Here is a 72089-nt window from a genome sequence, read left to right as displayed (position 1 = left end):
TAAATCAATACCTGAGAGTCGGGGTGTTACAGTTAGCAATTTATAATTTTGATCCAAAAAGTTTAGGTCCCTATACACTTAAAAAAAACAGTTATGCCCTTACACTTATGAAGACAATTATGGTCTAATATTAAATCTTTTCATTGGTTTTGGTCCCTATATACTTAAAAAGGTGGTGTGTATTTTTTTTTTCAAAAGAATAAGAAAATATTAAAAGAATATAAAAAAATATCTTAAAAATGTATTTGTCATTTTATGTGGGGTATAAACAAAAACCATATAAAAATACGTGCCATATAGACCAAAAACACATAATGTATCTCAAATTAGACTACACCATCAAATAGAGACCAAAAACATACAATGTATCTAAAATTAGACTACCAATACACCATTAAATTTTTTTAAAACCAAAACCAGGTAATTTTATAATTTTAACAAGTACTTTTTTTTTTATAATTTTGGCTTGTTAAATTTTCTTTTTAATATAATATTATTTTAGAAAAATGCGAAAACTGGAATCTTTTATCAGGCCGGCTATTAGATGTGTAGCAAATCGAACACCATTCTCTCCGGGGACGGACTCGAACCCTAAACCTACAATCACACTGCAACAAGAACAACACCCAAATTCTGATTCTAAATTTTCTCACACGTCACATCACCACTCACCATTTCCTTGCTAACGACCAACGGTTGCATGCAGCTCGATCCCTGACATCGTCAATGGACACCGTCGTCTACGGAGCACTCGAAGAAATTTGCTCGCAAGGAGCTAACGGACTAACTCTCCGTGGTCTATGGTCCAAGATCCCCACTCATCTCTCCTCTAATGGTCTCCATCTCTGCACCAACGTCAAGAAGGCCTTGTGGTCCAATCTTCTTAATATTCCAAGTCTTCGATTCGAATGTGAAGGCGTTACGTACGATGCTGAAGACCCTAAGATTCAGTCTTTCGAAGATGCCGAAGCGATCGACTTGAGGATTATCGCGGCAGAGCATCTGCTTAACAGCTTTGTCGGGATTTACGACATTAAAGCTTCGGATGCCGGCATTTCCCAGCCACAGCGTCGCGCCCTCGAACGTCTTGCTATTGCTAGGTTTGTTTGTATGATATGATCGGTCTTATTACGAAACATTACTATAGTGATCTTGCCATTGGTCTGAATACAGAGTTCAGATCAATCGTTAGAACATGATCAGCTCCGAACTTTTCTATTCATATGGGGACACATTTGTGCAAAAATTTAGTTGATATTATCTATATGTGAATTTGAACTCGAAGGCAGCTCATATGCTATCTATTGGACTGCTTTAAAGTTTAAACTTCAAACCATTAGTCTACTTTCACTTTTAAGAAAAAGTAAATACATTGGTTAATCTCTACAATGAATGCCAAAATCAGGAAACCATTGATGCAGGAACTGAAAACTCTTTTGAAATCGAGGTTTTTTTTTTAGATAAAAAGAAAAACTGCTCTGAGAGCTGTTGGATAAAACTATGCATAAAGGTTATTGATGTTACTATACTTTCTACTGCTGCAGAACAGATGGAGTAACCCAGAATGAACTTGTGAAAGAATTTGGCATTAAGAACAACAACATGTACTACATATTAAGGAATCTTGAAACCCGTGGGTTAATTGTGAGGCAATCAACAATAGTAAGGAAGAAAGAAGCTGGAAACGATGGAGAATACAAAGCTGGTTCAATAGTAAACACCAATATGCTCCACTTATACCGTTATGCAAAGCCTTTGGGAAGCTTACAAAGACTTGAAATTATCAAAGAGAATGATGCAGACAGAAGAGTTGTTACAGGAGGTGGTGTTTCTGAAGAACACATCAAAGAAGATGTACACATAAAAGACTATTTACCTGCTATAAAAGCTGTTTGTGATAGACTAGAACAAGCCGATGGCAAGGTTACTATCTAGTATCTACATTTCAGTTGCCTTTATACTTAATCATCTGCTAATTCTTGCTTCCTTTTATAAAGGTTCTTGTTGTTGGAGATATCAAGAAGGAGTTAGGTTATCGCAAAACTTCTGGACATAGAGCTTGGAGAAGTGTAAGTTCATTTCTTACCATTTACCATTTAGCATAACTCTAAGGTTCATTTCATCTTCTTCCCTGATTCAACTGTATTGCAATTTGCACAAGTGGTCTCAGATTTTACGCAGGCTGAAAGATGCTCATCTAGTTGAGGAGTTTCAAGCTACAGTGAACCAAAAGGAAGTTAGCTGCTTACGTCTGCTAAAGACATTTTCTCCCAAAACTTTTGTCCCCAAAAGTCATGGAGGTGGAGATGATGATCTTGATACAGAACAACAGGTCAAACTTGTCAACAGTGGTCAAAATACTGAACAGCTTCTTGAACTTCCTATTGAGCAACAAATTTATGATATGATTGATGCTGAAGGCTCAAAAGGGTTGATTCTTAATGAGGTATACAAAAGACTTGGCATAAAGAATAAACGTTACTACCCTCGAATTCTTGATATGGTGTCTAGATTCCAGATGCATCTTGAGTCAGAAAACCTTAATAGAGGTCTAGTCTACCGAGTTTGGACTTCTGGAAACTTCAATTCTGAAGCTTCAACCTCACTCCCTAGTAAATCAGAAGACACCATGGATGACAAACTTTCAACTCAAAGTCAAACCCAAGTTGGTCAACTCATGCTTACTCACACTACCCAAGAGTCGGATCATCGGATTACTACAGTCAACGCTGAAGCCAGTGAAGAACAGAATATTGATCCAATTGGTTTAATTTCAACAGGTTCTCATAATCTTCAAAGTGACACAAGTGGCATAATTGTAAATTTAAACCCTGCGTTAGAGATATCTTCATCTGCTTCACCAGCATCCCATGTTAGGCGCTCATATACAACATATCCATGTCTCGGTTTTAGTTCAGCTAGCTCACAAAGGGAACAAAGGATACTTGAAAAGCTACAGGTCAATATATTAATCTTTATCTCCTTTTACCTTGAAATTGACTTATATATCTTATAGTTTTCTTTTTTCTTTTGACAGGAAGAAAAGGTTCTTATAAAACCTGAACTACATAGGGTGCTTGAAAGTCTCGAGAATCTTGACAATAAGCATACAATGATGGATAGAAAGACATTAGAGCGAAGTCTAAATAAGCTTCAAGAAGATGGACACTGCAAATGCATTAGTTTTGCAATCCCTTCTGTCACAAACTGTGGTCGCAAACGTACAGTTGATGTGATCCTCCATCCATCTGTATACAAAGCTGAAGATTTATCAGATATTGTTCATGAGAAAATTAGGTCATTTGAAAAGCTAATACGCACCCAATGTTTCCCTCGACATACAAATAGTAAATCAAAATCAATCCCTGTTTTAAATAATGTGGAGAGAATTCCTACAACAAACGATGTTCAATCCGAGGCTTTTATAGCAATGAGGGAAAACGGTTTTGTTTTGGCTAAAATGGTTCGTGCAAAGCTTCTTCATGTTTTTCTATGGGAGTATCTGACAGGTGTCCCTGGGTGGGATGATAGTATTAGTATTCTATCAGGAGAAGAAGATGATGTTAACAAGAATCCGTATAGTTCTTGCAAATTGTTTGAATTAGATGCAGCTATTAAAGCCATGCCACTTGAGTTGTTTTTACAGGTTGCTGGGTCTGCTGTGAAACTCGATTCCATGATTGAGAAATGTCGGAATGGAATTCGTCTTTCCGATCTTTCGATTCCGGAGTATAGGTCTCTCATGGAGACTCGAGCAACTGCAAGGATCTCTTATGTTATTGACATCTTAAGACGTTTGAAGCTGATACGTTTGATTGGTGGAGAATTTGTGGAGGAGACTCACGTGGGAGTGGGCCCACATTCTACTACTACTACTACTACTACTCTTAGACATTCTCTAGAACTTAAGCCTTACATTGAGGAACCTGTTACAGTTGCTTTGCCTTCGCCAGGTGTCAATTCTTTTGATCTTCGTCCTCATGTTAGACATGATTTTGTTCTTGCATGTAGAAAAGGTGTTGATGAATACTGGAATACTTTGGAGTATTGTTATTCTGCTTCTGATCCAAAAGCTGCTTTGCATGCATTCCCTGGATCTGCTGTTCATGAGGTTTTTTTCTTTTTTCTTTTTGTTTTCTTTTTATATATTTTCTGAAACTTCGTTTTATCAGGTGTTCCTTTCGCGTTCATGGGCATCAGTTCGAGTTATGACAGCTCATCAACGGGCTGAGCTGTTAAAACTTGTAGCAAATGATGACTCGAATCAAAAGTTATCCTACAAAAAATGTGAGAAGATTGCAGAGAATCTTAATTTGACCTTGGAACAGGTTTGTTTTCTTTATTTGGTTAAATTAATTTAATTGTTTGTTTTGTAAAACTGATTAATTATCTTTGTAGGTGCTTCGTGTATTCTATGATAAGAGACAAAAGAATAAATTGAAGGGAGCTGGAAGCACGAAAGATAAATCATCAAATGCTTTAATTACTTACAAAAGAAAAAGATCTTCGAAAGTAAAGACAGTAAATAATGAAAAAACTTTAATGGAAAATCTACTTGAAGAATCTAGCAAAGTGAAGCATCCCAAATTGTCCCATACACATGTGTCAATTGATGACATGGATGTCCAGAAAGAGGCTGCTGATGACGTGGCACTAATTGAAGATGAAGACGATCAGCCTTACTCTGTGTCAAAGCTACAACAGCCTACACGCACGAAAAGATTTCCATGGACAGAAACAGCAGACAGGTTAAGGGACTGAAATTGCAAATTAACATTTAGTCCAGGGACGATTTATGTAATTTGGTGATTTTTTTTTTTTTTTCTCAGGTTGTTGGTGATTGAGTACGTGAGACATCGTGCTACAATCGGAGCAAAATTTCACCGAGCAGAATGGAGCTCACTTGAGAATCTACCAGCACCTCCTGAAACATGCAGAAGAAGAATGTCAACATTAAACAGAAACAATCAATTCAGAAAAGCTGTAATGAGACTCTGTAACATGCTTAGTGTCAGATACGCAAAGCATCTAGAATATTCCAAGAACAAAACACTCATCGATAATCGGAAAGCTCCTGATGTTGCTGTTCATCCTTCAAATGAGTTGGATGTTGATGAACAATGGGATGATTTTGACAAGAACGATATAAAAATAGCCCTAGATGAGGTTCTTCAGTACAAACAGGTTTTCAAAATTGCAGCAACTAAAGGTTCTTCTCGATTCGTATCCAACAACTGTCCTCGACAACATGTAAGAATTTGATCGATCATTTAAATTTTCACAAATCATTCGTTAATCTTTTTTTTTTATTGGTTTGTAGGAATTTGATGAAACCAATGTAGGTGTAGGTTCATCAGGTAACCCTAGCGATGAGTTTTTGGATAGTGGAAGGAGGGAAGGTTCTGGAAGAAGATCAAGAAGACGTTGTCTGCCTAAAAGCTATGACAAGCTCATGAATAGAGGAAAAAGTTTTGAAACACAAACGTACAAATCATTAGCAGTTTCTAATGCAATCGAGCTTTTCAAGCTTATCTTCTTAAGTACTGCAAAAGCTCCAGTTGTTCCAAGCTTGTTGGCTGAAACACTGAGGAGATACTCAGAACACGATCTTTTTACAGCATTTAATTATCTCAGAGACAGAAAATTCATGGTGAGGGGTAACGATGCGAGTCATTTTGTACTCTCGCAGCAGTTTTTACACAGTATTTCATCTTCTCCGTTTCCTGTTAATACTGGAAAAAGAGCTGTGAAGATGTCGAGATGGATTCATGAGAGAGAGAATGATTTGTTGGAGTATGGAGTGAATCTCCCTGCTGATCTTCAGTGTGGCGATGTTCTTCATTTATGTTTGCTCATGTGCTCAGGCGAAGTGTCGATGTTCCCTTGTTTGCCTGATGAAGGTGTTGGAGAGATTGAGGAGTTGAAGAAACGTAATCGTGATTCTGATGATAAACAAGAACAATTGCGTGTTGAAAAAGCTAAAAAGCCGAAAATATTAGACAGCGAGATTTTTTCTCGTAAAGAAAAAGGTTTTCCAGGCATTCAGTTATCGTTAACCCGTAGTTTAATTCCAAGAATCGATGCGATTACTTTTTCTGAAGATAGAGACACTTGTCCTTCTGTTTCCAACTCATCTGTACTCGTGGCATCTTCTGAGTCAACATGGGAAGGTATGAGTAGGCATGCAAGACACGTGGCATCTTCTGGGACCTTTGATCCGGATATGTTTAAAAGTGTTTATTCAGCCATCCAAAAGGCTGGGGACCAAGGGTTAAGCATGGAAGGAATCTCCGAGATTATTATTACTGATGTACAAGAAGGGGAAAAGATGGAAGAAGTTATTGTTGAAGTGCTTGAGGCATTTGGGAAGGTTTTAAAAGTGAATGCATACGATTGTGTCCATGTTGTTGATTCTTTATATCGATCAAAGTACCTTTTGGCTTCATCAATGGCATCCCACCAACATGAACATGATCTTCTTCATCTCAAGGAGCCTCAAACCTCCTCCATTAATGATGAGTTACAAGAAAATCGTACAAGTGCTCCTCCTGATGAGGAAGTGCACAGAGTCACGATTTTAAACCACCCACAACCAGAAGAAGAAGAACAAGTTGCTCAAGTTTTGATTGAAAATGAAAAGGAGATTGTGAAAGTAACGTCTCCAAGAACAACAGGGACAAAAGAGGGATTTTGTATTGGTGATTTTGATGTTGATTCGCCTTGTTATAAGCCAATTTTGCCTTGGGTAAATGGAGATGGGAGTATTAATGAGATTGTTTATAAGGGACTTGTGCGTCGTGTACTTGGTATTGTGATGCAAAATCCTGGGATTTTGGAGGACCATATTATAACCCAGATGAATGTTTTAAATCCTCAGGTATGTCAGTTTCATCTGTGTTAATTTTTTTTTTTTTTTTTTTTTTTTTTTTTTTTTTTTTTTTTTTTTTTATGAAGAAGAATTAATAATCCTTGCATTGATTGCATTTCAGAGCTGTAGAAAGTTATTGGAGGTGATGATTCTAGATAGTCATATCAGGGTGAGAAAGATGTATGCATCTGTATCGAATGAGCCACCAGCCATGTTACGAGGTCTTTTTGGTTGCAGCTTTAAGAAACCAAAGTTGGTTTTTAGACAACATTTATTTGCAAACCCTACGAGTATCAACTGTTTGTAGAATATATGAATATGTATGTACATGAATTATAAATTAGTCCGTATTTATTGGTTTCTTAACCACTATGTAACCTCCTTATAAGTTATAACTACTCCAAACTGTACAAGTCATTTGTCCCACTTTCCATCTATGTAAACCTAAGAGGTTTTGATCACCGGTAGCAAAGGCTTTTACGCTTTTTTTTTAGAAATCATTTTTCACAATTTTTTTCACTTATTCGTGTGATTAATATTAAATATTTCAGATATTTTTCTTTAGAAATCTTTTTTTCCCGTTTGAAATCTTGTAAATGCATACATTATTGGTGTTAAATACATACTAACATATTATGCAATAAAAACTAAGCTTAGGTATTAAACCTATAAAATATGTTGTTTTAATTTAGTAAAATATATTCGATTTGGTTTACACCTGGTAAATATATCATTATCGATAACATTTTTTTCTTCCATTATCGTTTTACCATTTCTATTTTCTTTCATCCATTATCGTTTATTACTTCGTCCAAACATTACTTTTTTCCACTGTCACGAAGATCTAAGATAATCAATATTCTTGCTTCTTATGCGTCGATCTTGAATCCACATTTCCAATTGTTAATCGTGAATTCCTTAATCGTAATCTTTATATAGTAAAACAACGTATTTTCATGGGGTTTAGTACCTAGGCTTAGGAGGGACTGTAATGTGTGTGTACATATAAAGATAAAAGAGTTATTGTTTCTAAGTTTGTGTTTGAGATTGTCTTTTAAAATAGCTTATTAGTTTTTTAAAAAACCTAATAAGTTAAAAAATATTATAAGTATTTAAAAATAACTTTTGATACAGGTTTTTATATAAGCAAAATATAGAGTTTTTTAAAAGCTACAAAATCCTAGCTTTTTAGTTTTATATCTTTAAAAAGCAAAAACAAACATTTTTTAAAAATCAACTTATTTGTTTTTTTTAGTTTTTCCTATATAAAAACTAATACAAACATTTTTTAAAAATTGTTTTTTCAAAACATATAAGTAAATAATCACTTTTCCTAAAAGATAAAAGACAAAACTGCAAATTTGGTCCCTGTGATATTCAAAAAACTTTGAATAGGGTCCAAAAAATTTCCAACTTGCATGCAAGGTTTAAAATCAAGAATTTTTTATGATTTTGGTCCAAAAAAACTTGAAAATACGGTTATACCTTTGAATTTTTTTTTTCTTTTTTATAATTATTTTAATACCATTTTGATTTAAAAGAAAAAAACAAAAAGAATTTGCTAGCAACCTCTCTCTCTCTCTCTCGTTACATCCTCACCAAAAAAGAACCCATCTCAAGAAGAATCTGAAACAAAAAATTATCGCTAATCAAACTCCAAGAAGTGTTATTGGTTTTGAAGAATTCTCCAGTATTTTTCAATCGACTACCTTCTTGGAAGCGTAGAGCCAAATCCCACATCAGCCAAGATAGAGGCGGTGGCTACATATCCGGTGAACCATGTTCATGTTGCTGGCGGCACCACTGAGCCACCTCCTAAGCCTAAAGCTACTGTCCCCCAGCCAGATATCACCAAACATATTCCATCCGAGATTCAGGGTGGCCAAAATACATATTTCCATGTCTCAATGGTGGGATGAAACTGTAGTCGCTTCTCCATCAGCCTCATCTTTGAAGACACTCATAATGACTCGACCCGATCAACCTCTCTGCCTCTCTCTAAGAGCATTCAACCAAGCCTAAAGATCTGCAAGAGCTCAAGGAGCTGCTTAATCCAATCTCTAGGATCATAATTGATGCATCCAAATCTCTTACAATTTTCCATTATTTTAGTTCCAACTCCTTAATTGTGTATTCCTGTCTCTATACATCTTCATCTATTTGCTGAATTAGATGTCTCAGGAAAGAAAATTGGAATCGTATGCTTTCAATATTGATAATTCTGAATAAATAAATCAGAAAAGGAAGAAGGAAAACAATGCACTCCAGGTGCTCGGTGAAACACCTGAAAGAAAAGTACCTTTAGATATTTCAATATATGAAAGAAAAATACCTTCACTAAGGTTGTAGAAATAAAATACTTCTAAAATACAAACACATATCAGAAAAGAAAAGTGAAGGGAATCGGGAATGAGTTCATTGTTCAGCCAAGAAGAAATCTGGAATGAGAGCCACCCACAAACAAGAATTTCAATGGATATTGCAGTCATCAAAAATAGATCAGAAGAATTTTAGCCTTATTGAACCTGTTGAGAGGAATATGATTGGTTTTTGTAGCTGGGCAAAAAAAATTGAAGAATCTGGTTTTTTAGGTCTCCTTATGCGTATAATCTAGTAGCAAAATAGTAAAAAATCTGGTTATTTTCCCCTGATTTGTAGATGATAAATGAAGAAGAAGATGATGGAAGAGAGAGAGAGAGAGTATCGTGGGGTGGTTTGTAGCAAATTCTTTTTGTTTTCATTTTTAAAAATTCAAAATAGTATTAAAATAATTATAAAAAAGAAAATCAAAGGGCATAACCGTCTTTTCAAGTTTTTTTGGACCAAATTGCATGCAAGTTGGAAACTTTTTGGATCCTATCCAAAGTTTTTTGAATACCATAGAGATCAAATTTACAGTTTTGTCAAGATAAAATAATTAATCCAAACATACTATAAATATCTTTAGACAAAATTGCAAAAATGGTCCCTGTGGTATGCAAAATTTTGGGGTTTTAGTCCAAACCACGAGTTTTTTGGATCCATGGTCCTTTTGGAGTGGTTTTTATGTGGTTTTGGTCCCTGGACTTAACTCTCGTTAAGTTGGATCTGTTAAGCCCCCTCACGTGCCTCACACGTGAGGGTATACGTTTAATACGAAATGGTGTTCGTAATGTGGCATATCAGACCAAAACACGAAGTTGTTGATGTGTCAACTGTATATGGTAAGTTGCTTTGTTTTCTCTAACTTTTATACTTTGCATTTTCTTATTGATTTAGAACAAAAAAAAATGCAAAATTTTGACTTTGTTAATATGTACAATTTTGATTTTTAGCTGGTGCACCCACATGGTTTAGTATTAAGCTTCATCACGGTGGGAAATTTACTAAGTTACCTGATATAAAGTACATTGGAGGTGAAGTGCATTATGTTGATTATGTGGACATTGATGAGTTTTTTGTGCATGAACTTGATGCCATAATACTTGACCTAGGTTACCCAGACCCACGGAATTCTAAATTCGTTGATGAATCCCCAGTTATATACTACCATTTTAGGATACCCAATGGTGACTTTCAATTTGGTCTTAGAGCTTTAGGGAATGATCAGGATGTGATCAACCTTTCTAAATACATTGCACATAACAAGCTGATTGAGGTGTACACAGAGCATGGAAAGACAAATTTACTGACTTACTTCATGTCACCAAATGCAAAGGGTAAAGTTGTCATTGAGGAATTACCAGAAAATGATGATCAAGGGGCTGAAGTTGAGGGTCAAGTTCATGCAGATTCTCCAATGAAAAATGTGAACCATGGTTATGGTGAGCCTATTGGCGAGTTCATGTCTCTGATTCTTTTTGGGAGTAAGAATGATAGTTTCTCACCAGAGTATAGAAGGGGTAGGGTTAGGAATTCCAATATAGGTGAAAGTTCTTGTAGCAAGAGGCTTAATTTAGATTATATTGATGAGGGTGTTCACATTTCAAAGGAAAAGAATGATGATCAGGATGGTTCAACTGATGTTCAGGAGGCAGCAACTTGTGTTCTTATTGATGAGATGGATGGTGTTAGGGAGGCTGCAACTGTTGTTCAAGAGGCATCAACTGTTGATGAAGGATGCTACAACACCCCCTGTTAATAATGTTGATGAACAATTGAATGAGTTATTTAATAACCTTATGGAAAATTTGATTGGGAGTGATGATGATAATGTAGAGTATGAAGGGGATGGAGAATCTGAAGAGGGTAATCAAGAGTATGAAGAGGATGATGAATCTCAAGAAAGTGATCCAAATTTTGAAGAGTATGATGAATCTGAAAATAGTGATCCTGTAACACCCCGGATTCCCAGGTATTATTTTTATTCTTTTAATCTTGGGTGATGTGAGGAGACTTGGCGAGTTGGAGTCTAAACTCGCCGAGTAGGATCGTGGTTTTTGCACGCGGGTTCGGGTCTGGACTCGGCGAGTCCACGCTGTTTAATGAAACCCTAATTTCCAGGGTTTGAGACCTATTTAAAGGGGCTTATGGCCGTCATTTGCGGCCACCAACCCCAGAGAGAAGCCCTAAAGAGATTTTGAGCGTTTTGGGAGAGAGAAGAGGCCATTGTTGACCTTTGAAGCTTTGTTTGGCAAGGCAAAGGAGATTCTAGCTAAGAGGAGGCAAGGGAGGTGGACATCCTTCAATTTTGGAGCTCAGAGCATCATTTTGGAGGTATATTTTGGCTCCCTTTTCTATTCTTTTGATGAACATGGGGGTTTAGGGTTTCTTAACCCCTTTGTTGGTTAGATTTGACGTCCATTTTGTCCCTATTTGTGTTGAGGCTTGAAATAGGATCCATAGAGGTCCAGAGAAGCTTTATTCCTTAAGCTTTATGAGGATTCATGGGAGTTTTGACCAAGGGTTATGAGATATGAGGCTAAAACATCATATAGGAGCAAATAGTTGTTGTTTGAGCACCAAGGTTTGGACTTTATGTGATTATCATGCTTGGGGAGGCCAGATCTATGATTGTATGGAACAGATCTGACCTCAGAAGTGAGTTTTAGTTTATGCATGGCATGAACTCGCCGAGTCTGAAGAACAGACTCGACGAGTAGCATGAAGTTTGCTCGTAACCACTCAGCGAGTGGTCTTGTCGAGTTGAGGGGTCGACTCAGTGAGTCAGGGAGAGTCAGGGGGACTGATTCAAGCCGGAACTCGCCGAGTTGTTCTTGAGACTCGGCGAGTTGAGTCGTGGTGGCCCCGCGATTCATGCCAGGTGGAACTCGTCGAGTCAGAGAAGTACTCGGCGTGTCAAGAGAGGATCCTAGAGAGTCAGAGGACACGTATAGACTCGCCGAGTCCGGTCAAAGCATTTATTCCGAGTCAGATATTTACCGAGACATCGAGGTGAGTCTTCTCACTATACTTACCTAGAGTGGTACATTGTGTAGACCAGAGGGTCTTATGTGTTATGTATGAGATTATGTGCTATGTGCTATGTGCTATGTGTATGTGTATGTTGTTATAGACCGGACCTAAGGGTCCAACGATATAGACCGCGCCGGAGGGCCCAACGAGCTATGATCGGACCAGAGGGTCCAATGAGCTACGGGACTGGAGGGTCCCGCTGAGACACATCGACCGTAGGGTCGTATTATAGCCTTGAGTGGCGTATGTGTTGTATGTGGTATTTTGGGGAACTCACTAAGCATTTATGCTTACAGTTGTTGTGTGATGTGTTTCAGGTACCAGTGATGAGCGCGGGAAGGCGCCGGCATGATTCGTACACACTTGAGGAGTTTATGTTTTTGGATTCTGGGGAAATGTCCTTGTGATAAATACATTCGAAACAATATGTTAATGTTATTTGTGAAAAATAATGGTTTTAAAAATGAAAAATTGTTTTGAAAATTTACGTTGTTACAAGTTGGTATCAGAGCCTTGGTTTGAGGGATTCGGATGCACCTTCGGGTGTATCTGAACTCAAACTGAGGAATTGAGGAGAATTTTTATAATAAAATAAAATTTTTGAAAAGAGTAACAGAGTTTTGAGACAAACAGAGCAGAGTCGTGTGTATGATCAGCCAGCGCCCGAGCGACGAATTCCCCAAAAGTACCCTTACTTTATGTGTTCTGAGATATGTTATATTATGCATGCTAGAATAGGCTAAGTATACATATTAGGACTAGAGTGGCCTGATTTGTGATGCCTTAGCCTAGGAGTTTTCTGCTGCTGAGATGCTTTGAGAGCGAGTGATAGCAGTTAGGAGCTCATGAGAATAGAGTACTTGTAATCCAAGATCCAAGGAGGAGGACTTGAAGTGGATGCTGGTGCGGTGTGGTCAGTAGTATTGGGCCCGTACTACTGAAGACACCGGATCAGTAGGCATTTCAAGTAAGAATCTTTTGGACGACGGAGGACAAGTAGGGTAGTGTCATCGAGTATGAGCATGTTCGATCAAATCTCTGATAATTTTGTTGTATTTCAGATACATCATGGTTGGGACTCGACACACACCTGAGACTAGTGGTGTCAGCGGCGAGGAGATCCATCGGATGATTCATGAGGAAGTGGCTGCTGCCATCCGGGCTGAGATTCCTGAGATGTTTGGAGACATCAAGACCACATTGATCGAGACTTTTGATGAGCGGTACGCCGCGTTGACTGAGGCTGCTGCAGCTGCAGCTACTGCTGTTGTTGCTGCTGCCAGACCTCAGGGAGGTGACTCGTTGTTGTTCCGAGAGTTCAGCAACACGAAGCCACCAGAGTTCGACGGGACGCAGGACCCCATTGCCGCTATGAGGTGGATCTCTGACATCGAGGGATGCTTCTATACGTGCTCTTGTCCAGAGCACTTGAGGGTTCGGTTCGCCTTGAACCAGCTCCGCCTGGGAGCGAAGGATTGGTGGAAGTTCGTGACAACGAACTTTACTTTGGTTGAGATTTCTAAGGTGACCTGGGAGAGGTTCACCGCTATGTTCCGAGAGGAGTATGTTCCCCCGGTAGAGAGGGAACGGTTGATCCAGGAGTTCTTGACCCTCAAGCAGGGTACTGATTCAGTGACTGTCATCACCAGGAAGTTCCATGAGAGGGAGATCTTTTGCCCTGAGCAGGTATCGACGGAGCAGGCTCGTATGAGGCGTTATTTGGGTGTTCTGAGGAGAGACATACGGGAGTTCGTGGCGAACTCGACTTACCGGACATTTTCCGAGCTCCAGGAAAATGCCCGGAAGAGGGAGATCGAGCTGGAGACTCAGGCCAGGGAGGAGGCCGAGTCTCAGAGGATGGATCGGCGACCGGCTCAGTCTCAGCCGGCAGCCAAGCGGGCTAGACCCGCTGATTCGAGATCTGGAGGCGCGAAGGGCCGCACTTGTGGGAAGTGTGGTAAGAGTCATGAGGGGTCTTGCAGAGGTGGAGTATGTTACAAGTGTGGGAAGGAGGGGCATATCGCGAGGGAATGCCCCAAGGGATTCTCGGTTTGCTTTCATTGCAACCAGACCAGCCATCGGAAGGCCGAGTGCCCGCAACTTCTACAGGGACCAGCGCAGGGATCTGCGCCTGCTGCTAGGGTTACCGAGACTCGGCCGATGAAGGTCGAGGCCCCGAGGGCTCGCGGGAGAGCGTTTCAGTTGACCGCGGAGGAGGTCCGCTCAGCGCCTGATGTTGTGGCTGGTATGTATTTCCTTTTCATCTCTTATTTGAGTTGAAATTTTATGCTTATATGATCATATGCGTATGTACTTTTCTTGTGAATTATGTGCCTGCATTGGTGTTATTTGACTCAGGTGCGAGTCGGTCGTTTGTTTCCATAACATTTAGTCAGCGTATTAGTACCCGTCGAGAGGCATTGGATCGGCCTCTGCGAGTTTCCATAGCTGATGAGCGAGCTGTGTATGCTTCGGATGTGATTAGAGGATGTGTCCTTGAGATCTTCGGTGTGGAGTTTCCGATAGATCTGGTCCCGGTCGCGATGGGGGACGTATGTGTGATAGTGGATATGGATTGGTTGAGCCGTTATGGAGCTGTGATAGACTGCAAGCGTCAATTGGTGTCGATTCGAGACCCTAGTGGGGGAGTTCTTTCGGTGTACGGCGAGGGTACACGTTCAGGGTCAGCATTTTGTTCGGCCGCCAGAGCGAGACAGAGTCTACAGCAGGGCTGTAGGGGTTTTGTGGCATATGTGATGGATGCGAGAGATGATTTTGAGAGACCGAGATCAGTTGATGAGGTTTCGATAGTGCGTGAGTTTTCGGATGTGTTTCCAGAGGACTTGCCGGGTGTGCCTCCGGAGAGGCAAATAGAGTTCGCATTGAGTTGGTTCCAGGACCTGCGCCTATCGCTAAGGCGCCGGACCGCCTTGCGCCTCCGGAGATGCAGGAGTTGTCCTCGTAGCTTCAAGAACTGTTGGGGAAGGGGTTTATCAGGCCGAGCAGTTCGCCTTGGGGAGCGCCTATCCTTTTTGTCAAGAAGAAGGATGGCTCGCTCCGGATGTGCATCGATTATCGTGAGCTGAATAAGCTAACGGTCAAGAACTGTTACCCGTTGCCAAGGATCGATGATTTGTTTGATCAGCTACAGGGAGCATCTTGGTTCTCCAAGATCGATTTGAGGTCTGGGTATCATCAGGTGAGGGTGCGGGAGGGGGACGTACAGAAGACAACCTTCCGGACTCGTTATGGGCATTTCGAATTCGTGGTGATGCCTTTCGGACTCACCAACGCACCAGCGGTGTTCATGGATCTCATGAACAGGGTGTGCAGACCAATGTTGGATCGCTCGGTGATCGTGTTCATCGACGACATTCTGGTGTATTCGAGATTCAGAGAGCAGCATGAGGAGCATTTGAGGGAGATCCTACGAGTTTTGAGATCGGAGAGGCTTTATGCCAAGTTCTCCAAATGTGAGTTTTGGTTACGAGAGGTCTAGTTTTTGGGGCATCTCGTTAACCAGAATGGGATTTTAGTCGACCCGGCCAAGATTGAGGCGGTTATGAGGTGGGAGGTGTCGAGATCACCCACCGAGATCAGGAGTTTTCTGGGATTGGCCGGCTATTATCGGAGATTTATTAAGGATTTCTCCAAGATCGCTGTATTGCTCACCAGGTTGACCCGGAAGGGTGTTGCGTTTTCTTGGGGTCTGGAGCAGCAGACCTCGTTCGAGACACTTCGCAGGAAGTTATGCGAAGCCCCAGTGTTAGCCCTTATGGAAGGGATGGAGGATTTTGTGGTTTATTGTGACGCATCGATATCCAGATTGGGAGCGGTGCTTATGCAGAGGGGGCATGTGATAACTTATGCATCGAGACAGCTTAAGCCTCACGAGTCGAGATATCCCACGCATGATTTGGAGCTGGGGGAGGTAGTGTTCGCTCTCAAGATCTGGCGACACTACCTGTACGGGGTTCGATGTACGATATACACGGACCACAAGAGCTTGAAGTATTTGATGGATCAGCCCAGCCTGAATATGCGTCAGATGAGATGGTTGGATGTGGTCAAGGATTATGATTGTGAGATCCTGTACCACCCGGGCAAGGCTAATGTTGTAGCCAATGCACTGAGCAGTAGGGCGGAGAGCGCCCCATTGCGAGATGTATGTATGAGATTGACAGTGATGACCCTGATTTTGGATGCTATTCGAGGGGCCTAGGTTGAGGGTGTGCAGCCTGAGAGCCAGAAGAGGGAACGAGTTGTCGGGCTGGTATCGGAGTTCGTTACCGATAGCCGGGGGCTCATGACATTTCAGGGTCGGATTTGGGTATCGTCCATGGGTGGGATGCGTACCATTTTGATGGAGGAGGCTCAGCGATCGAAATTCTCGATCCATCCCGGGGCCACTAAGATGTTTTTGGACCTGAAAAAGGATTATTGGTGGCCCTGTATGAAGAGGGATGTCGCATGGTTTGTAGAGAGATGCTTGACCTGTCGCAGGGTTAAGGCCGAGCATCAGCGTCCACATGGTAAGTTGCAGCCATTAGAGATTCCCGAGTGGAAATGGGAACAGATTACCATGGACTTCATCACCAAATCGCCAAGAACCGCGAGGGGTGTCGATGCAATTTGGGTGATTGTGGATAGGTTGACAAAGAGTGCTCATTTCCTGGCCATCAGTGAGAGCTCTTCCGCGGAGAAGTTGGCGGAGATGTACGTGAGAGAGGTGGTATCACGGCATGGAGTGCCGATTTCGATTGTTTCAGATCGAGATGTACGTTTCACTTCCAGATTTTGGAAGAAGTTTCATGAGGAATTAGGAACGAAACTACATTTTAGTACTGCGTACCACCCCCAGACCGACGGGCAGAGTGAGCGGACGATTCAGATGCCTGAAGACATGCTCCGGGCATGTGTGTTGGATTTCGGCGGAACTTGGGACACGTTTTTGCCCTTGGCGGAGTTCTCCTACAACAACAGCCATCATTCGAGCATTGGCATGCCGTCCTTTGAGCTGTTGTATGGGAGGAGGTGTCGGACCCCTATCTGCTGGGGAGAAGTAGGGCAGCGCGTGATGGGTAGTACCGAGATCGTGCTTCAGACGAAAGAGCAGATCCAGCAGGTCAGACAGAGGTTGTTGACCGCTCAGAGTCGTCAGAAGAGTTATGCGGACAGACGCCGGTCCGAGCTTGAGTTTCAGGTCGGCGACTTTGTGCTCTTGAAGGTCTCTCCTTGGAAAGGAGTGATTCGATTCAGGAAGAGGGGCAAGTTGGGGCCCCGATATATTGGTCCTTTCAGGGTGGTCGCGAGAGTAGGTAGGGTAGCCTATCGTTTGGAGTTGCCAGCAGAGTTGGGACAGATTCATGACACTTTCCACGTGTCGCAGTTGCGAAAGTGCGTAGCCGACGAGTCGGCAGTAGTGCCACTAGAAGATATTCAGGTGGATGCGAGCCTGAATTACGCTGAGAGACCAGTGGCGATCAGAGATCGGAAGATCAAGGTTCTGAGGAATAAAGATGTGTCACTGGTGCAGGTCCAGTGGCAGCATCGGAAAGGGTCAGAGTTAACTTGGGAGCCGGAGAGATGAGATGCGTGAGCAGCATCCGGAGTTATTTGCGGAGTGAGACTTTGAGGGCGAAATCTGATTCTAGTGGGGGAGAATTGTAACACCCCGGATTCCCAGGTATTATTTTTATTCTTTTAATCTTGGGTGATGTGAGGAGACTCGGCGAGTTGGAGTCTAAACTCGCCGAGTAGGATCGCGGTTTTTGCACGCGGGTTCGCGTCTGGACTCGGCGAGTCCACGCTGTTTAATGAAACCCTAATTTCCAGGGTTTGAGACCTATTTAAAGGGGCTTGTGGCCGTCATTTGTGGCCACCAACCCCAGAGAGAAACCCTAAAGAGATTTTGAGCGTTTTGGGAGAGAGAAGAGGCCATTGTTGACCTTTGAAGCTTTGTTTGGCAGGGCAAAGGAGATTCTAGCAAAGATGAGGCAAGGGAGGTGGACATCCTTCGATTTTGGAGCTCAGAGCATCATTTTGGAGGTATATTTTGGCTCCATTTTCTGTTGTTTTGATGAACATGGGGGTTTAGGGTTTCTTGACCCCTTTGTTGGTTAGATTTGACGTCCATTTCGTCCCTTTTTGTGTTGAGGCTTGAAATGGGATCCATAAAGGTCCAGAGAAGCTTTATTCCTTAAGCTTTATGAGGATTCATGGGAGTTTTGACCAAGGGTTATGAGATATGAGGCTAAAACATCATATAGGAGCAAATAGTTGTTGTTTGAGCACCAAGGTTTGGACTTTACGTGATTATCATGCTTGGGGAGGCCAGATCTATGATTGTATGGAATAGATCTGACCTCAGAAGTGAGTTTGAGTTTATGCATGGCATGAACTCGCCGAGTCTGAAGAACGGACTCGACGAGTAGCATGAAGTTTGCCCGTAACCACTCAGCGAGTGGTCTTGTCGAGTTGAGGGGTCGACTCAGTGAGTCAGGGAGAATCAGGGGGACTGAGTCAAGCCGGAACTCGCCGAGTTGTTCTTGAGACTCGGCGAGTTGAGTCGTGGTGGCCCCGCGATTCATGCCAGGTGGAACTCGTCGAGTCAGAGAAGTACTCGGCGTGTCAAGAGAGGATCCTAGAGTGTCAGTGGACACATATAGACTCGCCGAGTCCGGTCAAAGTTGACCGTTGACCTTGTTGACCTTTAGGTTTGAGTTCAGTTGTATTTATGAGTGTATTACTTTGTGTGATTAGGCGGAGGCTAGATCGCATTTATTCCGAGTCAGATATTTACCGAGACATCGAGGTGAGTCTTCTCACTATACTTACCTAGAGTGGTACATTGTGTAGACCAGAGGGTCTTATGTGTTATGTATCAGATTATGTGTTATGTGCTATGTGTATGTGTATGTTGTTATAGACCGGACCTAAGGGTCCAACGATAAAGAACCGGGCCGGAGGGCCCAACGAGCTATGATCGGACCAGAGGGTCCAACGAGCTACGGGACTGGAGGGTCCCGCTAAGACACATCGACCGGAGGGTCGTATTATAGCCTTGAGTGGCGTATGTGTTGTATGTGGTATTTTGGGGAACTCACTAAGCATTTATGCTTACAGTTGTTGTGTGATGTGTTTCAGGTACCAGTGATGAGCGCGGGAAGGCGCCGACATGATTCGTACACACTTGAGGAGTTTATGTTTTTGGATTCTGGGGAAATGTCTTTGTGATAAATACATTTGAAACAATATGTTAATGTTATTTGTGAAAAATGATGGTTTTAAAAATGAAAAATTGTTTTGAAAATTTACGTTGTTACAGATCCATGGTATGAAGAAGATGAGAGACAAATAGAAGATGAAGATCATGTGGATGGCATAATGGATGTTGACAACAATATACAGGATGTGGATGTGGACATGGGAGACTTCACTCTCAATGTTGAAAGTGATGTGGAAGGTTCTTGTATAAATGTTGTTCATGGGCATGAACCTGAAGATATGGAAGTGATCAACTATGAGGAATTTGAATCTTTGGATGGAGGATCTGACCAAGACAGAGAGAGAAGAGCTCTTATCAAGAATTTGAGAAAAGAAAAAAGGTGCAGTCTTGGGGCAGTACATAAACAATCATTTTCAGTTGGAGATAAATTTAATAGTAAAAAAGAATTAAAGGAGGCAATTGATATGCATGCACTAGAATCAAGAAGGAATCTTTTCTTTAAAAAAATGACAATGTAAGGCTTAGAGCACAATGTAGAGGAGTTGTACCTGTCACCAATAAAGGCCAAGTGGGTAGTCAAGCTACCACTTCAAAAAGAAAGGGTAAAGAATTAAAGACACAAAAAGTAACATGTGGTTGGTACATTCATGCATCTAGGTCAAATCCTAAATCCGACTGGTTTATAAGGAACTTAAACCAAACTTACACATGTTTGCAAACAAGGAAACTCAGGGCTTGTACTGCTTCTTTAATCAACAAAAAAATCTTTGATCAAGTTGAGGAGAATCCAGATATACCTTTGAGAGCCATACAAGATCACTTTCAAAAGACCTACCAAGTGGGTGTTACTATGGACAAGGTGTTTAGGGCAAAGGATAAGGCAAGAAAGCATATAACTGGGGACTACACACAACAATATGTGTAACATCCGAAATTTCAGGTATTATATTTATTCATTTTATTTCGAGTTTTGTGGAAGAACTCGGCGAGTTGGTGCATAGACTCGCCGAGTAGAGACGCGATTTCTCACCCGGATTAATGACCGGACTCGACGAGTCGCATTGGTGGACTCGGCGAGTCCGTGCTGTTTAATGAAACCCTAATTTCTCGGGTTTGGGACCTATTTAAAGGGCCTTATGTCCGTCATTTGTGCTCACCAGCCCCCAGAGCGAAACCCTAGCGAGGTTGAGCGTTTGGAGTGAGAGAAGGAGCCATTGTCGACCTTGGAGTTGTTGTCTAGCAAGGGAAAGGAAGCTATAGCCAAGAGGAAGCAAGAGGGTTAACTTCCTGAAGATCTGAGGTCCAGAACATCACATTTGAGGTACTATTTTCGAACCATTTTCTGTGGTGGTGATGTTCATGTCGATTTAGGGCTCATTGAGCCCTTTTGTGACTAGATCTAGTGCTCCCATGGTCCCTTAAGCGAGTTAGGTTCTGGATCTGGACCCATGGAGGTCCAGAGTGCTTCTTTGTCCAAGCTTTATATGAGTTTATGGAGGTTTCGGTTTGGGATCATTGTATTTGAGGTTAAAACACCATTTATGAGTCAATAGGTGTGATATAAGCGCCAAGACATAAACTTTACGTGATAAATAAGCTTGGAAAGACTGGATCTATGAGTTAGTGGAACAGATCTGACCTCAGAAGGTCGTTTGGGGTTGTGCATGGAATGCACTCGTCGAGTCCATTGGCAGACTCGATGAGTTGGAGCAAGTTGTTCTGTGTTTTCGAACCAGGGGTTGAGTAACTGAGTTGGGTGAGTGACTCGGTGAGTCGGAAGGGATTCAGAGGAATCGGGTCCTCGTAGGGACTCGGCGAGTCCACGCCAGACTCGGTGAGTTGGGTTGACCGTTGACCATTGACCAGAGTTGACCGGTGTTAACTTGATAGAGTGAGTCAACCCTAGTTGGGAAAGTGTTAATTAGAGATGTATTTGTGTTATAGGAGGATTATAGCTCGGGAGATCGAGCACTAGTGATTTCAGGGATTTACGAGTTACCGAGATACGCAAGGTGAGTCTTCTCACTATACTTTACCTTGAGTAGGTAATTAGAGTTATGTGATACAATGTTGTATGCTATATATGTGTTATGTGTTGCACTACATTATTCTATGTGATTTATGTTGTGCATGCTACAGAGTTAGAACCAGAAGGTTCACAGAGATAAAGCCTGAGGGTTCATAGAGTTGGGTGCATAGACCTAAAGAGTTATAACCTCGAGTGGCTAATATGTGTTATATATATGGTATTTTGGGGAACTCACTAAGCTTTGTGCTTACAGTGTTTGATGTTATTTGTTTCAGGTACTAGTGAGGATCGCGGGAAGGCGCCGACCTGATCAGTACACACACGAGATTTTTATGTTATGAGATCTTGGGATTGTTATACGCTATGAATTTGAGTTTCAAACAATGATGTTTTTATGAATAATAAATGAATTATGTTTTTATAAAATGCGAAAAATTGTTTTGAAATTTACGGTGTTACAATATGAACTGTTGAGGGACTATGTTCTCGAACTTCAAGCCACCAACCCAGACACCATAGTGAAAATAGATGTATGTTTTGAGCCTAACCCTGATTCCCTAACCAGGCAGTTTAGAAGAATTTATGTGTGTTTGGGTCCACTGAAAAAAGGGTTCAAGGCATGCCTAAGGGACTTATTAGGTTTTGATGGTGCCTTCATGAAAGGACCATTCCCTGGGCAGGTCCTTTCAGCAGTTGGTCTTGATTCCAATAATGGAATTTACCCATTAGCATATGGGATTGTTGAGTCTGAAAACACAGAAAGCTGGAAATGGTTTTTAGATAACCTTGGGGATGACTTGGACCTTGGAAGAAACTCAAATTTTACTTTCATAAGTGACAGGAAAAAGGTAAAGCTGGAAGTGGTTTTTATACATTTGGTCATTTAAAGTGTGTTTTAAATTAATTCTAATGATTGACAATTGATTCTTGCAGGGTTTACATACTGTAGTTGAGCAATTGTTTCCCAATGCTAAGCATAGATATTGTATCAGACATATTCATGACAATATGAGGAAAAGACGAAGACAAACAGAGTACAGGGACCACTTATAGAGGTGTGCATCAGCTACCACCATTCCTGAGTTTGAACATTTGATGAAGGAGTTTAGTCAGTATGATAAGGAGGCATGTGAATGGTTGAAGCAAATTCCTCCTAAACATTGGGCAAGGAGTCATTTTTCAGGTAAATCTATATATTCCAATTTGGTCCTTATGTCTTTCACTTAGTGAACTGTTTTACTTGTATGTGAATTGTATTAAATGTTTTTTAATGGTAATGTACACACAGGAAGAGCAGTTTCTGATGTGTTGATATCAAACATGTGTGAAGTGTTTAATGGGAAGATAGAGAAAGGAAGGGATAAACCTGTCATTGGATGTTTAGAATACATAAGGGAGTATCTAATGAAGAGGATATGCAATGTCATGAAAGAAATGAAAAAGGATAAAGGTCCACTAACACCCACAACAACAAACATCCTAGCTGCAAGAAAAACAGTTGCTTCACAATACATTGCTAGGTGGAATGGGGGAGACAAATATCAAGTCACAGGAGCTTTGAAGGGTCAACATGTGGTTGATGTTAGGAACAAAACATGCACTTGTAGAAAATGAGAATTAGTTGGATTCCATGCAGACATGCAATTGTAACTATGAATGAGATGAGTAAAGACCTAGAGGCTGAGCTTGACATTTACAAATGGATTCACAAGGTGTATTTTCTAGAGACATGGAAAAAGGCTTATTCTTTTAAGGTGGAGCCAATTAAGGGTAGATCTATGTGGGCCAAAAGTGAATGTCCCACAAAGCTAATCCTTCCTCCACATCGCACTCAAGTGGGAAGGCCTAAGAAAAAGAGAAGTCAAAGTGAGGGTGAAAGGTTAAGCAAAAAGCAGAAGGCAAGTCAAGGTGATGGAGTGAATGCTACACAAGAAGGAGGTTCCCAAAAACCAACAAATGATGGAGTGCAGAAGCTATCAAGGAAGCATATCAGTGTTACTTGTAGCAAATGCAAGAACTGTTGGATTGGGTGTCTAAGCCCATAACTATAATTGGTATGTACTTGAATTGATAGCAACACAGTCCTTTTGGGTTGCCCTCAAACCTAGCAACCGGACAAGGAAATTACGAAAGGAGAGATATTAATTTATTATAAGATTAATAAATTAATTTATTAATATGTTAAAAGATTAATATATTAATAAGAAATCGTTATGTTTAATTAATAGTTAGCCAAAAATTAATTAGAATTAATTTTGGGGTTAAAAGAATTAATTATAAAGTGCAAAGACTAGTTTGCAATTAACTGATAGTTGAATGGAAGGATCCAGAATCCCCTTGGAAGGAGGTGGACGAAAACCCTAGGGGAAACCATAGAGAATTTGTCCAAGGGGTCCAAGATAAGGCCCTTGGGTTTTGCTTAGGCCCTAAGCAAAGGATAACTAGGGTTTCCCCTAAACCTAGATCCTTCAACTATTTAAGGAGCCTCCTGGCTCACATTTTAGGTCACTGATTCTTTGGAAGAAACCCTGGCCGAAAATTGCATACTCTCTCCAACCTCTCTCCTTCTAGTTTCCTTCTTGCTAGTTCTTGGGTGTGATTCCATTAGAGGCATTACACTTGTGGTGTTAAGCTTCCAAGAAGATCAAGATCAAGATCAAGAGGATTATTAATTGAAAGGTATGTTAATCTTAAACCCTATTTTGTTAATTTTGAAATTAGCCTCTCTCCTCTAGGGTTCTTTTTTGGCAATTTAAAGTTGTATGTTCAATAGTTAAAACATAGATCCAAAGTAGGTTGCATGTGAACTTAGGAATTGTTTTCTAGTTTATTTGTTTTACCTAAAATCCATCAGTGGTATGAGAGCCATTGCTTGTTTTAAATTGAATTGCTATAATTGTTGAATTACAAATTAGGGTTTATAGCTATTAAACCCTAAAGGCCAAATTTTCGTTTTAGGGTTATGGATCAAAGGGTTTTCGAAAACCCCAGCCTCTAAAGAACCTAATCGAAATTAGGGTTAGGGTTTTGAAAAACCCTAACCTCCTCCCTTGTAAATTTCGATATATGCTAGTTGTTTTAGGGTTTCTTGTTTTGGATAATTGTTACTTAATTAGATTAATTGGATAATTATCCTTACCCTATTTTTCGAAATTTAGAGGGATAAGGATTAGGATTAAATTAATTGATTAATTTGATTAGATAACCCTTACAAGATTTAATAAATTGATTAAAAGTTAATTAATAGATAAATATTAAATCTATTTAATTGGTTTATTTAAATTTAAAATTTAATAGTTTAAATTTCGAAATTTATATAAACCCTTGGAGTTTTAAAATGCTTTAAAACACACCTTATATATATATATATATATATATATATATATATATATATATATTATAATTAAAAGTTTAATATTATATATGTATAAGAATATGGTCAGTCAAATCGCTAGTATGTCTCATTCACGAAGCTAGTCTATAAGGGGGGTATAAGGAAACTGCCTATAAAATGGTAGTTGAATGGGTGTCCACTCTCACCCACCGCTTCCTTGATTAGTGGAGGGTCGTTAGCAGAACGGATTTGATAGGACAACTACTTCTCATTAAAAGTATAATGCTATTAAAGAAAGTACTAGAACATTATTTTTCAAAATCCCAATTCTAGTTACTTTAGGAAAAATGTGAAAAGTATGCTAATCCATGAAATTGCACATTATGCTTTATTGGTCGTTAGTGGAGCGTGTGTGGTTAACCAGCACACTAAAAGGCACTAATAAAGAGTAGTAATGGGTATCTTATAATTATCATTTTGATGAAGCGTGTGTGGTTTACCGGCACATCAATAGTTAATGATAAAGACAATAAGGTTACCAAGCACATTTGCATGGTTATTCACATCTAGTTTGTGATCCTCGGTATCCCAGTAACAAATAGTAGAGCATAATCCGAGATTAAAACATTCCATTAAATAGTTTTAATGTATCTCAAAAGAATTAGGAATTTCACTTCGTTTATCTTGTCTAATGGTGGAATTGGTGAATCGTCATTCACCTACCTTTATGAGATTTGAACTTGGATCTCGGCATCCCATTTCTAAGTCGTAAATCGTCATAGTTGGGTCCTAACCTTGATATGATATCTTTGGGTTATTATATTGAGGTGTCTTGAAATCTAACTAAAACTATCTTTCTTTTCAGATGTCTACTCCTGGAAACACTTCTGCTTCATCATCCTCCAGCCACAACTTCTCTTTACTCAACATCTGCTCCAAAGTCGTTATGGATGGCTCTAACTATAACGATTGGATGCGTAACATCAAGATGGCGCTTAGATTCGAGGACAAAGAGTATGTCCTTGAAAAGGAGCTCAAAGAACTTGATGATACCAAAGCCACTCCCGAAGAGTATGCTGCCTACAAGAAGCACTATGATGATGCTACCAAAGTGGCATGCATCATGGTCGCAACCATGTCCTTAGAACTGCATAGGTACTATGAGGACTACTGGCCTTTTGAGATGAACAAGGACCTTATGGAAAAGTACCATAAGCGAGCTCGTCAAGAAAAGTTTGAAGTAGTCAAGTCACTCATGACTTGCAAGATGAAAGAGGGGGAGTCGGTTGTATCTCATGTGCAAAGAATGCAACGCTACATAGAGCGTTTGGTGAAGCTCAACATTCACTTTGATGAGGAATTGGACATTGACATGGTCTTGAACTCATTGCCCGATTGTTATGGTCAGTTTATCTTAACTTACCATTTGAACAACTCTGAGCAGACATTGGCCCAATTGCACAACTTGTTGCAGACTACTGAAGCAGGGATGAAGGGTAAAAGTATACCCTCCACACCTGAAAGTGCCCCTGTCTTGGCTATTGGACAGCGAGAGGGAAAAAGAGGAAAGTTCATCCCAAGAAAAATTGGAAGAGCAAGGCTCGAGCTGTGTCATCTAGTAATGGCCCAAAGGCTAAGCCCAATGGTTCCACTCCCCATGTTTCTGATCCAAAAGAGGCCGTTTGCTTCTACTACAATCAAAAGGGGCATTGGAAGAGATCTTGCCCACAATATCTGCAAGATATCAAGGATGGCAAAGTGAAGCCATCTTCTGTAGGTATTTACACTATTTCTGCTAAAAACTCATTATCTTCTCGTTCATGGGTCCTTGATACAGGATGTGGTTTTCATATCTGTTCTGATTTGTAGGGGCTAAAGGAAAGTGAGGAGATAGAGCGAGGGAGGATAAACTTGATCATGGGAAATAGAAAGTCTTCACCAGTAACCAAGATCGGAGTTTATCAACTTTTGCTCAGTAATGATGTTAGATTAGATTTAATAAATTGTTGCTATTCGTCTGAGATGACGATAAACATTATTTCATTTCATGCATTGTTCAGATAAGGTTTTAAATATTCTTTTAATGATTTGAATGGTTCAATTTCTTTTTATAAGAATGGTGTTTTTGTGTTTGAAGCTTTACCTTGTGATGGTGTGTATGAAACAGTGACTTGTGTTGATAGCTTAGGAAATAGTGTGTTTAATATTGACTTGTCTAATAGTGTAGACAAGGCATGCTTGTGGCATTGTCGTCTTGGACACATTAACAAGAAACGCATAGTCCAACTCCAAAAGGATGGAGTGTTGGAATCATTTGACCTAAAATCAGATGATCTGTGTGAATCTTGTCATTTGGGAAAGATGTCAAAATCACCATTCACATGGTCTTGTGCAAGAGGTGAAGGTCTGTTGGATCTCATACACACAGATGTGTGTGGGCCCTTCAGATCAACCACAAGAGATGCTAATCGATTTTATGTGACTTTCACTGATGATTATAGTAGATATGGTTATGTATATTTAATCAAACATAAGTCAGAAACCTTTGAAAAGTTCAAAGAGTTTAAACATGAGGTCGAAAATCAATTGGGCAAAAAGATAAAGATACTTAGATCCGATAGAGGCGAGGAGTATCTTAGTATCGAGTTTAACGACTATCTGAAAGAATGTGGGATAGTCTCACAATTGACTCCTCCTAGGACACCACAGTTAAATGGTGTAGCTGAGAGGCGTAATCGAACCTTGTTAGACATGGTTCGTTCTATGATGAGTCGTGCTTCGCTTCCTATTCACTTCCGGGGGTATGCCTTAGAGACAGCCACCCACATCCTCAATCTTGTCCCTACAAAGAAGGTTGCCAAAACACCTCACGAAATGTGGACAGGGAAAGTTCCCTCGTTAGCACATATTAAAGTCTGGGGTTGTGAAGCTTTCGTAAGACGAGAGACTCACGACAAGCTAGCAGCAAGAAGTGAGAAATGTGTTTTCATTGGTTACCCAAAGCAGTCTTTTGGATATTTGTTCTACAGACCTAGTGAGAACGTGGTGTTTGTAGCTCGAAGAGGAGTCTTTTTAGAAAGAGAGCTCATATTCAAAGAGGACAGTGGGAGTACCATTGACCTTGAAGAGATTCAAGAGTCAACCAATGAAGGAACCTTAGATGACACTAGCACTCAACCAGAGGAAACAGTTCATGTTGAACCAGTTGATAAATCATTAACTCTTCGAAGATCCACTAAGGTGAGTGTGCCACCCGAGTTGTATGGTTTTCATATTACTTCAGACGGTGACACATTCATCAGTGATAGGACACTGGTGAATTTAGATGAACCAGTCTCTTATAAGGAAGCAATGGCAGGCCCAGAGGCTTCTAAGTGGAAAGAGGCAATGGACAGCGAGATAAAGTCCATGTATGACAACCAAGTTTGGAATTTGGTTGATAATGCACCAGGTCGTAAGACAGTTGGTTGCAAATGGATCTTCAAGAAGAAGACAAACATGGATGGGAATGTACACACATTCAAGGCTGGACTGGTTACGAAAGGTTTCACACAAACCCCAGGGGTTGACTATGATGAAACTTTCTCGCCAGTAGCCAAGATTAAATCTATCAGGATATTGCTCGCCATAGCTGCCTTTCATGACTATGAAATATGGTAGATGGATGTCAAGACTACTTTCCTTAACAGGAAGTTGGCTGAGGATGTTTACATGAATCAGCCAGAGGGTTTTGTCGATGCAAAGTTTCCCAATAGAGTGTGTAGGCTTGAGAAATCCATTTATGGATTGAAACAAGCATCTCGCAGCTGGAATCTTTGCTTCCATGAGAAAGTCAAAGAGTTTGGTTTCTCTAGAAGTGAAGATGAGTTTTGTGTGTATATCAAGGCTAGTGGTAGTATAGTAACTTTTCTGGTGTTATATGTCGATGACATATTACTTATTGGTAACGACATTCCAACCTTGAACGAAGTTAAGTCTTGGCTTGGAAAGTGTTTTGCCATGAAAGACCTTAGAGAAGCTGCCTATATTCTTGGGATTAGAATATTGAGAGATAGAAAGAAGAGACTAATTGGACTTAGGCAGAGCACATACTTGGATAAGGTACTAAAGAGGTTTAGTATGGAAAATTCTAAGAAGTGAGAGCTACCTATCCAGAGCAATACCAAATTGAGTAAGACTCAATGCACGAGTACAAATGAGGAAATAGATGACATGAGTCGTGTACCTTATGCTTCCGCTGTCGGATCGATCATGTATGCTATGACATGTACTCGCCCTGATGTGGCATTTGCTTTGAGCATGGTCAGTCGCTATCAGGGAAACCCAGGTAGAGCTCATTGGATAGCAGTAAAGAATATACTCAAGTATTTGCGAAGAACGAAGGATTGGGTCATTGTGCTTGGTGGCAATGACACTTTGAGAGTAGATGGTTACAGTGATGCTAGCCTTCAGACGGGTAGAGATAACTTCCGTTCTCAGTCAGGCTGGGTATTTTTACTGAATGGAGGAGCAGTTACTTGGAAGAGTTCCAAGGAAGATACGGTGGCTGATTCTACTTGTGAATCAGAGTACATAGCAGCGAGTGAAGCGTCAAAAGAAGCAGCTTGGTTGAGGAACTTCATCGAGGATCTCGGAGTTGTTCCAACCATCCAGGAGCCTATGGAACTGTTCTGCGATAATGAAGGAGTGGTTGCCTTAACAAAGGAACCGAGAGATCATGGTAAAACCAGACATATCGACAGAAAGTACCATTTCATCAAACATAGAGTAGAAGAAGGCCATCTTATAGTAAAGAGGGTGTCTTCTGAAGATAACCCAACAGATCCCCTTACAAAGGGTTTGAGTAGGGCTAAGCATATTCAGCATGCTCAGAGCATAGGACTGAAAGATGATATTAGTTTTAGTAGTTAGATTAGTTTTGTTCTGAAACTTGTAACAAAGTAAATGTAATTGACTTTTGGTGATTAAATAATAAAGTATTATTTATAAGATTGGTTTCTACCTTTTGTCAATTGTTTATTATTGTGTTTCATTTTTGCATGTTTTACTTCCCGAATAATAAGATTATTCAAACTCCACAGTCGCTCGTACTTTTGGAAGTAAGTAGTGAATCAAGACTGTCATGAACTGGATTGTAGATTGTCTAAGGATAGACATGGCAATAGATTTGCCGCAACGTTCATGAGTACTCAGAAATTGAGATTTGAGTATTGGATAAACCCTCGCTCATAGTATTACTTCATGGGATTCATCACGAGTAATACTGAGACGATAATATCTTATAATCTTGAAATGACGATATATGAGTTGTAATTTGCAAGTCGGTCATGCATTGGTGATACGAAAATGCATCAGTAACTTGGTGTTATAAAACGTATTTTCATGTATAATTTGATGAGTAAAAGATACAAGCATATGAGTCAACGTTTATTCGTTCCTTTTGCCCTAACCGGAAAAGCGATATTTGTGGGCCCCTCGATGATTTGGTGTTGACTTATGTGCTGGGCCCAGCTAGGACTAAATTGATGTGTTCAATTAGAAGTCCTACATCATCACAAATCAGGAATCAGGAAACATAGATTCTGGACAAAAGGGTTGATTACATTCCATGTCTTTTGTCTAGGGATATCTAGTAGAACGAAGGATTATATGATCACTTATCTTAGGACACGTAACTGACTGGGTCAGAGTTCGGCAACAGCTTTTTGGAAGCTACAATTTGCTGGTCAAATTTAGAAGACATACTAGCAATTATAGTTACAGACTTATCCAAGTGGGAGACTGTTGGATTAGGTGTCTAAGCCCATAACTATGATTGGTATGTACTTGAATTGATAGCAGCACAGTCCTTTTGGGTTGCCCTCAAACCCAGCAACCGAACAAGAAAATTATGAAAGGAGAGATATTAATTTATTATAAGATTAATAAATTAATTTATTAATATGTTAAAAGATTAATATATTAGTAAGAAATCATTATGTTTAATTAATAGTTAGCCATAAATTAATTAGAATTAATTTTGGGGTAAAAAGAATTAATTATAAAGTGCAGGGACTAGTTTGCAATTAACTGATAGTTGAATGGAAGGATCCAAAACCCCCTTGGAAGGAGGTGGACGAAAACCCTAGGGGAAACCCTAGAGAATTCGTCCAAGGGGTCCAAGATAAGGCCCTTGGGTTTTGCTTAGGCCCTAAGCAAATGATAACTAGGGTTTCCCCTAAACCCTAGATCGTTCAACTATTTAAGGAGCCTCCTGACTCACATTTTAGGTCACTGATTCTTTGGAAGAAACCCTGGCTGAAAATTGCATACTCTCTCCAACCTCTCTCCTTCTAGTTTCCTTCTTGCTAGTTCTTGGGTGTGATTCCATTAGAGGCATTACACTTGTGGTGCTAAGCTTCCAAGAAGATCAATATCAAGATTAAGAGGATTATCAATTGTTTGCTATAACAATTGAAAGGTATGTTAATCTTAAACCCTATTTTGTTAATTTCGAAATTAGCCTCTCTCCTCCAGGGTTCTTTTTTTGCAATTCAAAGTTGTATGTTCAATAGTTAAAACATAGATCCAAAGTAGGTTGCATGTGAACTTAGGAATTGTTTTCTAGTTTATTTGTTTTACCTAAAACCCATCAAGAACAAGGGACACAACTCTAGGACCTGTAAAGGGCAAGGTGGGAATTAGTCCAAGAAGTAATGTGTCATGCATGTATGGGGTTTTCTGTGATTTTGGTTGGTTATGAAAACTTGGTTGTTATGTTTACAATATTTTGTTGAAAACTTTTGGTTGGTTGTTATGAAAACTTGGTTGTTATCTTAGGTATGGTAATGTGTCCCTTTTGGTAATGTTTAGAATCTTTGGTTGTTATGTTTAGAAACTTCGGTTGCTATATTACAAATCTTAATGAAATGTGCATTTTGGTTATGTACAATTGGTTCTAATATATACATTTTGGTAATACATTCATATCATTTCTATTCATATGTTAACTCTGATACATTCATACCATTTTGGTAAAACATTCATTATGCTTGCATCATAAAATTGTACATATATCATTATCATCATAAGTCACTACAAACATGATCACATAAAATTACAACAAAATGACCAAAACACCCTTCAGAGTATACCCCTACACAAACCAAACACAGAAGAATACAATCACAAAGAAAAACCAACTTCCAAACATGTACATTTTCAGCTTCAAATTGTCATCCTTCAATGCTTTGGCATTTGCCACCAACATGTTGTTCCTACATATCAGTCCATTGCATTGATCATGTAGCATGTTCGTACTTCTAACCAGCTCATTGCACCGTTCCTACACTGAATTCAAATTTCTTAGCAGAGCAGGTATGATGGCTTTAGCCCTAGCACACATTGGGGGATCAAGCCACCCAATAAACCCACAAACGGAATCATTCATAGGGTATGCAAAAAATCTCCTTCCTGGATTCAGAGGGGTCCAAGACGTTTTCACCACAACAATTTTTCCACAAAAACATAGCACCATTTTTGTTGTAGCAGAGCTCAAGAAGAAGAAGGGTAGAAGAAAAGAGACGTTGGGGAACGTTAGGGAAGAAGATCACAGTAAGTAGGGGTATTTAAAAGGAATTAATCCAAAAAAACGTTTATGCAAAAATGGTCCCTAATATATGAAATGACGAAATTACCCTCACATGTTAGGCACGTGAGGGGGCTTAACATATCCAACTTAACGGGAGTCAAGTCTAGGGACCAAAACCACATGGAAACCACTCCAAAAGGACCATGGATCCAAAAAACTCGTGGTTTGGGCTAAAACCCCAAAATTTTGCATACCACAATGACCATTTTTGCAATTTTGTCATATCTTTATTATTAGAGAATATGCAATGAAAGATTATTTTAAAAATATACTATTATTTAGACAAAATTGCAAGAATGGTCCTTGTGGTATGTCAAAACTAGCAACTTTGGTCCAAAATGGGTTTGGCTCGCAAAGATAGTCCAATAGTTTTGTTTTGTTGCGAGTTTGGTCCAATTTCTTATGAACTTTTTTATAATGACGGATTTGCCCCTTATTATTTTATTTTACAATTTTCTTTTATTACAACATGCAATTAAAAAACAATTAAAAATAAAACAAAAATAAAATACTCTCTCTCTCTCTCTCTCTCTCTCTCTCTCTCTCTCTTATAAAATACCCACCGTACACCACCAGTCTCCTTCCTTTATTCCGACCTCCACCTTCACTACCCCCTTCATATCCACTATCGACCATCACTGCATCACATACTACCCATCGACTCTAACGACGACACCACCTCCTAGAAACCCTAGCGCCATCGATTTGGATTACATCTCTCGACCACTGACGCCTGCTTATTGTCATCATCGACTTGTGAACGCGATAATCACCACCCTTCCCCATCAACTCCCCCTTCTGCCCAGCTCTCCGGCAACAACCCCCACCCTGAATCGGTGCTCCATTTTTCTTTATCCCTACCAACATCACACCTTATTCCAGTCTTTTCCTTATCCTATAATCGTCTATGTCTCTCTACACAACCACCACCACCCACCAAAACAAAACAAAAATGATGTAGGCAATAGTTACTAGATCGGAGTCGAATCGGCCTGGAAACACCGATCTGCCTGGGTCAGATCTATTCTTTTTCTCTACCTTCTTTATCGATTTAGTGTTGATGATTCCACCGGTAATTCTAGTTGTGTTGGCTTCCAGTCAAGGTAGAAGCAAAATAATTTTTTTAACCAAAGTACCTTATAACAGACTACTGACTTTCACTCAACACGTCGCAAGTCCTACCCCAAAAGATAATGCAAAACAGATCAACAAATAGCGGATGTGACGCAAAATTAACCAAAAAACTGTCTTTTACCTGGGCTAATAAGTCTATCTTTTGTAATATAAGAATAAGACTATGACTCGTAGCTACCCAAAACTAATTCTACTAAATTCCGTATGCAATAATCCTATTGTTCTAATTTTCGCCGATGCCTTTACTAACAAAATGCTTACCCATCCATATCCTTTTAGGTATATAATACCTTTCTGAAGTGACATATAATAAAAGTAGGACACTAACACACAAATCAAAAACTGCTTAACCGTAACTCTAAAACTCAAATGACAAAAGACTTTACTAACAATATGAAGCATCCATATCTATTTGAGTGCATAATAGCCTTCTAAAGGCACATTCGTAAATAATCATAAAAAGTAACCATATCCAATTAATATATATACATATCGTAGAAAGGGGATGTCAGACGTAATAATCTAAATAACCAATTCATTAATATATACATTATACTTTATTTATATCCATCTAATAAAAAATCATTGTTATCCAAAGAAGACCCATCAACGACATATTTTATGAATATATATGGTAGACATTTCTAAACTTACACAAATTAATATTTCATTTATATAAAACATACATAAGCATTTAGTCAGATACTACGGTCAAAGTGACATATAACTACCATACATTACGTGTGAAATTACATGCAATACCGAACCCAAAAAGTTATATCAACCAAAAAAGACAAAAAACCACTCAATACCTCTTAATCCAGACATAGCCACCTTATATCCATCACTTCCCAAGAGAACATTTAATTCACTATATTTATTACAACTCAATCACCACAATCATCCCCTATAAAAACACGTCCCCAAATGAACGGGTCTTCCACCAAACACCAAATAACCACCATGAACACCATAATGCAGAAGCTTGTGGAGCAGCTCCAAACCATGAAGACATCTTTGGCTCATCTCCAACAAACATACACAACAATCACCACAACCATGCACACACTACTAGAAGATGCCCCAGACGAACTACCATACAAGGAACTTATAATCACCAACCACGTCATCACTGATGTTGAGCAAGACACCGCGCTGATGCTTGATACCTTCGAGACGATGCAGGAAAACATGTCAGTAGCGATCAAAGTATGCAACAAAATCATGTAGGACCATCCGCCAGCATGAGCTTCTTTTGCATCCAGTGCTGTAATCTAAAATCCTGTAATGACCTTATAATGAACAAATGTCTTTTGATCCATATTGTGTCATACAATACATATGTCCAATATAAAGGAAATCAGATAACAACCAATATCATAAATACTAAGAAATCAAACGGTTCATCGTTGTTTTTACACATCTGCCCCTATAGAAAGCAAATGGAAATAACTTCAAAGCATACCATTTAGTGAACATACGCATTCTTTATTCTTTAAGCGTAAATATTTAAACCGTCTAACCTCCGTGTAGCGGGACACACCACTATAGTTATTATTATTATTATTATTATTTTTTTATTTTTTTTATTTTTACATCTTAAAGAAAAGGCGTAAAAGTTTCGAGTCTACAAAAACTTGCCCTCTCAAATTCCCTCCATCCCCTTTATCAACCGGTCGGAGATCACAAATTCGCCGTCTCTCCGCAGATTTCCCAACACTCTTTTCAAATTCCTCGTTCATCCTCAACTCTCATCACAGCTTAAAAAGGGAAAACAACAGCGGGAAAGAGAAACCATCACCTCCCGCATCGACGATATTGCCGGCATTATCTTCTCCAGCGACGATGGCTGTCGATACAGACTTTACCTCGCTTTTTAACAATTTGAAGGTCGAAGATCCATGGCTTCCACCTAGACCTTGGGAATCAATTCCTACAGAAAGTGGACGTTCTGTCACTTCAACATCTATTTCCTCTCCTTCAATTTCAAGACGCCTCTACGACACATCAACTGTTTCTGTAAGATCTCTTTCTGGTTATACCCCTCATCTCAACATCAATTTTACTTCCTTTTCCAAAAGAAATGTCCAATTGCTTTTGATGATTCGAACTCGGTACTTCAAAATATTGTAATTGACTCGGTTATTGTTACTTTTCACTTTTCAGACTCTAAGATGGTTTTGGTGGGATATTACTAAACCTATTTTTACGTATGCTTCAGGAGGCTAGTTTAGTAAGGTTGGCAATGAACGCTCTGCAAGGATTAGAGTCATCTCTTACAAGCATTGACAGACTATGCACAATATTCCGTTCTGATCCAACAGACAGAACATTTCACCGAATTCCTAGTCTATGGAACAAATCTGTAAGTACACTTGCTCTTGAGAAGATACTTAGATCCTTAGGCTGCATGGGCTGTGAAGTTTTCTTTCTCCATAAATTTATTAGTCACTTCACAAACTTAAATCCGGATGAGGCAAGCAGCAATTATCCTCCATACAGTCTGGTCAACCAGGCTTTTGCAGTCGCCATTGGAGATGTTTTGGAAGGTTACATTGCTGCATTAGATACTTTATCTTCTTCTGTTTGCTTGAGAAGATTATCACTTAATGATAGCATGATCGGCTGTCTTTCAAGTGTTGGACATTCTGAGGTTACATTGCTGGAGGTTTTTCTTCATACAAAAGAATTGAGAAGTCAAATTGAGGTTATTGGAAGCATATGCAATGTGCATGATATAGCTCTTTGTTTCTCACTTTCACCCCTTGAGGATTTAGGTACTCAAACAAAATTTAGTGAGTTTCCAAGAGGTGGAAATCTTCTTACTTATTTGTACAACGAGCTCAAGGTTGCTGATCCAGTCCATTGTTCACTTCTCAAAACTCTCTTTGTTCGCTCATGTGAACCATATTTTGACTTTATTAGATCCTGGATTTTCAAGGCCAAAATTGTTGATCCATTTAATGAGTTCATAGTGGCTGAAGCTGATAGTCATCAATCTTATTCACTTTCTAACACTGGAGTTCTTGTTGACTTCCCTTCAGCCACCATCAGGGTAAACTGAATTGTATTATCTTTTTATTTTCAATGGTTTTAGTACTCATTTGATACTTATTCTTGCAATGTGGATGTTTCATTACAGGAGGAAGATGGAGTTTCTGTTCCATGTTTTCTGAAGGAATTCTTGATTCCACTGTTTAGGGCTGGTCAGCAGCTTCAAGTACTGATAAAATTGCTGGAATTTTCTGATGGTGTTGGGAGTTGGAATCGTACTTATGAGGACTTTCTTCCATATTGGAGTAAAATATCGAGCTCCCATTTGTCACATGCATCTCATATGGCTTTCAGTAAAGAAGGAATTGAGAAAATGGTACTTGCAAGAAGAGACTACTATAAAATCATGATGGAGAAACTCAAAAATCAATTGCCAAACCTAGAGTTCAGATATCATCAGGTGATTTCACAAAAGCCATACCTATTCTTGTTTACTATTGATTCTAGTATATCTTCCTTTTCCAGTATATTATTGGTATTTAATATTTATCTCCCACAATTCATGGCTTAACTTGTTATGGTTGACAGGTAATTCCACACTCTACACCACCAATTTCTGTTTCTAATGGTAGAGGAAGTCTGGAATTACTATCTTCTTCAGCAAAGAATATGAATCAAAATCTGTAAGATCTCTTTGTTCATTTATCTAAAAGCTCTTTATGTTTTATTTAAGAAAGCAATGCATACCCTGAAATGAATTAGGTAACATTGTGCGGACTTAATTAAATTGATGTGCATATAAAGCTCTAATTTACATCTTTCTTTCTGTTCATCAGGCGTCTTGATACAGTGGATAGCGATCTATCTAACATGACAGAAGAGTTCTCATATGAGAATGATCCATTAGATTCATCCGAATGTTCATCTGCTGAAGAAGACATAGAGAAATCTGAGAATATAATTGAATCTTTTCATGATGCAGAAGATCTGGAGAAAAAATACCTTTCTGCTTTAGAATTTAAATCAGATACCTCTTCCAATATTCCATTTAAAAATTCTTCTCAAGTTAAGAGTCCATCCACCATAGGAAGTGCTTCACATGAGTCATATAGGAATGATTTGTCATCAACACCAGAAAAAACTCAATATGAGAATAATCAACCACTTAATCCCATTTGTAATGCTATAGGGAACATAGAAGATGTTGCTTTGAGTTTAAAAAGCTTGAAATCATGGGAAGTTGAATCTGCTAATAACCTAATACAAGGAACAAGCAAACTTCGTGAAACATCTTCCAAAGTCAATTTACCTTCTTTTGACTTTAAGTCAATACGAGATCCTTTTACTGAATGTGTAGATAGATTAGGAATAGGAAGCTCTAATAGAACTGACCATTTCTCAGTTCCAGCTAATAATACTGCTCCCATGAAGAGAAATTACCATAAAGCCCCTGGTGATGATACACTCCCTGTCAACAAGACTTCATTCCATAAACATGAAGATATTCGTTTCAAAACTGATCACCAAAAACAAGAACTGTCACCAAATGGTGGTGGTGGTGGTTGGCAAGTTATGCTTAGTGGCACTGGCAACAAAAATGTAATCCTCCGCCCTGGTGACCATAGTAAGATTGGTGTGGCTGCAGTTATTGAGATACCATTGGATTTTGTTCTTGAGAAATGCTTGTTGGAGGAGATTCAACTCCAGTATCCTTAAAAGTTTAGATCATAGCCGTTTACAGTATGTGGGTCATTTTCTTTTGAGTAAATTACCGAAATCGTCCCTTTGATATTGTCCAAAATTACAGATTGGGTCCCTTGCAAACTTTTTTTTTAACCCTTTTCAGCCCTGTAGTATGTATTTGTAACATTTTTCATACTTGAGTTGGATACCACTTAACAGTTACTGTTAACTTTTACAAAAAAGACCATTATACCCTCGCTTTCTATTTTTATTCATCTTAATTCATTACGGATTTTATCTGTGGGGCCCGGAAATTAAAAGACTGAAAAAGGTTAAAAACGTTACAAATCCATACTCTACAGGGATGAAAAAGGTTAAATAAGTTTGCAAGGGACCTAATCTGTAATTTTGGACATACCACAGGGACGATTTCTGTAAGTTACTCTTTTGTATTAGTTCATGTTCCCCTTAATGTTGGTAGATATATTTATGTGAGTAAATTGACAATTAAGCTACTTGAGGAAGGTTTTTCTTTACAAGAACATTTGTTGGCTTTGAGGAGATACCACATGATGGAATCAGCAGATTGGGCAGATTTATTTATCGTGTCACTTTGGCAACATGTATAACTATTTTTTTTTCATTAGTCTCTTCTAGAAAGTTTTATGCTTTGATGATTGTAATACTAAATTGTTTTTTATATTTATTTTATAGAAATGGTATGCCACAGAGGCAGATAAAAGGGTATCTGAAATTCAGGGGCTTCTAGAACTTTCAGTTCAGAGGTCTTCATGTGAAAGAGACCATTATAAAGATAGACTCTTTGTTTACATGAAAGAACAAGGCTCCACATCTCTCCCTGGTTTTGCAACTGGTATGTTTGGTTTGTGGATTCTGATGGAATTGGAATCCAAGATTCCATTCGTTGCGTGTTTGGTTTGTTAAATGCATGGAATCCAATTCTGTCACAATCCTTCAAATTCCATGGTTTGATGGATTTACTGTTGGAGGAATTTACTTCCATTCTTCATTTTTTTTATTAATGACCAAAAATACACTCATTATATATATAATTATATATGGTATATTTGCAGGTATACAGTCCTTCAATGTATTAGGCCTGGGTTACAGAGTAGATTGGCCAGTGAGCATTGTTTTGACTCCTGCTGCATTGAAGATATATGCTCAAATCTTTAGTTTTTTGATACAAGTCAAACTTGCTTTATCTTCTTTGACTGAAATATGGTGTTCATTTAAGGTATTCTACTGCAGCAATTGATTTCCATTGTGCATGTAGACAACCTTAACCCTAAATCCTAAGGGTTTAGGGTTCACATATCTCTAGGGTAGTGGTCAATTTAGTCTTTTCAGCAAAAAAATCCGTCCTAATATATTTTTTTTGATATACAGGAATTCATGCATTTCACCAACAAGAATCGTCATTCTGATGTACAAAAATCCCATTTCAATATCATGGTGAAATTGAGGTACTCTTGAATATGACAATAAACATTTTTATTTTATCAAGAAACACATATAAAAGACTTTCTTGCCCTTGATATGTTGTGTTTTTGGATTATAGATTCCAATTTTTGTATGTTTCAGGCACCAGATTTTCCATTTTGTATCAACATTGCAGCAATATGTTCAGTCTCAGTTATCACATGTATCCTGGTGTAGATTTCTAGAGTCTCTCAAGCATAAGGTTCTGAATAATCATTATTAAATTTCATATTTAATTCATGTTAATTGAACTTATGCAATTTTTCAGTAATAATTCTTTGTTTTTGATTAGGTTAAGGATTTGACAGATCTCGACATTGTGCATATGGATTATCTCAATGATTCACAATGCATGTAAGTTAATCTAAAACTATGTTCTTGAAGTATAATACTCTGAAGCTATCAGTTTTACATTTTGTTTTTTTTATATTGTTTGCAGATGTTTTTTATCGGATGATATGAAAATAATAGCTGAGATTATTCAAAGCATTTTGCAATGTGCATTGGACTTCAGATCTTTTGTTGTGCCAAACAAATCAGCTGTCAACATTGCTCAGGTCATTTTTACTGTCTTCATTTATTAATTACTTTTTATTTTTATATTATTAGTGATTAAATAAAGCATAAAGCTATTTCCTTTAACAGGTTGTGAGCATTAAAGAAGCATTTGAGAAAAACATGAGACAATTGTATGCATGCTATATCAAGTCTCCTAAGAATGTGGAGTTCAGTCTTCCACGCTTCTGGGAGTACCTCAATTACAATCACCATTTTTCAGATGTTATTAATAAAGAAATGGGCCACCATATTCTTTCCTTCTAAAACTCTTATTATCAACTTTTTTTTTTCTTTCACGTGTATGTGGTTTTTGATTGATGACATTTTTTTTTGTGTGTAATTATATCATGTCTTGTTTATTTTCCTACATGAGGTATATATATATCGGTATCTTTACAAAACTAGCTTCCATTCTTTGGTTGTGCATAATGTTTGACAAAAGTAGCTTTTGAAAGGTTTTAAATTACATGAATTACAAAGGCTAAAAGCTCTCGAAAACCAATTGAACTATTGAAGTAACCTTTTTGGATTATAAGTTTTTTTGTTTCTAACATGTACTTTTGTGATTTCTTTTTGAGAACTACAAACTCCTAAAATTTGTTGCCGAACATATCATGTATTTCTCATGTCGATTGACCAAAGTTTATGGAATTATTTGTTAGTGGATGATATGGCAATTACTTGAAATAATGTTAATGAAATAAAAGATTTGTTAAAGGTTTTAATTTCAAAATATTATGTAAATAATTGGGGAAAACTAGAACATTTATGGGAAATAAATGTGACTTGAATATGTGATAATTCTAATGGTAAAAAAAACTAGACAAATTGATGATACAGTTTGGGAAAAAAAATCAAGTATTTTTATTATAGATACGAGTATCTTCAAAGTTGGATCTTTGTTAAGCTTATTAATTATTATCATTGAATGAAAGTTTTTTTTTTTTTGGGTAATTTACTTCAGCCAACTTAATAAAGGAAAAAGTCATTAAAAATATATAATTATTAAGTAGAAGTGTCTCTTTGCATTGGGGTTTTATTTGGGGGATGAGAGAGTAGTTTCTACTTTCTACTTGGAGTAAAGTACCAAGTAAAAGGGAATAATATTAATATCAACAACAATAAAAAAAAAAAGAAAAAAAAAACAAGTACAGTAGCAGCAATAAAAGAGGGTTTACTCCACAAGTAACCTGGGCTCCGATCATCTTCATCTCTCTCATATATATCTTCTTTGAAATTCAAGCAATCATCTAATCTGTATATATATATTTATAATTTATCTGTAACTCTATATTTATCTTCTTCAAAAGATTCTATGATTGGATCCTGCGTTTTTTTCTTTGCTGATTACGGTTAGGCCTTTTCAATTTCAATCTCCTCATCACTTTCATTCTTTCTATGTTTTGATTTTCGATTTTAGGTGTAGATCTGAACCTGTTTCCTCGAGATATATAGAAATTTCTTTACGATATGCCTTGCTTTTCCCTACTCATGACTCTCAGAGATCTAATTCACCGAATTTTCATTCAACTTCGTAATTTTCTCTTCTACTGATATCGACTTCTTTACATTGAATTCCTCTTTGATTTGCTTTAAGTTCTTGTTTCAATAAATTAGTTATCCTTTTCTTATGGCCACTTGATGAGCGATTAAAAGTTTCTTCAAGGTAAATTCTCCCACTTAATTACTTATTCGTAGCATTAATACATGACTGTGCGTGTGTAAATGAGTGAGTATGTGCATGCTTTTTCTGCTAATTTCTCAATAATCGAGCTTGAGGCCATATACAAGTTTTTCGTTGTTGTTGTTCTATGTGATTTTGATGATTGTAGTGTCATTTGTATTATGGTAACTATACACTATGGAATTCGGATATTAAAATATCATAATCATCATTATTAGTATATGTTTTGTGGTGAGGTGTTATCGTGAGCAAGAGTTTACATGGTATGTTTCAGCTTATAGATTGTTTAATTTTACCCAATGTAGTTGTATTAATTAGCAAGTTTCCATCAAACTCTGCCATGCCATTTATGGGGTTAGTTTAACCTGTTTTACAAACACATTCTCTTAAATGGTTACAGAAATTGGTAATTTGTTATGGAATTCAGATAATCAAATGTGACTATCCAATACTTGACTAAAATTCAACTTTTTTTGAATACTGTCTCTCCTTAGTGTGATTCATCTATTTTTTGGTTTTGTATTTGTGATTAACATGGTGTTGTTGTGGTTCATGGAGATGAGCAACATGACAAGTGAAAGTGAAGAGAGAATATCCTGCAAAAATTCACCAAGTTTTGATGAAGGTAGCACTGAAAGTGAAAGAAACATGGTAGAAGGAACAGGATTTGGGTCACTAAAGAAAGGTCCGTGGACATCTGCTGAAGATGCAATCTTAATGGAATACGTGAGCCAGAATGGAGAGGGGAATTGGAATGCTGTTCAGAAGCTCTCAGGGCTATCTCGTTGTGGTAAAAGCTGTCGCTTACGCTGGACAAATCATTTAAGACCTGACCTTAAAAAAGGCGCATTTACCCCTGAAGAAGAACGCCTCATCATTGAACTTCATGCTAAAATGGGAAACAAATGGGCACGTATGGCTGTTGAGGTCTGTGCTCTTCTCATCTATACTTTTATGTTTCCTATGTTATATGCATTTGTAACTTATCAAGTTGCTTTAAGGTATGCCAAAAAAGATGAAACTAAAACAAGTCAAAATGAAACCAATAGATGTTGAAATGCTTTGTTTCTGTTTGGATACCATAGATGTTTATATTTTGGGGTTTAGGGTTTAGTATGTTTCCTCCCAAACTGCTGCACTTTCACAGTTCCACCATTCTTGCCTTTGGTAACAGTTTGCATTTGTTGCTTTTTGGCTATTAGGGCTTGGATACCATATATTGTTTTTGCTCTATATTTACTCTTTGATACTGGATGACTCATTTTAGGTTTTTTAAAAATTTGTATATATATATATATATTTTTTTGATTAATTGCTATGAAATTTTGTGTGTGGGACATAAATCACAATTTTTTATTCATTGACATCAGTTCAGTCCCAGTCCAATCAAACGCAGAACAACCTGTTATGTGTTGTCATGTCGTAGTCGTACACTGACATGGCCGATGGGTCATTGATTACTTTTTGGTTTCAGTTACCCGGGCGCACAGATAACGAAATCAAGAACTTTTGGAACACTAGGACCAAAAGAAAGCAACGTGCCGGATTACCAATTTACCCTCACGACATCTCTTTCCAACAACTCAACGATAACTCCCAGAATCAAAACATGCTCATGTTCCCCAATGGCGATTCCGGAATTTTCCCACCAACCACTAACCTCCACATTCCATCCATCGATTACAAAGATTTCATACTAAATCATGAGTTTTATCAAAATCAAATTCCCACCGAAAGTAGCTTGCTTGATATCGCATTCCCTATGCCAACACCATATCCACCCAAGCGCTTCAGGCCCGGTGGCGGTGGTGGTGGTGGTCTTGGTGATGTTTTTTCTGGCTTGAATGGATATGAAGATGAGAAGATTGGTCAAACTTTGACCCCATCATCATCATCTTACTTATATAATACATGCACAGGTAGCCATGCCTTTATAAATGGCAACAATTGTTCATCTTTTGAGCCTAATTTATGGGCAATGAAGAATGAGCTCCCTTCACTCCAATATTTTCATGGTGCACCACCTTCTTCTTCTTCTTGTTCTTCCTTTGAAATTGAGTGGTCGGAATCTGATTCCCACTCACGTAGGAACAGTGGTCTGTTAGAAGCTGTGCTCCATGAATCAGAAACCTTAAAAATCTCGAAAACCAAGAATGATCTCAACAATGTTGATGATCAGAATTTGGTTTCGGATTGTTATGGTTCCCCATTGACTTATTCAGCTGCATCAGTGTTTAGTGAATATACTCCAATCAGTGGAACCTCAATGGATGAACATCTTTCAGTTGAGGCTACTTCAGGTGACATCTTCTTTTCTTTTTTCCTTTTCCTTTTTTTATTTACTAATAATTGATTGTTAATACTAATAATGATAAAAAAAGAAAGAAAGAAAGAAAGAATAATTGTGTGTTTTTGGTGGTGTAAAGTTAAGCAGGAAGCAGGTGAATCTGATGACATCTGGAATGACGTCAGCTGTTTGAGGCCAGATTCTCTTCTTGGCTTAAACTGGTTTTCTAGTGATCCCATAACTTCACTTGTTTCCCATCACGATGACACCTCTACAACAATCCACACAGGGTCTCAATATCTTTAAACTATTATTATTATTATTATTATCCTTGTTTATTAAATTCATAAAATAACACTTGTTTGTAATTCCTTTAAACCCGGATCTTGTTTTACTATTTGGTTGGGATATTGTGATATGCTGAAAACCTCTTTGGAATATGTTTCGCTTATTATTGATACTACATTTTAGGATAATTTCTAGAAAGAAAAACTGGTACTTCATTTGAATTTGTCTTCCAGTTTGTTAATCAACCTCAATAACATTAGAGGGTCAAATCATCCAACAAATCAGCATTTAGAATCCTGGTCAAAATTAAAGGATAATCATTACATTTGGGAGGAATTAAATCAAGGACGATACCTTGGCTAAATAGGACATGAGGAGTAAAAGAGACGCCAAGTACATCAAATTTTAACTACGAATACTCTACAACAGCAAAAAAATGCCTTGCCTTAACTCTTTTTTTTTTTTTTTTTTTTTTTTGTATAAAATGTTGCTAAGTAGTTACGAAAAAGGAACAAGTTGTCAACATAAATCAGTTAAACTTTATTGAACGGGAGAGAAATAGGAAAAAAAAAACTAGTAAAGATATGTCCATGACTATGTTCGACCTTATAGTTGACTGCTCTGGACCCGGCCCAAACACAATCTAAAGATCAAACAATCCAATTAGGTTCCCTCCAAGGAAAAGCCTATTTATAGGTCTATTTAGGTTCTGAAAATTACCCAGATTAATCTCCACAAATCTCCACAAATGTAATATTTTTGGGATTAGTGTATCTCATGAAGCAGGTTGTAAAAGTGCGAAATTACTTTTTACTTACTTGGGTTCCTGGTTGGTAACGCTTGGAATGTCATTATAGATAAGTTTTAAAAGAAACTTGTTTCTTAGCAGATTTGGTTGCTTTCCATAGGGGATCGTGCTATGTTATTGAAGTCGGTATTGGGTGTTTTTAGGAATCTTTTAAATGTCTCTTTTCCGCATGCCTAAGTGTGGTAAACAAACATCTTGAAAATGTTAGAGCATGTTATTTCTAGGGAGATGACGAAGTCGTAAATTGCATTGGGTTAAATGGGATATTATTTTACTCAATAAACAAGAAGGTGATTTGGACGTTGGAAGCTTTTAACAAAGCTGTTGTTACTTAAATTGAAATGGTGTTTTTTGGTTGATTGTGATTCGAATGGGTCAAAGTATTAAAGTCTTTGCATGGGAGATAGGGTGGTGTCAGTTGGAGTGTTGGTCTGGTTCTTAAAAAAGGTGCTTGACATTTGATAAATGGTACTGTCAATCAACTTCATGACACTGGATTAACCTCAAGGGATGCTATTATCCGAAAAGTTGGTAATAGAATGAGATTTTTTTGGAAAGACCAGTGGATTGGTGATATTCCTTTGATGGTTCGGTTTCCTAGACTTTTAGATTGGAGACTGATAAAGATTGTTGTATTAATCAAAGATGGAATGTGGTTGATTGGAATTGGAACTGGTCTCGCCTAATGGCGTGGATGATACCGTTTTTACAATTATGTAAGAATTGAAGACCCTTATTTTTTGGTTTGTGTTTTTGGATTGAAGAGATAAGTGGGTGTGGGATGTTGGCGGTTCTATTGAGCTTGTCGTGTCGGAGGCCATAGATTCATTGATGATATCTCTCTTCAGGATGGTTCTCGCTTTACTAGATGGAATAAATGTCCCTCGTAAAGTAATTTTTTTTGAGATGTCGTTTAAACAAGTTGCCAGCTCGTATGAAATTGGTTGACAAAGGTGCAAATGTCCCTTCTATGATTTGTTCTATTTGCAATGCTGATATGGAAAAATCTTTCATCTTTTCATTCAGTGTGAAGTGGATGGTAACCTTTGGACGTTTGTTGGAAGGTTGTGCGATGTTTCTATTCCTAAATTAACAGAAATTGAAGATATGGTCGGCTGAGTCGATTCTCTTTGTTTATCTGTTAAGAAAAGTGCAGTGAAAGCAATTGTCATGATTATGTGGTGGTTGCTTTGAAATTTTAGGAATGATATTATTTTTAGTGGTCAAAGATGAAAATGAGTATGTTGATTGATAGTTTGATTAATTACTCCAACAATTTGTTTGTTATTAGAAATAAGAAGCTTTCTATCAGTCAGATTGTGTGGTTTTTAAACCCGATTCTTTTCATTCCTTTGTAATTATGTGTTAGCTCTTTGCTAATTTTTTTAATAAAATATTCAATTGTTAAAAAACAAATTACCCAACTAACTACTGTAACGAGTTTAATTATTGAAGTTACAGTCATCCTAAACGATTAAAGAATATCAAAAAAATTTTACGATGATAACTTAACTCATCATACAAGAGTCTAGTAGAAGATGTTATAAAACCAAGATGAACTAAAATTAAAGTTAATTAATTAAGAGAAATCAAACATGTTTCTACTCACTAGATCAAGACAAGTGTTAAAATCAAGATAGATGATTACAGAGAGAATTAGTAGATTCCACGTATCGTTATTTTATATAAGTAAGAAGATAAATAGAAACAAAAAGTAGAAGAATATTTAATCTTTCGTTAATTAATTAATTTAAGGTGAAAAATTTAAAGTTAATCCAATCCAAAGATAAGGTCATGTAACAAAAGGACAAACCATTAGTTATGCAACAAGGATGAACAAGCTAATTTTAAATATGAGACAAAAGCATAATTAAGGCCCTAGAAAAAGATAAATTAAAATTTATATTTATGAGTTTTTTTCTTTAAAAACATCATTAATAATAGTACCAATGTCAATATTGTCCGACATATATTTCTCGATACAGAACATGAGCAAATCATTTAATATTTCTGGTGACATTGATGATCTCAAATAGTTTTTTAATAATTTAGATTTTGAAAAACTTTTTTCCGCTTATGCTACAGTAACAATAACAAGAAGTAGAGTTAACAAGACTCGATATTCAACCAAAGCATTTGGATAACACTATTCTTTTTTAACGAACTTTAAAATTTCCACGAGAGACATAACCACATTTGCAACAAGTTGAGTTACAAAAACAAACATTTAATGTGTTATTATGATAAAATTATTTTAAAAAATTAGTACAATTTTTTTTCTAAGTTCAATATCATCCAATAAATTCATTTTTTCTTTGAATCATACAATAAGCTAAAACTATTCTATAAAGTTGTTAATCCGTCAAATCTAATATATAAAAAGTCAATTCTCATGTCAACAACAAACAACAAATATTTTTTTAATCTAATATATAAAAAAACAATTGTCGTATCAACAACAAACAACAAACATTTTTTTTAAGAACAAATGAATTCATTAAGAGGTTACTAGTAAGGAGTTAGAACAAAAAGGTAACAGTTACATCAGAGAATAAGGAAATGGCTTCTATGCCAATTGTTCAAATTATGATGGAACTTATGCAGGGGCGGACGTAGGAATTAATATTAGGGGTTGCATAATTTTTTTTCTGGTCAAATATAATATAAAAAGTAAAATAATTTATTACGTCTAATACATATTTTTTTTTCTGGTAAAACATAATATAACAACGATCTATTACAATTTAAATTTGTCCTCTTCGTGCATACATCTTCTGAAACCGCTCCACTACTTTTTAATTTTCAACTTTCGCAAGTGCTTCGGTCTCAACATTGCAAAACAATGCTCCATTCAAAAAGTCATCACCGATTTTGTTGCGCAAGTCGGTCATCAAGAGCTTCATCTTCGAAAGACATCTTTCTACACTTGCGGTAGCTATAGGTAATATCAAAGCCAAATTTAAAAGCTTATAAACCAAAGGATAAGACCGATGCTTCCCCATACTAACCATCAAATGAGAAAGTTCAAAAATTCCTTTCAAGCTAATGAAGCGATTATCTTTGATGCAAGAGTGATAAAATATCTCAAGTTGTCCTTAAAGGTCTATCATATCCGAATCATCAAAGTTATACTTGTACAACTTACCCAACTTCAACAACTTTGATTTGTCAAATTGTGAAAATGAATCACAAGGGCTCAAATCACCCATGTATTCTAGTAACTAGGTGCTTGTTTCACTAAATCGATCCCGATATTCTGTAAGTTGCATATCTACCACCGTGTTGAAAATTTCAACCTCAAAATGATATATATTAGTCTTTGTAGTCTTACGGTTTCTTGCACCAATATACAACTCTTCCATATCCAAAGTATCAATTTTGTGTGTTTTACAAAAAAAAGATATCTTTGGCAAAATGCTAGCAAACCTTGTGTTTCTGAAATATTGCAATGCCTCCATTGTCCTTATAACCATCGAAGCCACTTCTAAAATGTCTAGATCTTTTCTTTGAAATTGCTTTGACAATGTACCTGTGAGGCTTAAAATGTCATACATCATATGTAAGTAAAACACAAACTCATGATTTAAAATATGCTAAGATTCCGAACACTTGTTGACGGTTTTTGAATGACCCTCCCTCACTTTTCACAAAATCTAAAACTACAAGAACATCCTCAAACAACTTCATCAAACTTGTGAGTGTGTTGAAATGTGAACCCGATCTTGTATCTCTCGCCGGAACAATTGTAGTATCTTGATTTAACCCTCTTCCAATTTCAAGTTCACCACCACACAAGCCTTTTTGCACCCTTTCTCTTGCTTGTTCCCATAATAAGTCTTTTCTTTTACACGAGGCACAAACAATATTAACCACCAACGAAATTTGCTTTAAAAAAGTCACTAACACCATCATGCTTCTTTGATAAAGCCACAACCACAACCACGACCACTATTTTCCGAGTTAACTGACTCGTCATGACCACGAAACGGTAAAATGGTTTTCAATAAAAGTCTAAAAATAATAATAGAAACAGGTAATCGAGCTTTATATTTATGGTTATCCGCTTCGGTTTTCCTCCTCAAGACTACATTAATAGTTTGTTTTTCTCTCATTAAAAATTCACACCTTTCTCTTGCTTTGTTGTGAAAACTATCAACACCACCCACATGAGTCCGAAATGCATCTTTTTTATTCCAAGTATTAAAACATTGGGAAACAAATGCATCTCTCACTCCCCTTTGATTCATGAGGTCTCCACACACATAACAATATAAACAATATGCTTTATTTATTTTCATACTATATTCCAACCAATCAAAATCATCAAACCATGAAGGAAAGAATCTTCTAAATCTATCACCTATTTTCTTTTTTGTAAATTTATGTCCCTTATTTGACAAGGTCCTTGAAGCAAATACGCTCTTCTTACATCATCTCTTATATTTGATTTGTAACTTGTAATCTTTGGCCTATGCATTGGGGCCTTTGGAAGATCTTTCAAGTCAACATTATCATTAGGTTCATTAGAGCGTGGTGTTTGTAGAGTTACATTAGAAACCGAAGGGATTAATTGATTGGTAATTGGTGTTTGTGGAGTTGCATTAGAATTAGAAACGGAAGGGATTGATTGATTGGTGATTAGTGTTTTGGAACATTCTTCACCACTTTCATTAGGATTAGGTCTTGGTCAAACCACTTAGTTTAACCTATAAAAATATAACAATTACACATAATCAAACAATAACTTCAATAAAAGATAGAAATTTCACCTAATCAAACAATAAATTCAATAAAACATAGAAATTTCACCTAATCAAACAATAAATTCAATAAAACATAGAAATTTCACCTAATCAAACAATAAATTCAATAAAACATATAAATTTCACCTAATCAAAGAATAACTTCAATAAAACATATCAATTTCACCCAAGTCAATCAAGAACTTCAAAAAAAAAACATATCACTTTCGAATACCTAAATGAATTGGTAAAACTTACTTGCTTCATTCTAAGGCTTGATGAAGTCGATTTTGGTAATAAAGAAAGTAAAATTCGCAATCTTTACACCTTTATCTTTGTGGCATGGTCGATTTCTCGTTTAAGGGGGAAGAAAGTCAGAAACACGAACGAAGGAACAACCGAAGTCAGGAAGTGCAAGTGCCGAACAATGGACAGAAGGAAAAACTGGATTGCATCGTTTGTGTTTTTATTTAATTATTTTTATTTTTCTCCCTTTCTTCTAGATGAAAATACAAGTAATGAATTAGAATTGGGCTATTTTGTCCGATTAATGTTTTATTTGGAGCTTTGGGCTATTAGTTTAATTAATGAATTAATAAACAATAATGAATTAAAACATTGAGCTACTTTTTCCCCGATAGAGTGACATTTTTTTATGTTTTCGCACAAAATTTTTTAATAGTTGCACGATTTTTTTACTTAGTGGCACAACATGTAAAAATTTAAAAAAATCGAAAATTTTTCCACTACGTATGCGAAAGCTAGGTGTTGCCGGTGCGATACCGGGCATCTAGTTAGAACCACCCCTGAACTTATGCTTTCTATGAGCTATCAAAGTAAAAGAAAAAGAAACAATATCATCAAATAGTTTATCCCGTCTAGCATTAACTCTTTCAAACACACACTTGTTTCTGCAGCACCAAAGGCACCACTAAGCCGTAACCACAATAACATCAATTAGACTTTTGCAAGTAACTGAAACATGTAAGGAATTAAAAAAACTAGGAAGATTATGAACCAAAAGAAGAACCGCGAAGTTAATATCGTACCAACGACTTAACTTAAAAAAACACGAGATGCTACTTCACAATCGAACAAAACATGACAAATGTCTTCACTCTAGTCATGATAAATCGGGAAAAAGAGACAAAATATCAACACCCTGATTGATGAGATTATTATTGGTAGGAAACTTATTTACGTGGCTCTCCAATGAAAAATATTAACTTTTAAAGGAAGAAACTTATTCTAAGGAGTTTTGAAAGGCGATGAAGGAAGTACTAGATCATCAATAGCCAACGAATGTCTCTAACAACGAACCCAACATTATTGTGGAACTGCTAATTCTATTTGTCTGAATCAGTAAAAAGATGAATTTGAGCCAATATATCCGTCAAATCCTTGAGTTGAGACGATTTTGTCCCTCCATGTATCGCTAATCTCTATCTCCATTTCCAATCGTTATCTTGCCATCTATCTGCAATGGCACATTCAACATCCGTTTCCAAGGCTGCATGCCTAGGAAACATATTCTTAAACTTCTCTTTCCCTATCTAATTCTCATTCCAAAATTTAGTGTTTTTTCTATCTCCAACCACCTTTTTTAGGGAATAGACAAGAATAATCTATGTATCATGTAAACTAATAGTCAATTCGATGATAGAATGCCACACCCCTTTAAAACTAATATGATTTATGCCCTCATTGAAACCTCAATCCTCTCCATGAATCGACTTCACAACATTAACTCAAAGAGCATTAGGATTTGAAATAAGCCTCCAACGACATTTCAAAAGAAGAGCTTGATTGATAGTTGTTAAAGAACCAATACCAAGACCAACCTTATCTTTAGAAGCCAAAACTGCATTCCATTTCTCCCAAGTTATTTTTTTTCTCATCTCACACTCCCCCTCCCCCCCCCCCCCCCCCCAAAAAAAAAAAGAGTTAGATGTAGAAGCCTCCAACATTCAACACTTTCTTTGGTCTTTTGAAAAAAGACATGTAATATGTTCCCAATAATCCAAGCACTGATCTAATTAAGGTATATTTACCCCTAATAGAGAGTAATTTGACCTTATAACTAATTAACTTCTTTTTGAATTTATCCAAGATAGGATCCCAACTACTAGTTTTCACCATATTACTCCCCATCAGAACACCTAGATAAATGAAAGAGAAATAGTCAGCTTCACATCCCACTATGGAAGCCATATTTTGAACATAAGAATTAGACATCCATGCCATATATTTTTGATTTGTGCATTTGTATACCTGTCGCTTCTTGAAAGTACATCAAAACGAGGATCAAATTCTTTGTATTGCGGATCGACCACTTACCGATGAATATGACATCATCCACATATAATCAATGAGACAACTGAACATTTTTCACCTATATCAATAGGAGAAAAAAGAGTTGCCTCCATCACATCAAACATAACAACATTTAGCGCTTCCATGACTGAAAGAAAAAGAAAAGGTGATAACAGGTCTTCTTGACATAAGCCTCTCTCCAATTTGAACTCACATGTAGGGTTACCATTAATCAAAATCGAAACCGAGGAAGAAACTAAGAAATCATTAATCCACCTTATCCACACCAAATCCTATGAATTACATTGTCTTCAAGAGAAAACTCCAAGACACCAAGTCATAGACTTTCTCAAAATCAACTTTAAGAACCATGACTGTCTTCTTTATCTTCATACACCAAGAAACCATCTCGTTTTATAAAAAAGGTCCATTTGGATTTGTCGTTCCTTAACAAAAGAAGATTTGTTCAATGCATGCCCACCACCAACCCAACCATTTTAGCTAGACGATTAGCTAAGGTTTTAGCTATAGTATTATAAATTACACCAATTAAGCTAATATGATGGTAGTCTTTTGTGACAACCGAGAGGATTCCATCACTAGGAATAATAGATGTAATAGCTTAAGATTGTAATATTTGATTTATGAGATAATAAGAATCAAATGTGCCGTTACAATTGTTGTTAAATCGACAGTTAGGCTTAAAAATAAGCGTCCAAAAGGTTGTACCGTCTTCAAAGTTGGTTGACGTATTTGGAAAGTACTCATTAACGTGATCCCAAGATATAAGATTCGTAAAAATCCGACTCCGAATGAAAGAGATAGATTTTATAAACATAAAAATCAACCACGTATTTAAGTTAATTACATCAAAGTGGTACTTAGAGATTGCTTGAGTTTTGTGTAACGACCCAATTTTCACGCCCAAAATTTTTATTTAAATTAAGTGGTTTGTAAAACGTTTTAGTAAAATATCATCCGATCATATTAATTCATAAAACATATCTCGTGTCTGAAATCCCAAAACATGAAAATAATAATATTGTCAGAGTACAATCCCTCATAATGCGGAAAACCAATATGTGTGTGTATGATGTGCCGCTACTGCGCCAGCTCCTTCCCCTTCACTGAAGAGGCACCTGAAACCAAAACTGTAAACTGTAAGCACGAAGTTTAGTGAGTTCCCCCATAATACCGCATACCATACAATCATATAATGAAAAGCTAGGAGATACGGGCCTTGCCCACACTCATGGAGATACGGGCCTCACCCACACTTCGCTATCTGGGAGATACGGGCCTCGCCCACACTCTGCTATCTGAGAGATACGGGCCTCGCCCACACTCAACTAATAAACCATAACATACAAGTATCACACAGACAACGAGTATAAACAATTCTACCACACTAGCATATATTATCATCAAACTCAACTATGAGATACGGGCTCTGCCCACACTCTGATACTATCCTATCGTCTATACGGGCCAGCCTTGGTGCCTTAGAACCGTTCCTACTGGAAGGAAACTAACCTCGAAAAGTAGTTGCTGAAAGTTTGCTTGCTAGACGTCTGACTGCTGCACTGGTAATCCTCCGGCTATAAATCCATAAACATAGATTAGTCACTCATAAATACCCTTAGGTCAAATGATTGATGATATGTGTAGTTATATATATATATATATATATATATATATATATATATATATATATATATATATATATATATATATATATTTATACATCATATCTTAATATTTTAGCCTTTATTATTCTCTTTTAGAACTAAAAGTACTTATAATGCTTTGAATTATGACTTGCAGCTATGCGTTGTCGATAGAGCACAAAAGAAAAGACTGGAGCGGAATTAGGGCTTAGAAGCTAAAAGAAAGAAAAATGCTAGAGGAGCCGATTACGCCCAACGTAATTGACTAGAACGCTTAGCATAATGGCAAAACAAGGGTTACGCCCAACGTAGTATATGGTTACGCCCAGCGTAACGGCTTGCATCCGGATAACCTCTTCGCGACCAAATTCTAAGTATCCCAGCGTAATCCGACTTACGCCCAGCGTACGTGAGTCGGTTCCAAGGGTTATAAAAAGCGATTATCAGCTAACCAGAGAGGGGGATTCTCCTTCTAGCCTAATTTAGTCGATAATTAACTTCTGTTAAGTCGTTTTGAGGGTCTAGAAGGAGGCCGGAAGGCCGTTAAGCTAATGGAGCGGAGATCGGAAGGATTGGGGAGTGGATACATGTCGGTAATCATATGGGTTGTTAACGTGACCATGTTTAGCATTCCATTGTGATACTATTATGTGTTTAGTTTCTGATTTAGGTGTAAAAAAACCTTTTACTTTGAGTTTATGATTAAATAAAACCTTGATTATTGGATTAATTGCTATATTGGATTATTTGTTTATGTTTAATTTATCTTGCCAAGATTGTTAAAAGATCCTTATGTGTTAATGATAATTATTTTCTGTTAATTGTCAAGTAAATTGAGTTGTATAAACATCTGCTTGATTACTTGTGTCTTATGACTTTGATGACCATCAAGATTATAAGTCTAGAAATAGCGAATGCGAAACTAGGATTAACTTGGGAATAAATAAATTAACGTGTGAGCCTTGTTTGATGACCATCAACAAGAGGTTAATTGAACGACCAATTTGATTAACTATTATTACAAGTCTTGCTTGATACGAACTGAACACTAGGAAACATGTTAGTTTAATCAACTAATCACTGTTTGAATTGACTTGTTTACTAAAGGATTAGTTATAGTGAACGCGAATCTAATCATTTTAGGAATCGGTGAAAATGAATAAATGAATTTGTGTATGCAATTGTCTATGCTTTTAAGGTGTAATTTATCTAAACCAAAGTACCTGAAGAGATTTGCTTTCCTGTTAGTTTATCGAGAATTGTTAATTAATTGTTCGTTTGAGATTCAATAACCATTTCTTTATTCCTTTCGTGTGTCCTGTAACCTATAATCAAATATTTTAAATTAATTTACCATCGTTTCCTGTGATCGACACCCGACTTACCTAAGCTATACTGTAATCCGACTAGGTACACTGCCTATAAGTGCATAGTTAGTATAAGTTTGTTAGGTTATAAATATTAAAATTAGTGGGTACTTCCGTGCACACCAAGTTTTTGGCGCCGTTGCCAGGGAACGGCTTGTAATTAATTTAGTTTATTTGATTATTCGTTATTTGTTTTTAGTTTAGTTAGTTTTTATTTTTAGGTTTATTTTCGATGATATCATTTGACTTGTCGGGAAGGTTCTTGTTGTTATTTGCAGGAATTTGGGATCATACACATTGCTTGGTTTTACTCTTTGCATGGGTTTCGAGAATGCAAGCGATTAGGGAATTCTTGACCTGCTTAGCCTACTACTTTGTTGATTTGTCCAACTCAATCCATGCGGCGTAGTATAGCAAGGCGTATTGTGGTGGTTAAGTAGAAGACCGCGCTCTTACTGTTCTTGACTAGTTAGGTCACTTCTTGTTCTACTTCTAGTTAAAGGTGCAAAGAAACACAAAGGAAATATTCTAACGGGTCCCGAAAGTGGTTGTTTTCACAAACCAATTCTTGCGTGCAAGGGTTTTAATCAACCATTGTTGTTTGACCTCGACAAAAACAAGTGATCACGATGTCTCATTTTTTTTAAACATGTCACTCGTTGGAAAGTCATGGTTGTTGTTGAAGCAATTAAATATTTTTTATAGAAGTTCCCAAATTTATTAAATGGAAAAAGGAATTTCAAATAACGAAAATGAAAATATTCCAGTTAAATTACGCCCAGCGTAATTGAATTTACGCCAAGCGTACACAACCTCTGATCGCGGATGACTTCTTCTCGGAATTGGAGGCACCCCCCGCGTACATGTGAATTTACGCCCAACGTAAATCGGCGACAAGTTATATCTTTTTACCCTTTGACTTATTGTTATTCTTTCACATTTTTCCTTCGCCGCACAAACTGAGACGGTCGAATCTCCCCACAAGATCTTCGATTTTGCTTCTTTTCTTGTAGAATCGACACAAAGGTATGTTATTCGGATACCCTATTGCTTTGATTTGGGATTATTTTCATGAAGATAGAGGTATTAAGCCTAAAGCAAAATCTAGGGTTTATGCACTTCTTGAATTAGGGTCGATTTCACACGAATATGAGTTTGTTTGTGTCTTAATAAGGCCAATTTCGGTCCTTTGACTAAACCTTGGGACTTAATTTGACCTTACACTCGTGTATTAACCTTGGGACTTCTTGAATTAGGTTCGACCCCCCCTAATTTACTGCCCTAGATTGCGATTATTACGACCCCCCATGTTTAAACAAACTTTGTTTACTACTATGTGTTTTTGTACATTGTTATGGGTTACGATTTCTGAACGAACAACAGGGGGACAGTTTCGAGCCTCTGGATGTACGCCCAGCGTATGCTGGATGTACGCCTAACGTACAGTCTTACCCAACACCATTATTTTATGTTTTTCAGTCTAAATCTGTTAATGCTGGAATTATTTTATTTGGTTTTGGTGTTTGGTGGTTATTTGTGCAGATTATGGCCCGAAGAACTCAAAGGACCAACCCACCTGAGGACGTGACTGATCACCATTTCTTACAATTACTGCAAACTCTAAACAATGCAACTCGGGCCCGATATGTCAACAATCTGAGTCTGCTGCTCACTAAGGAGATCGACATAGCACCTTCATTTGACTGGGAATTGGCGACCCAGACTGGACTTGCTACACTGATCCAGGATTTTTTGCAATACACGCACTCGGACGCACACACTCGGATGCGAGTGGAGTGCATTTGTTCGTATGTCAGGGATGGGCAAGACTGTTTAGGATTCAGGAGCCTGTGTATCGGGAATTTTTGCTGGAGTTTTATGCTACAGTTTCCTATGACCCTAGGAAGACACTCGATGATAGGACAACCTTTTCCTTCAGATTGGGTGGTGTGAGTCGGGAGTGCAGTGTGATTGAGCTTGCCTCTCGAGTTGGGATATATACAGCAAACGAGACGAGGAGTGTCCACTTCCCGGCATTCCTTGCTGATTGTCTCACAGGCCGGCCATATGACTATAATGAAAACACTTTTTGGGCCGAGATTACAGGGGGAGTGTACACACCATCTACTACACAGGGGAGGATGATTTGGTCTACCACATACAAATTGTTGCACCGTCTGATTTCCATATCTCTCACGCACCATAAGAATAGTGAGAGAGTGTCGTCTACAGAATTGTATTTCTTATGGGCACTTGTTACTCCAGGGAGGCACCTGAACCTTCCAATTGCTTTAGCCGCATATTTGGGTAGGAGGGCCAGGGGGCTTCGGGAGGATAGCCCGATTTGCGGGGGGCATTTTGTCATGCGATTAGCTCGATCTTATCAGTTGTTGACGTGTGAGATTACGAGATCGATGGTGTTTCATGATATGAGGCCGATGAGCCTTCATTTATTGGAGTCGATGCGTGTACTTGAGCGGGGCGAGGATGGTGTCTTGCGGGTACGACCAGATGACGTGGCGGACGAGGAGGGTGCAGTCGAGCCACAGCCGCGACGAGCCCAGCGGCGTAGACCTGCTCCTCGATGAGCGCAGCAGGGACCTGAGCCGGAGATTGATATACGTTATCTGGCTAAGCGCATGGACGAGAGATTTCAGAGCCTGGGTGAGCGTGTTGCAAACGTGGAGAGACAACAACAGTGGTATGGGGATGCGTTGACCGCATTCTTTGCCCACCAGGGGTTTCAGTACTCGGTTCCTTTCCCTCCACCATTCCAGTCACGACCTGATGGAGCCGGTATATCTGGGACACAACATCATGATGACGGGGATGACGAGTGATTTAGTTATCCTTTTTTTTTGTGTTATTGTTAGTTTATTTTTGTGTTGCTTAGTATTAGTATTTTTATTCGGTATGTAATTAAGTTTAATTTAGGGTGTTTTACTTTTGTTTTCCATGTTGATGCTCTGTGGTTGTTTAGATCTTTGCAGAATTTTCGCGCTTAGAAAGCTGGCAGTAAGTTCAGCAGCTAGGTCCGACTGTTGCTAGAAAGAGCCGTGTGAGAGTTCAAAGATTATAGTCAAGACCCACGATTTGTCATAAGTGTGGGGTGCATATTGATTTCGTGAGCGATTATTTAGAAGAGTTGCATTTTATTTTTAACTCTTATGGTATGGATGAGCTGTTCCCACACCATAGAGTTTTATTTTGACGCGGGGTAGAAGTATCATCCCGGCTGCCACGACATGGTTGACACTTTCCTATGTTGTGGGGGAGTTTTCATCGCGAGAAGAGGCTGTCATTCTTGACGAGTCGACGTGGTCGACACTTTCCCACGTCATGGTTACTATACATTGCATTTGTTTGCAATATTTTGCACCACATTTTCAAAGTCGACATTCTTGATTTTATTTATCGGCGAATTTAGAAGCAGCAGTTCTAGTTTTCTGTCTTTCAACAATGTTTAGAGCAACTTGTAGCGGCCCCATTCGATCTCGCCACAACTACCCCACGGGAGTCTGTTCCTTTTTCTCCCTTTTTATGTGCTTAATTAGTTTTATGCATACAATGAGGGCATTGTATTTGATAAGTGTGGGGTAGGGGATCGATAAAAGTAAATCAAAAAATGAAATAATAGTTTGAAAATTGCTAGATTTAGGGAAATTTAAAAATTTAAAAACTTGAAATAATAGTTTAATTTAGAAAAATCTAGTGATAATTTAAAAAATTTGCTAATATTATGAGATGATCTGATGAGAACTGAAATGTTTAGTTGAGCCTATATACGTTCTAGTGCATTTGTGGCCTCCTTATTCTAGTGAAATCATGGGACAAAAACATGACCTCGCTTAGTTTGAAGGATGCAATATGTTTAGCATAGTGTACCAGAAATGTATCCAGGAAAATTATTATCTTTAGCCAATAAAGGTTGAAGTTGAGCACCCCTGCTTAAGCATGTAGGGTTTTGAGTGAAAAAAAAAGTGAGCTACATGTTAAAAAAATAGAGAGAATTACAAGAAAAAGTTTGAAGAATTTTTGGAGCATCAAAACTAAATTAAAGATCAAAAGATCAAAATTCCGAAGATTTAAAAAGTTGAAGATACCAGAAATCAAATCAAACAAGGTGGTGAATTCAAAGAAATCAAAGATCAAATTATCAAGGAAGCGAAGAATTCCAAAAGAGCTCCATATTGGTATCATAAATTGTAATTGTCTAGATTATGTATGCTTGGGTTGCTCAACCAAAAATACCTTGAGGTTAGGAGGTTTTCTGCGGATGGATTCGGAGGGATGCATAAAATGAGCATTGTTCGGAAAAAGTGGGCGAGTGTTTATGAGGATTGTGAGTATTTAGAGTATGGGGCGTTCGTTAGGAAAAAAATTTAGACACAAAGGCATGTGTTGCGGTCTTGACATATTGGCTGAGTTCAAAATGGATTGTTGAGTGCGATATTGGTAAAATAAAAGTTTGCTTGGGGGCAAAAAAATGCTAAGTGTGGGGTATTTTGATATGTGTAGTTTTATATATATTTTTATACATTATATCTTAATATTTTAGCCTTTATTATTCTCTTTTAGAACTAAAAGTACTTATAATGCTTTGAATTATGATTTGCAGCTATGCGTTGTCGATAGAGCACAAAAGAAAAGACTGGAGCAGAATTAGGGCTTAGAAGCTAAAAGAAAGAAAAATGCTGGAGGAGCCGATTACGCCTATCGTAATTGACTAGAACGCTTATCGTAATGGAAAAACAAGGGTTACGCCCAGCGTAGTATATGGCTACACCCAGCGTAACGGCTTGCATCTGGATAACCTCTTCGCGACAAAATTCTAAGTACGCCCAGCGTACGTGAGTCGGTTCCAAGGGTTATAAAAAGCGATTATCAGCTAACCAGAGGGGGGATTCTCCTTCTAGCCTAATTTAGTCGATAATGAACTTCTGTTAAGTCGTTTTGAGGGTCTAGAAGGAGGTCGGAAGACCGTTAAGCTAATGGGAGCAGAGATCAGAAGGATTGGAGAGCGGATACATGTCGGTAATCATATGGGTTGTTAACGTGACCATGTTTAGTATTCCATTGTGATACTATTATGTGTTTAGTTTCTGATTTAGGTGTAAAAAAACCTTTTACTTTGAGTTTATGATTAAATAAAACCTTGATTATTGGATTAATTGCTATATTGGATTATTTGTTTATGTTTAATTTATCTTGCCAAGCTTGTTAAAAGATCCTTATGTGTTAATGATAATTATTTGCTGTTAATTGTCAAGTAAATTGAGTTGTATGAACATCTGCTTGATTACTTGTGTCTTATGACTTTGATGACCATCAAGATTATAAGTCTAGAAATAGCGAATGCGAAACTAGGATTACCTTGGGAATAAATAAATTAACGTGTGAGCCTTGTTTGATGACCATCAACAAGAGGTTAATTGAACGACCAATTTGATTAACTATTATTACAAGTCTTGCTTGATATGAACTGAACACTAGGAAACATGTTAGTTTAATCAACTGATCACTGTTTGAATCGACTTGTTTTCTAAAGGATTAGTTATAGTGAACGCGAATCTAATCATTTTAGGAATCGGTGAAAATGAATAAATGAATTTGTGTATGAAATTGTCTATGCTTTTAAGGTGTAATTTATCTAAACCAAAGTACCTGAAGAGATTTGCTTTCCTGTTAGTTTATCGAGAATTGTTCATTAATTGTTCGTTTGAGATTCAATAACCATTTCTTTATTCCTTTCGTCTGTCCTGTAACCTATAATCAAATATTTTAAATTAATTCACCACCTTTCCCTGTGATCGAGACCCGACTTACCCAAGCTATACTGTAATCTGACTAGGTACACTGCCTATAAGTGCATAGTTAGTCTAAGTTTGTTAGGTTATAAATATTAAAATTAGTGGGTACTTCTGTGCACACCAACTGACCTACCCATGGTCCAAGGTCAACTCCTTGGTCAAAGTCAACTTCCAGTTGACTGGACTCGCCGATTCATGGCACAGACTCGTCGAGTCCCTCTCCTATTAACCCAGTACTAACTCATCAAGTCCCACCCCACTCGCTGAGTCACCCATAACTTACTACTTGGGACGATTGGACCGACTCGTGATCCGACTTGTCGAGTCCAAGAACAACTCGCGAGTCCCCACGAGCAGATCTCCTCCTCGCTTCCAAATCCTCACCAGAGCATCCTTTATGAGGATTAGGGTTTCTGGGACTATTGCTACATGATAAATTGCTAATTCCGTGAGCAGATACGAAGGGTTGGACCTTCAACACCTAAACCCCTCTTACTCAGTAACAGTTCATATGACTCGCCGAGTTTGAAGAACAACTCGTCGAGTTCCAGGCAATCTTCATAGGACTTGCCGAGTTGTTCATCCAACTCGCCGAGTCTAAGACCATCTTCATAGAACTCGCCAAGTTCCACTTTGGGACTCGCCGAGTCCCTTCGACCCGCTTCCCAAACAGACCAAATGTGAGACATGCAACGCTTCCAAACCATAGATCTATGTTCCTAGGGCATGCTTATCACGTAAAGTTGCAAACTTTACGTGCATGCATGGCCCTATAAGCTCCAAAAGGCAAATCCAAGCCCTTCATGAGGTCATGCACTTAATAGGGACCTCAATCACTTCAACCACAAAGACTTTATACTTCTAATATGTCCATAAGGTCTAGATCTGAAGTCCTTTCGGATCATAGAGCACAACACATGGAGTTTGGTGTTTTAGGGCTTGAAAACCACCAATTAGGGACAAAAGGGGATCTAATGAACTAGTGATCAAGGTTGGAACTTTTCTACCTGAATGGAAGCCTCTTGCAGGGTAGATGTCGGATCTACTTCCCCTCCTTGCACTCTTCCACCTCCTTCTTCTTCTCCTAAGCTTCAAACTTCCTTCACAAGGCCAAAATCACTCAGAAGGACAAAAAGGGGACAGGGTTTTGCTCTACAGCTCTTCTGGAAGTGTTAGGGACAAGGGAGGCCAAGTTAGAGTGTTTAAATAGGGTGCAAACACCCGGGTTAGGGTTTTTGACCAAACAGGGCCTACTCGCCGAGTCCAAAGCTTAGACCCTGCGTCTCGTCCCGCTCATACTCGACGAGTTGGTCCTTCAACTAACCGAGTCCAAAGCAAAATGCATTATTTACGAAATATTAAATTACAAGGAATACGTACCAGGAACCAGGTGCTACAAATCTCCCTTACTTATTTTAGGCTTCGTCCTCGAAGTCTGCTGCTCGTCCCTGAAACAGCTCGGGGTAGTGCTCCATCATCTCTTCCACCGGCTCCCAAGTCCACTCTGATCCCTTCCGGTGCTGCCATTGCACCTTCACAAGTTCCACCCCTTTTATTCCTCAGATCCTTCGACTTCCGGTTGAGGATCGCTACAGGCCGCTCGATGTAATTCAGGCTGCCATCAACCTAAATGTCCTCCAAGGGTACTACTACTGAGTCGTCCACCAAACACTTCCGCAACCGAGAGACATGGAAAGTGCTGTGGATCTGGCTAATTTTGGCTGGCAAATCCAGCCTATATGCCACCTTGCCCACCCGGGCTACAACCCTAAACGGTCCAATATACCTTGGGCCCAACTTGCCCCGCTTCCTGAATCGAATGACGCCTTTCCAAGGTGACACTTACAGGAGGACCATATCTCCAACCTGGAACTCCAGGTCTGATCGATGCTTATCGGCATAACTTTTCTGCCGACTGTGAGCAGTCTGAAGCCTGCACCGAACCTGCTGAATCTTCTTTGTCGTCTTGAGCACCATTGTAACGCCCGTAGATCCGGGCTAGTAAATTTAGAGACGATAGGCGTCAAAAATGAATTTTTGATGAAAGATTATTTAGAATGAATAATCTTAACTAAGTTGTAGTATATGTTACAAGGATTCCGTACATATATAGAACGCCAAAATCTGACTTCGTATGAGGAAGTTATGATTTTCTGAAGTTTCGACTTAGCGGTATGCAGCCTGAAATACTCGATTTGAGATCGAGCGGTTTTTAGCCGAAACAATCTAAACGAGAATCGAAGATCTCGTTGTTGGTATCGAAGCGATGAAAAGTTAGGCGAGAACGGACTTCAAACGAAGAAGTTATGAATTTATAACGAAGTTGTCCTGTCCGGGCCTACTAAAAATAAATAATAAAAATAAAGTCAATATTAGCCGACGAAGTCTAAACGAAAGTTGTAGAGCGTAGTCTCACCTACGCGTGGATATAAAGAAAGTCGAAAACGGAGTTCGTATGAAGAAGATATGAATTTTCGAAGTTTATTAAATAATTAATAATTAAATTTAATTATTAAATCCCGGTATTATCCGAAGACGAGTCATCGGACTCATCCGAAGTACGCCCCGCGTACACCGAGGTATGTCGACATTCGCACTCGAGTATTTCGGATATGTAAGCCATGACGATCCGAGGCGTACGCCCCGCGTACCCTCGTACGCCCCGCGTACTCCGAGGTTCCAGCCTCTATAAATAGGATCCAAAGGCAGCCGACTCCTTTGCTATCTTTCTCTCTTCTCTCTCCCGTTTTACCTTGATTTGCGTGCCAGAAGTACCCCGAAGCCCCAGTAATATTCCCGAGTCCCGAAGCAAGTTTCGAAGCCCCAAAGATCCCGAGAAGTGCGATTCCCGAGCGAAAGCTCTATCCGCGAGAAGTTCGATTTTTGTAGAGATCTTCCAGATCTGCGGAGAGATACTACTTCTGCAAGCCGTAGTGCTGTCTGATCATCTTCTAATCATGTGAGTGTATACTACCTTTCATAAACACGATAATAATACAAGTATGGTTCGAGTGTATTAAGTATATTGCTGTTTATACGTGTGGGTGTGTAGTTACTTTCTTCTAACACATAAACATGAAGTATTTGTTATAAAATACGTGCTATGTGTTTATATATTGTTGTTTATTTGAGATGAGTGTGGAATAGATGTTTTATATAGTTTTTAAATGAGTTAAACTGTATATGTATTTTATATCTACAAATATGTTGGGTAGAACATGGGTAGATGAGATAGTTGGTATGTGATAAAATGATGAGGTATGAAAGATGATTAAGAATGATGTTGGTAGATGCACCAATTAAAGAATGTCATAAAACTAGCAGATGCGCTTGAGAACAATATCGGTAGATGCACCAAGTAGTGAATGTCGTGATCTTGGCAGATGCGCCAAATAGAGATTGTCATAACAATAGTAGATGCGCTTATAGGATAAATCTTGGCAGATGCGCTTATAAGATAATGTCGGCAGATGTGCCTAAAAGAGAATGTCATAAACCTGGCAGTCGCTCCTCATAGTGTATGACGTAATCCTGGCAGAGGCGCTTAAAGGATAATGTTGGCAGATGCTCCTTATGTAGCAATGGAAGTTTGTGCTAATTCCTTAGGTCAATCCTTAGGAATGAATGAATGACGGGTAGTTGAATTCCTAGGGTAAAATCCTAAGAAAGATAATAGGGATGGGTAATTGAGTTGATTGTTTGATGGTTGAATATAATAATTATATTATTGTGGGTTGAAAACTCTATATGCTCACCAGGCTCCCAAGCCCGACCCACTCAGTTTTCTTTGCATTACAGGTAATGGCACAAGAGTATAAGTTGGTGGACTTGACGAGGGATTTTGGAGTATAGGCCAGTAGTTATGAATAACTGTTGTAAGGTCTATTTTGTTCTGTTTATGCTTTTGGTCTGTATTGAACATGACATCCCGTGATTTTGTTATATAATGAAAATACATTTCTTTAAGGAAATGCTTTGATAATTTTTATCATATTTTGTTCTGGGAACAAATTCCGCAGTTGTTTTCCTTAAAAGATTACTCTTATTTTATAAAACAAAGCATAAACAAATCAGTCTTTTTTGGCCGTGAAAATGGGGATGTCACAGTTGGTATCAGAGCACTAGTTTAAGCGAACTAGGAATTTGTAGGATTTCTAGACTTAAACTTAGAATGCTAAGTGGAATTTTGAGATGTGTGTCTGTTATGTTTTAGACACGAGCACTAGTTTATTTTAGGAAAGTTGCCTAAAATGCTTTATGTGCTAAATGTTATATGTTGCCATATATGATATTATTTGTTCGGATCTATGGTCTGTTGCCGACCAGATCTAGAAACCTTATGTGTGTAGGATTCTAAGCGTACGTCTACGATATTAGAACTAGCATGTAAACGTTTCGGAGTGATAAGGATGATTTGAATATCTATCGTGAATGAGGATCTAATTTCACCTTATTCGGTGTATAGATCAAAAATGGTGAGAACAAGAAGTGGAGTTGGAAATGCTGATGAAAACAGGAATCGACTACCAGTGATTGAGCAAATACCTGTCGTAGCAGCAGCACCTGAGCCGATAACAATGGCTGGTGTACAATTGATGATTCAGACGATGTTGGATCGTCAGATGGATGAAACCAGGCGGTTGTTTCAACAGAATCTTGAAGAACTGTCAATTCAAGTGGAAGAGCCTGAATTAAATGAAGGGCACTCGGAAGGAGGAAACTTTAGTGGATCTGTTGGTCAAGCCAACCCACCGATAGTTAGGCAAAACAACCAGAATGGAAGGAATGATGGAATGGGATGCAAGTATAAGGATTTTCTGACTTGCAAACCATCGACCTTCACTGGAAAGGAGGATCCGATCGGAGTTATGGATTGGATATCGGAAATGGAGCTAGCCTTCATGATGTGTGGTTGTAGAGGCAAGTTGCAGACCACTTTTGCAGTACGTCAGTTCAGGGGTGGGGTTGTTCGTTGGTGGAACACCTTGGGGAAGATCCTAAGTCCTAATGAGCCACTGTAACTAACCTGGGCAGAGTTCTTGGTGCAATTCAAGCGCAAGTTCTGCTCGGCCCAAAACCTGCTAGAGTTGGAGAACAAATTTCTGATATTGAAGAAAGGCAGCATGTCAGTGGATGAATACACTGATGCCTTCACAGACAAGATGGAGTTTTCTTTGCGCATCGTCCCAGACGAACTGACAAAAGTCGATCGGTATGCAAAGGGACTCCCTTGGGAGTATGCGGTGCCAGTGCGTCAGGCATCTACTCTAGAGGCAGCTATTTGGGCTGCCAAGTCTGTTGAGAATATGATCAAGGGGAGGACTGACGGTAAGGTTGAATTTGGCGAGAAGAGAAAGTTAGAAGGAACTTTAGGTTCTAATGAGAAAAGAAAATTCTCGAAGTCTGGAGGAGGAGGAAGGGATGAGGCATGGTGGTGCGATAAGTGCAAGAAGAAGCACTCAGGAAAATATGGCGTGGAGGTGACATGTTTCAAGTGTGGAAAGCATGGGCATTACGCCGATGAATGTATTTTCAACAAAAAGGTGTGTTACGAATGTAACGAAGAGGGGCACTTCAAGCAAGACTGCCCAAGGAAAAATCAAGCAGCAAGGCTAGAGGCGCCGCCAAAGCTAAAGGCAAGAGCATTTCAAATGATCCTTGATGAAGCAGATGGCAATGCAAGGAATCAGGAATAAGGATCTTATATCTAAAGATCAAGTTATAAAGTAGCGATATGAAAAGTATCATGTATGTAGCCTATTAGAGGCATAGTATAGGGGGAACTTGAACTTTTGTGTAATCGTTTCAAGGAATTAATATAAACCCTAGTTTTGCTAACTGATGCGTTGAATGATTGTCTGATTTTCTTGTATAGTGACTTGGTCGACTGCGGGACAATACTTGGGACGAGTATGAGTAGGTGTGAAATGTAGTAGATGCATATACTACCGGAAGCACATGACTCACACTTGGATCAGGGAAAGTCACAAGGTTACCAAGAAGCTAGTGATTGATTCCATTTTATTCTGGTATGTCATTACCATTGTTTCGGTAATGACTAGTAAGATGGTTCTTGTTCCGACCCTAGTGGTCATATTTAAATTTGAGTTCGACTACGAGGAGTATGTTACGTGGTCTAGAGGACCAAGTTAGATGTAACATCTGACTTAAGTCAGAAGGTTGAAGTTAATGCGATTGATAGTGTCGCGCTCGTTGTTAAAAGAAGTTTGCAGGTAGAAATGCTACATGCTGCAATGTGATTATATCACATTAGAATATGAAGGAAGGTATATTCCATTTTGGAATTTAACTCTAAGAGACCTGAGTCTAAGCATTGCATCATTCGATGAGAGGTCAGTAGAGCACGACCCATCCGTTTGTTACAATAGATAAAGGAAAGTATTTATCCTGAGAAGAAGAAGGAGTCCATAATAACGACTTATTTGGTAACTCGAGGGTTATGATTGAAAGTACAACATAGTACGATAAGCAGATGCAAGATTGGGCATCGTCTGCGGTCAAGAAAGCCATAGAGTTAAATACTCTTTCGAGGAAACATAGAATTTACGGTTATTACCTAGGATGAAGAGATAGCGTATGGAATCATTGTACAAGTTCTATTTTCGTTGATGATTCCGGGACGTAATCATCCTAAGGGGGAGATAATTGTAACATCCGTAGATCAGGGCTAGTCAATTTAGAGACGATAGGCGTCAAAAATGAATTTTTGATGAAAGATTATTTAGAATGAACAATCTTAACTAAGTTGTAGTATATGTTACAAGGATTCCGTACATATATAGAATGCCAAAATCTGACTTCGTATGAGGAAGTTATGATTTTCTGAAGTTTTGACTTAGTGGTATGCAACCTGAAATACTCGATTTGAGATCGAGCGGTTTTTAGCCGAAAAAATCTAAACGAGAATCGAAGATCTCGTTGTTGGTATCGAAGCGATGAAAAGTTAGGCGAGAACGGACGTCAAACGAAGAAGTTATGAATTTATAACGAAGTTTTCCTGTCCGGGCCTACTAAAAATAAATAATAAAAATAAAGTCAAAATTAGCCGATGAAGTCTAAACGAAAGTTGGAGAGCGTAGTCTCACCTACGCGTGGATATAAAGAACGTCGAAAACGGAGTTCGTATGAAGAAGATATGAATTTTCGAAGTTTATTAAATAATTAATAATTAAATTTAATTATTAAATCCCGGTATTATCCGAGGACGAGTCATCAGACTCATCCGAAGTACTCCCCGCGTACACCAAGGTATGTCGACATTCGCACTCGAGTATTTCGGATACGTAAGCCATGACGATCCGAGGCGTACGCCCCGCGTACCCTCGTACGTCCCGCGTACTCCGAGGTTCCAGCCTCTATAAATAGGATCCAAAGGCAGCCGACTCCTTTGCTATCTTTCTCTCTTCTCTATCCCGTTTTACCTCGATTTGCGTGCCAGAAGTACCCCGAAGCCCCAGTAATATTCCCGAGTCCCGAAGCAAGTTTCGAAGCCCCAAAGATCCCGAGAAGTGCGATTCCCGAGCGAAAGCTCTGTCCGCGAGAAGTTCGATTTTTGTAGAGATCTTCCAGATTTGCGGAGAGATACTACTTCTGCAAGCCGTAGTGCTGTCTGATTATCTTCTGATCATGTGAGTGTATACTACCTTTCATAAACACGATAATAATACAAGTATGGTTCGAGTGTATTAAGTATATTGCTGTTTATACATGTGGGTGTGTAGTTACTTTCTTTTAACACATAAACATGAAGTATTTGTTATAAAATACATGCTATGTGTTTATATATTGTTGTTTATTTGAGATGAGTGTGGAATAGATGTTTTATATAGTTTTTAAATGAGTTAAACCGTATATGTATTTTATATCTACAAATATGTTGGGTAGAACATGGGTAGATGAGATAGTTGGTATGTGATAAAATGATGAGGTATGAAAGATGATTAAGAATGATGTTGGTAGATGCACCAATTAAAGAATGTCATAAAACTAGCAGATGCGCTTGAGAACAATATCGGTAGATGCACCAAGTAGTGAATGTCGTGATCTTGGCAGATGCGCCAAATAGAGATTGTCATAACAGTAGTAGATGCGCTTATAGGATAAATCTTGGCAGATGCGCTTATAAGATAATGTCGGCAGATGCGCCTAAAAGAGAATGTCATAAACCTGGCAGTCGCTCCTCATAGTGTATGACGTAATCCTGGCAGAGGCGCTTAAAGGATAATGTTGGCAGATGCGCCTTATGTAGCAATGGAAGTTTGTGCTAATTCCTTAGGTCAATCCTTAGGAATGAATGAATGACGGGTAGTTGAATTCCTAGGGTAAAATCCTAAGAAAGATAATAGGGATGGGTAATTGAGTTGATTGTTTGATGGTTGAATATAATAATTATATTATTGTGGGTTGAAAACTCTATATGCTCACCAGGCTCCCAAGCCCGACCCACTCAGTTTTCTTTGCATTACAGGTAATGGCACAAGAGTATAAGTTGGTGGACTTGACGAGGGATTTTGGAGTATAGGCCAGTAGTTATGAATAACTGTTGTAAGGTCTATTTTGTTCTGTTTATGCTTTTGGTCTGTATTGAACATGACATCCCGTGATTTTGTTATATAATGAAAATACATTTCTTTAAGGAAATGCTTTGATAATTTTTATCATATTTTGTTCTGGGAACAAATTCGGCAACTGTTTTCTTTAAAAGATTACTCTGATTTTATAAAACAAAGCATAAACAAATTGGTCTTTTCTGGCCGTGAAAATGGGGATGTCACAACCACTTAGGTGCTTCCCATGACCCTCTGGCCAACCTCTCCCCAACATATCGGGGTCCTGCACCTCCTCCCATACAACATCTTGAAGGGAGGACGGTCGATACTCGCATGATAGCTATTATTATACAAGAACTCCTCCAATGGAAGGTAGGTATCCCAACTACCTCCGAAGTCCAGAACACAAGCTCGCAACATATCCTCTAACGTTTGGATGGTCCGCTCGCTCTGACCATCCGTCTGTAGGTGAAAAGCAGTGCTGAAATACTGACGAGTGCCCAACTCGTCATGAAACTTCTTCCAAAACCTTGAAGTAAAATGCACATCCCTGTCCGAAATCACTGACACTGGCACCCCGTGCCGCACCACTATCTCCCTGATATAGATGTCAGCCAACTTTTCGGCCGAGATGCTCTCCTGAATCGGAATAAAATGGGCGCTCTTAGTCAATCGGTCCACGATGACCCATATCGAATCCACTCCTCGCGCGGTCTTAGGAAGCTTCGTGATAAAATCCATCGTAATATCTTCCCATTTCCACAACGGGATATCCAACAACTGCATCTTGCCGTGTGGTCTCTGATGCTCGGCCTTGACCTTCCTGCAGGTCAAGCACCGCTCCACATACCATGCCACATCCTGCTTCATGTAGGGCCTCCGATAGTCCAGACGAAGATCCCTATACATCTTCGTCGCCCCGGGATGAATGGAGAATCGGGATTTGTGCGCCTCCTCCATCAAGATCTGGCGCACGCCTCCGAGGTATGGAACCCACACCCTGTGGTGTAATGTCAATAATCCCCTGTTGTCATAGTCGAAGGAGGAAACCTGACCCACTATGCGCTCACTCTTCCGATGTTCCTCCTTCATGGCCTCCTGTTGGGCCTCCCAAATCCGCTCTAATAGCGGAGTCACCACTGTCATCCGTATGCAGATATCCCTGATTGGCGCCGCCTTGCGGCTAAGCGCATCGGCAACCACATTGGCCTTCCCCGGGTGATAAAGGATCTCACAATCATAATCCTTCACCACATCAAGCCACCGACGCTGCCTCATGTTCAGATTTGACCGGTCCATCAGGTACCTCAAGCTCTTGTGGTCCATGTAATTCGTACAACGAACCCCGTAGAGGTAATGACGCCAAATCTTGAGGGCGAACACCACAACCCCCAACTCCAAATCATACGTTGGGTAGTTCGCCTCGTGAGGCTTCAGCTGCGTCGAGGCGTAAGCAATGACATGCCCTCAATACCGCGCCCATACCCGAGATGGACGCGTCGCAATAAACAACGAAATCCTCCACGCCCTCTGTCAAGGCTAAGATTGGCGCCTCGCACAATCTCTGCCTCAACGTCTCAAACGCTTCCTGCTGCTCTGGCCCCCATCGGAAGACTACGACCTTCCTCGTTAGCCGCGTCAAGGGTATAACTATCTTGGAGAAATCCTGGATGAATCTTCGATAGTACCCTGCTAACCCCAGAAAACTCCGAATCTCAGATGGAGACTTCAGAACCTCCCACCTCATCACGGCCTCTACCTTGGCTGGGTCCACCGAAATCCCATCCTGGTTGACAAGGTGCCCAAGAAATTGCACCTCGCGACCAGAACTCACACTTGGAGATGCCCCTCGTGCTCCTCCTGCGTCTTGGAATAAACCAAGATGTCATCAATGAAAACTATCACAGACCGGTCCAACATCGGTCTGCACACGCGGTTCATGAGGTCCACGAACGCGGCATGAGCATTGGTGAGTCCAAACGACATCACCACGAACTCATAATGGCCATAGCGCGTCCGAAACGCGGTCTTCTGCACATCCTCCTCTCCGACCCTCATCTGATGGTACCCCGAACGCAGATCAATCTTGGAGAACCAAGATGCCCCCTGAAGCTGGTCGAAGTGGTCATCAATCCTCGGGAGTGGGTAACGGTTCTTCACCGTCACCTTATTCAGCTCCCGGTAATCTATACACATCC

At 38.7% G+C, this 72089-nt stretch overlaps 3 protein-coding genes across 7 annotated transcripts; all 3 read left to right on the top strand.

The window, feature by feature from the left end:
- Positions 1 to 523: 523 nt before the first annotated feature.
- Positions 524 to 7329, top strand: LOC111897275 (uncharacterized). Of its 3 annotated transcripts, none has more exons than XM_023893238.3 (10): positions 524 to 1100; positions 1545 to 1923; positions 1998 to 2069; positions 2171 to 2959; positions 3038 to 4111; positions 4173 to 4328; positions 4399 to 4748; positions 4830 to 5250; positions 5321 to 6877; positions 6990 to 7329. In XM_023893238.3, the coding sequence occupies exons 1-10, from the start codon at positions 727 to 729 to the stop codon at positions 7173 to 7175; spliced, it is 5358 nt and encodes a 1785-aa protein (XP_023749006.1). In that variant the 5' UTR covers positions 524 to 726; the 3' UTR covers positions 7176 to 7329. The 3 variants fall into 3 exon arrangements, with proteins under 3 accessions (XP_023749006.1, XP_023749005.1, XP_023749007.1); XM_023893237.3 differs by having other exon boundaries at positions 2162 to 2959; XM_023893239.2 differs by having other exon boundaries at positions 912 to 1100; positions 1550 to 1923; positions 2162 to 2959.
- Positions 7330 to 35184: 27855 nt separating this feature from the next.
- LOC111897208 (uncharacterized) lies at positions 35185 to 40722 on the top strand. 2 transcript variants are annotated; one of them, XM_023893161.3, is made up of 13 exons: positions 35185 to 35636; positions 35839 to 36672; positions 36760 to 37071; positions 37200 to 37294; positions 37448 to 38317; positions 38776 to 38917; positions 39009 to 39168; positions 39389 to 39552; positions 39705 to 39781; positions 39900 to 39999; positions 40090 to 40151; positions 40237 to 40354; positions 40443 to 40722. In XM_023893161.3, exons 1-13 carry the CDS (start codon positions 35463 to 35465, stop codon positions 40617 to 40619), a joined length of 3285 nt encoding a protein of 1094 aa, XP_023748929.1. In that variant the 5' UTR covers positions 35185 to 35462; the 3' UTR covers positions 40620 to 40722. The 2 variants fall into 2 exon arrangements, with proteins under 2 accessions (XP_023748929.1, XP_023748930.1); XM_023893162.2 differs by having other exon boundaries at positions 35501 to 35636; positions 35784 to 36672.
- Positions 40723 to 41532: 810 nt separating this feature from the next.
- On the top strand, positions 41533 to 44766 carry LOC111897206 (transcription factor GAMYB). 2 transcript variants are annotated; one of them, XM_023893159.3, is made up of 4 exons: positions 41533 to 42021; positions 42598 to 42966; positions 43514 to 44339; positions 44466 to 44766. In XM_023893159.3, the coding sequence occupies exons 2-4, from the start codon at positions 42598 to 42600 to the stop codon at positions 44630 to 44632; spliced, it is 1362 nt and encodes a 453-aa protein (XP_023748927.1). In that variant the 5' UTR covers positions 41533 to 42021; the 3' UTR covers positions 44633 to 44766. The 2 variants fall into 2 exon arrangements, with proteins under 2 accessions (XP_023748927.1, XP_023748926.1); XM_023893158.3 differs by having other exon boundaries at positions 41533 to 42966.
- The last annotated feature ends 27323 nt before the right edge of the window (positions 44767 to 72089 follow it).

The sequence above is a fragment of the Lactuca sativa genome, chromosome 5 (genome assembly GCF_002870075.4).
Source record: "Lactuca sativa cultivar Salinas chromosome 5, Lsat_Salinas_v11, whole genome shotgun sequence".
Lineage (NCBI taxonomy): Eukaryota > Viridiplantae > Streptophyta > Magnoliopsida > Asterales > Asteraceae > Lactuca > Lactuca sativa.
This window is presented reverse-complemented; position numbering and strand designations above follow the sequence as displayed.

What these genes read in the sequence shown, in the direction of transcription:
- LOC111897208 (XM_023893161.3), top strand. Translation starts at nt 35,463, where the DNA reads ATGGCTGTCGATACAGACTTTACCTCGCTTTTTAACAATTTGAAGGTC. An exon ending in AATATCATGGTGAAATTGAG is followed by an intron (nt 39,782 to 39,899) that starts GTACTCTTGAAT and finishes TGTATGTTTCAG; the next exon opens with GCACCAGATTTTCCATTTTG. An exon ending in CAGCTGTCAACATTGCTCAG is followed by an intron (nt 40,355 to 40,442) that starts GTCATTTTTACT and finishes TTCCTTTAACAG; the next exon opens with GTTGTGAGCATTAAAGAAGC.
- LOC111897275 (XM_023893237.3), top strand. Translation starts at nt 727, where the DNA reads ATGGACACCGTCGTCTACGGAGCACTCGAAGAAATTTGCTCGCAAGGA. An exon ending in GACATAGAGCTTGGAGAAGT is followed by an intron (nt 2,070 to 2,161) that starts GTAAGTTCATTT and finishes AATTTGCACAAG; the next exon opens with TGGTCTCAGATTTTACGCAG. An exon ending in TGGACAGAAACAGCAGACAG is followed by an intron (nt 4,749 to 4,829) that starts GTTAAGGGACTG and finishes TTTTTTTCTCAG; the next exon opens with GTTGTTGGTGATTGAGTACG.
- LOC111897206 (XM_023893158.3), top strand. Translation starts at nt 42,574, where the DNA reads ATGGTGTTGTTGTGGTTCATGGAGATGAGCAACATGACAAGTGAAAGT. An exon ending in GGGCACGTATGGCTGTTGAG is followed by an intron (nt 42,967 to 43,513) that starts GTCTGTGCTCTT and finishes TTTTGGTTTCAG; the next exon opens with TTACCCGGGCGCACAGATAA. An exon ending in TTCAGTTGAGGCTACTTCAG is followed by an intron (nt 44,340 to 44,465) that starts GTGACATCTTCT and finishes GGTGGTGTAAAG; the next exon opens with TTAAGCAGGAAGCAGGTGAA.